Source organism: Vicia villosa, unplaced genomic scaffold, assembly GCF_029867415.1.
Source record: "Vicia villosa cultivar HV-30 ecotype Madison, WI unplaced genomic scaffold, Vvil1.0 ctg.000020F_1_1_2_unsc, whole genome shotgun sequence".
In the NCBI taxonomy this organism is placed as follows: domain Eukaryota; kingdom Viridiplantae; phylum Streptophyta; class Magnoliopsida; order Fabales; family Fabaceae; genus Vicia; species Vicia villosa.
The window spans coordinates 167224-239312 of NW_026704950.1; the positions used below are offsets into that span (position 1 = coordinate 167224).

A 72089-nucleotide genomic window follows, 5' to 3' on the forward strand; every position below is an offset into this window, starting at 1 on the left:
ATATCGGTATGTAAACTAATCGAACTAAAAGGGATCTGAAACAAGTTGGCCTAGTATTATTTTATCAAAGTCACTTTTTCTGGTTAAAGTTTCCAATAATTAAATTAAGCCATTTGTTACGAGAGTAAAAACGGACAAAGGTTAGAAATCAAAAGAGCGAGAGTTTGAGTTTTAAAAACCGAGTAGTGGACACTTGACAATAGTTTTAAGGACAGCGAGAGCGTATTGTAGCAACCTGCCCTAAAAAATTAAAGATTAGAGTCGCCACCTATTCTACCAACGCGAATAGGAAACCTCGTGCAGTTAAGAGATCAGGGTAAGATACTATATTCAGGTCGAGGGAAGGTGTTAGGCACCCTCAACCCTTTCCTATGGCTTTGAATCTAAGGTTAACAGTTTTATGGCTAAGAGTGTTAAGGTAAGGTTTATGCTTTCAAGGGTTAATAATTAAGGAAAAACAAATCGGGAAAAAATAAGATTTATGGGGAAGGGGGCTCGCCTTGTTGCCAAGTGCCTACGTACCTCCTTATGGAGGATCAGAGTCTACGTAGTTCGGGGAAGGGTTGTGCGCCTTTGAATTAGTATGAGGTTTGAATGGTTTGAAGGCTTTTTGAATGGCCTGTCGTAGTTTTTGGAAGTTATGATTTGAAAGGCATTTTGAATTGCCTGATTGAAAAGGATGAAAATCCGTAGTGTCGTGGTTTAGTGTGTTTTAGATTTGGGCGTACAACCCTGATTTAATTTTGTACTATTAACCGCAATGATCAATAGATTCGATCACCATAGTTAAAAGATTTGAAATTGTATCATTACCTATTTTAATTGATCGATTCAATTATTACTAATAACGAATAAGAGTATTTTTTTAATAACTTTATGGATTAATTTATATCGTTACCCCTCGTAATCGATTGATTCGATTAAGAAGAACAACGAATTAGAATAAGAAAAATAGAACTCAATGAGACTTGCGAGTATCTTCGAACTCAATGAGCCCTTCTTCAATCAAATCTTGGATCTTGTGCTTCAACGGCCCACAATCCTCTGTATCATGACCAGGACTATCTGAATGGTAAGCGCACCTAGCATGATGCTTGTACCCAGGAGCGGGGTTAGCTGGAGCTGAGTATGGAGGTAGCAGAGTTGCCAAATTCTAACTGAGCAGACGTTGCAAAGCTTGACACAGTGGCATGTACGACGGGGTAAATGATCGTTTTGGCTTGGACCTCCAGGGGCGTTGGCCACCCTGTTGCTTTTGCTGATCCTTCTATTGTAGTGCTGATGTCTGATTAACTAGGATTGCCCCCACATTGTTGGATTCCTTTTTTCCGTCATATGACTTCTTTATGTGATAGGAACCTGAGGGTTCCCCTTGTATCTTCCCATTTTTTATTCCATCTTCAATTCTCTCACCAATGACTACCAAGTCCGAGAACCCTGAAGATATGCTTCCGACCATCTTGTCGTAGTATGGTCCTTGCAAAGTGCTCATAAATATGTCCATCAGTTCTTTTTCCATCAGGGGAGGTTGGACTCGAGAAGCCATTTCTCTCCACCTTTGGGCATACTCCTTGAATGATTCATCCTTCTTCTGTGACATATTTTGCAATTGCATCCGGTTGGGTGTCATGTCCAAGTTGTACTTGTATTGCTTCAAGAATGTGTTAGCCAGATCATTCCAGCTTCGGATATTGGATTTCTCCAATTGCATGTACCGGTCAATAGATGCTCCGCTTAAACTCTCTTGGAAGAAGTGTATCATCAGCTTTTGATCGTGAGCATGAGCAGCCATTTTTCGCACATACATGCGCAAGTGATTCCTCGGACATGTGAGTCCTTTGTATTTCTCGAAGTCGGGGATCTTGAATTTGTGTGGGATAGTCAGGTCTGAGACCAAGCTCATTTCGAAGGTATCCATGTCGAAGACATCGTATCCTTCTACCACTTTTAGTCTCTCTTCTAGCGCCTTGATTTGTTCACTGTCCTTGGAGTCTTCCCCAGAGTTAGGAATAGATTGTTGTGTCTGAGGTGCTTGGTCTGTGTTGTCCACCTCGTGTACTCCGTATTGTAGATCCAGGTAATCATCATCCTTAGGGACATTGTAAGCAGGAATGCAAACTGCGCGGGTTGTCCCTTTCGTTTGTGGAGGAGGGACAAATCCTTCTTGAGAGGTCTTTCCTTTCTCTTGGAATTGGATAGCTCTCCTGACAGATCGGACCTGAGGTTTGTCCTTAGCTGGGCCAAAGCCTGAAACAAATCCTAGCAGCGGGTTTTCGTCGTTAGGGATCTCATCCTGAACCAGGGTATCCCCAGACTGAACCTCTTTTGCCTTGTCTTGTTTATCTGGGAGGGCCTTCATGAATCCTAGCATCTGAGCCATACCTCCTTTAACCTCTTCCATACTAACCTTTAGTTGATCCACCTCCTCACGAAAGGCGGCTTGATTCTGTTCTAGCTTATCCATGGATTTCTTTTGCTGAAATCTTGTTTGATAATACCGTCGGGATGTTAGGTTATCCTTCCCAATGGTCCCTTGTTCTGGAGATAGAAGAGAAATCTTCTCTCAATGCCATGGAAATGACGTGCATGCCATGAATGATATGCTTTATTCGTATTTACGTCTTATCCATATTTATGGATTAAATATAATAAATCCCTTCTTTTTTATCTCTCTTTTTTTTTAATAAGACATGATGCAAGAATGCACATGAGGAATGATGCATGCAAACACAAAGATATAATAACAAGCAAACAAGGAAACAAACCCAAGCATAAATGACAAAAAAAAATACAAATCAGATTATGATATTTCAAGAATTCTAAGTTCATAGGTTCGACGTAGCGGCTCTAGGGAGCCAACCTTTTTATGGGGGGTTCTAGAAGGTCTCATGGGGTCGTTTGTAGCCTCTGAGACTTTTTGTCTCTTCGGATTTTAGAACAACTCATTTTATCCATGAGGTTCGAATTTTTGGGGTAGGTTCTCGGAGAGATCAGCCAAATACCCAGTCCTGCCCTCAACAAAGTCAAGCCTCGTTTTGGACATTTCCGAATATTCAACCCACTCCGAGTGGAGTTATCAATGAGACTCGTAGGCGATTCAAGTCCCCCTGGTCTCAAGGATAACTCCCACACTTAGGTTTTAACACAATCATAAAAATAACCAGCAGTGCATATAATATATAATTAAACATTTTAAGGCAAACATGACAAATAAAACATTTAATGAAAACCAAAAACAATAAATAAATAAACAAATAATTAAATATTTATTATAAAGATAAACCTTCCCCCAAACCCTAAAAACGGCAAACTTTCCAAACCCTAAAATACGCCATAAACTTAAACCATTAACCACAAACCTAAACCCTCTCAAGCCTTAGAAGCATAATAATTATCCTATAGTGTGTCCCCAGCAGAGTCGCCAGCTGTAGCAACCTGCCCTAAAAAATTAAAGACTAGAGTCGCCACCTATTCTACCAAGGCGAATAGGAAACCTCGCGCAGTTAAGAGATCAGGGTAAGATACTATATTCAGGTCGAGGGAAGGTGTTAGGCACCCTCAACCCTTTCCTATGGCTTTGAATCTAAGGTTAATAGTTTTATGGCTAAGAGTGTTAAGGTAAGGTTTATGCTTTCAAGGGTTAATAATTAAGGGAAAACAAATCGGGAAAAAATGAGATTTATGGGGAAGGGGGCTCGCCTTGTTGCCAAGTGCCTACGTACCTCCTTATGGAGGATCAGAGTCTACGTAGTTCGGGGAAGGGTTGTACGCCTTTGAATTAGTATGAGTTTTGAATGGTTTGAAGGCTTTTTGAATGGCCTATCGTAGTTTTTGGAAGTTGTGATTTGAAAGGTATTTTGAATTGCCTGATTGAAAAGGATGAAAATCCGTAGTGTCGTGGTTTAGTGTGTTTTAGATTTGGGCGTACAACCCTGATTTAATTTTGTACTATTAACCGCAATGATCAATAGATTCGATCACCATAGTTAAAAGATTTGAAATTGTATCATTACCTATTTTAATTGATCGATTCAATTATTACTAATAACGAATAAGAGTATTTTTTAATAACTTTATGGATTAATTTATATCGTTACCCCTCGTAATCGATTGATTCGATTAAGAAGAACAACGGATTAGAATAAGAAAAATAGAAAGATTAATCATCGCGGCTAATAAGATAGTCGAAACCATTTAACCAAATAGAAATTAATTTTATTTTAATTAAATAACATTTTAATTAAAATTTATTATTGACCATAGCGATTAATTGATTTAATCGGAACGAACAACAAATTAGAATTTTTAATATCAATATCATATACTTATTTTATTTATAAAAATAATTATTATATAATTAATTATATTAAAAGGATTTAATTAAATTAAATATATTAATTAATATAAATTTAGTTATTAGGATTTTGATTCAATGTGGTTAGGTTAGAGGTACATGCTATGGTCATTAGCTAAGGGGCGTTAGATTAGGCTGGCTGGTGAAATCAATAGCTGGATCGTGAGGGTGCATGGTGGTGATTAGAAGCTAGGGCGCACAGGATCAGGAAGAAATTCTCAGAAAAAATATGGAGAGGGCTCGGTATTGAACCCAGGCCCTTGGGGTTACACGCTAACCACCAATACCAGCGCAGCTAAGTGCGCGTTGTGTTATCTGAATGGCTTGGATTAATTATATAAAAAAACATAAAAACAAAAGGAAAACGCGCGCGAAATTTGAATGGATAAACCAGATGGGGACACATCATCATCTTCCCCACCAGACCTGGTTATTTTCTGGGATTTAGCTACGATTTTGCCATGGTTTTGGTTCGTAGCAAACTAAACTGAAAAATAACGAATAGCTCATACATGGACATAAATTTTTTGCGACCCTATCATTCTCTTCGTCCCAACCACGCGAACTTGATCATACCATTAATTAAACCTAATTTAACCCCTAAAAGAAACCCCCAATTTGCAAACCCTAGACCTTGGACCGGCCTCTAATGGCAATACGAGATTATGGCGTACAAGCTTAAAACAACCAACTCAGAATCGTTCACAGCATTGAAACAAACAAGAATATGCAATTAGATTTCAATGAGGATGCATATATTGTCCAGATCGAAGGGATTTTCAGAGCGACTTACCTTGGCAAATATGAGATAATTATGGGGGTGTTGATGAAGCGTATTGATCCAGACACGTTCAGAATCACTTGAGGAACGTTTTGCACTCCTTAATTCTTCTTGCAAATGATTAATTCTCCAAATCTGAATCTCAAATTTTGGTGAGTTTTTGAGTTCTTGAGCTGGTGCCTCTGGTCCAGATTTCCAACCCTTATTCGTGTGTACCCTCTCCCCTACTTATAGTGAATGAATTAGGTTTAAAAGAAAGTCCAAAGATCTCTTGCATCCAATCTTGAAGTTTTGAGAAGATTGACTTTATTCTTGAATATAATCTTGCTATTCTTGTCCTCATTTTGTATTGATCTCTCTCCAATCAATGTGCACGAAAATTAGATTATATTTAGCCATTAATGTTGATTGGAATCAATCCATATACACTTCCTTAACCAAATATTTGATTTTTTTCATTAGTTAAATCATTAAAAATGAAATAAAAATCATATTAAATCAAATAATAAGTTAAATTTCGTGGCATATGGTTTTGGGCAAGCTAATGACTTGTGGACCAAGATTTAATCATAATACCATAGGCCCATTTGCAAAAATTTCCAATTTGAACCTTCTTATTTCACATTTTGCCTCCAAAAATTGCTCAACTTTGATCAAGCATATCTCACTCAATTTTTAAGCTATGAAGGAGTTCTAAGACTTTCTGGAAACCTCAAGATGTCCTCTATAAGCCACTTTGGAACATATTTTTCATTTGGAGCTTTTATCTTGATCATATCTTTTTTGACAAAAAACAGCTTTTGAAGGATGCCTGAAAATGACCTGTAATCTTTTGCATCATACCTCTCAAATGAAGCATTTCTGGCCTTGGCTTGTGAGAGACAAAGTTGTATAGAATCCAATTTCCTTCAAAATAGGCTTTGAGTGGGGAATTTTTGATGTTCCATGTGAAAGTTATGCCCAGTCAAAGTTGGGTTGACTTTCTCCTAAAGAAACCCTAATTTGAACCTTTTACACTTGTTCATTTCTGAGTTTCTATTAATGGAATCATGATCAATCTTTGATCAAATGATGGATATGCTTTAATTCACTCTATGTTGAACCAAAATTGAGAGCTTTAGATTGTGGTTGACTTATAGGCTTAATCAGGTGACTGTGAATCTTGGAGTTTGTTTGAGCCTCGACTTTTGCCATAGAGTTATCTTAGGTCATTATGAACCATAGAATCTTTGATTGAGAACCTCACCTTATTGATCTTTTCATGAAAACCTCAAACCCTAGCCTCAGGAGACCTTACCCTTGACTTATGGAATATTGTTTGGATAGAACCCTAATTGTAGATGGGGTGAAGAAGGCAAATTTTGGGGTATGACAGCTGCCCCTGTTCAATCTTCTTAAACCTGAAGAGGTAGATTGGCTTGTTTGCCTATCGCGATCTGATGGTGGAAGAGGATTGAACACTAGAATACCTAGAAATTTGCGATTGCCGGTGTAGGAAACATTTTTTGTTTTGAGATGGGCTTAAAGATGCCATCCAGTTGTTTGACAAAATGCTTGTCCAGAGCATATGCTCTTCATACCAGGATCATATTGATTGTATCTGAAGAGATATAAAGTAATGTCTTACAGAAGACTACCTGAAGAGGTTCCTGAATAGGGTATATCAGAGGTTAATGCGAAGAAGCTTAGGCTTTGAACAAAGCTTAGGAAGAATGTCTTGGAGAATACTAACTAAGGAGTTCTTTAAAAGAACTAGGTATGTCTTAGAAAAGATTGGATAAATATTTTAAGAAGGCTACCTAGAAAGGCATGATGTGTCTTAAATAAGACTGACCTAAATAGGTTGAGATGTGTCTTAAACAAGATTCACCTGGAGAGGTTTTTTTAGAACGGATATGGAATGCCTTAAACAAGACTACCTAGACAAGTTATGGTACGTCTTATACAAGACTGCTTAGAAAGGTTCTATAAAGGGTATGAGACGTCTTAAACAGGACTACCTAGACAGGTTCCTATAAAGGATATGAAATGTCTTAAACAAGACTACCTAGACAGGTTATGGTACGTCTTAAACAAGACTAACCTAGGAAGGTTCTCAGGAATGATACGATACGCCTTAAATAAGACTATAAGGTTAACTTAGATATGTCTCACACAAGACTGACCTAGAAAGGCTCCTGGAGAGGATAAGGAGGGATTGGATATATGTTTGAAGAAGATTACCTAGAAAGGTATGATATGTCCTAAACAAGACTAACCTAGAAAAGTTTTTGGAAAGGATGTGATACGTCTTACACAAGACTCACCTGGAAAGGCTCTTAGACAGGATACGGGATACCTTAAACAAGACTTACCTAGAAAGGTTCCTAGACAGGACACGATACGTTTTAAACAAAACTACCTAGAAAGGTTCCTATAAAGGGTACGATACGTTTTAAACAAAACTACCTAGAAAGGATAGGATACGTCTTAAACAAGATTGCCTAGAAAGGTCAAGGAGGGTCTTAGAGAAGACTGCTTGAGAAGGTTGATAATCGTTTTCGACAAGACTACCTGGAAAGGTAAGAAATTCTTTGATTGCTTCTGGATTGTCTTTGAAGAAAGACTTGGAATGAGGTATTAGAATTGTATCTGTTAAGATTGAATCGTTGATACGATCGTATTTGCACTGTAATTGGATGATAACATCCCTTTGATTATGAAGTGACCTGAAAAGGCAGCGTTAGTTTTATGCAATGTCATGATGCATGTGTCATGTAATGAGATTCTCAAAATAAATGAGAATTATGTATGTATGACGATCCCACAGGTGTGGGAAGACCAATTACGTAACAATGCTCCTTGTGTGATACTAGTGTGATTTCCCCAATATCAGAAACTTTGAGAGACGTGCCCCTTAATCTGAAGGAGGGATCCTTAGAGGGAACTCGAATTTTACCATGTCATACCGCGAACCTAATATGTACTGCCCCAGTTTTTGAATTCTTGAAAGATATGCCCCTAGTCAATAGGATCCTTGATTGTATGCCCCTGTTTTAGGAAAACCCTCTGAACGTGGTTTCACCATTCAAGAGTCTTTATCAGAAATGATCGCCTTTGATTAAACCAATTTCGAGGTCTCCTTGATGCTAAGGGTTGATTTGAATGTGAAGCAGATGCTTTTCAGAATTAGCCATGCGTTTTGGTCGCATCCGACGGACAGTGATTTGCTGAGTACTCAGAATGAGATGATGTTTTCTATAAGATTACCTGAAGAGGTCCTTGGAAAGAATGGGAAATTTTCTTAAACAAGACTGGGTTTTAAACAAAACTCAAGGCGACATGTTTGTGAAGAGAGTCAAAGGATTCCTATAAAGGATAAAGACTGTTTTATGGAATGTGGCGTTTTACACAAAACTTAGGAAAAGACATCTTGAAGAAGATTAACCTAGAAAGGATAGGAGACCGTCTTAGAGAAGACTCTGTACTTTGAACAAAGTTTGACAAGGTTTTTGGAAGCGTAAGAGAAGTTTGAATATGTCTTAAAAAACTAACTGAAAAGATCGACGAGTATCTTAAAGAAGATTACTTAGAAAGGGATATGTCTTAGAGAAGACTATCTGAAAAGATTCCCGAGAATGAAGAGATATACCTGAAAAGGCTCGTAGAAAGGATGAGACGATGTACCTTAGAGAAGACTTTCTGAACATGGCTCCTGAAAGGATAAGAGATTTTTGAACCTGTCTTGAATAAGACTACCTGAAGAGGTTAAGAGACGTATTTAACGAAAAACTACCTAGAAAGGCTGAGAGTGAAATTGACACCATCTGATACTGAGTGACCTTTGCAACGTGCCCCAAGGTAATGGGCTTGCCCCATGGGCTATTCAGCGCCTTTGAGAGATTCTATGGATCTTGATTAGATTTGCCCCATGTAAATGGTATAATGACGAGTTATGCCATGTGTACACATTAGCCATCCCAGTCATGCATAAGAGATGTTTCTTCTTTTGACAAGCTTTTAAAGCTACTTCGTCAGTCAGTAGGATTTTTAGCCACTAGCCATGCCCCATGCAACTTCTCCCTGATGTTTAAACATTTGAAATCCACATAGACAAGTGTACTTTATAATGAAATTCATAAGATGTGAATGCATATGTCTGTCTTGAAAGTTTAAAAACATTTTTTTGAGTAAAACGAAGTTTTTTTTGTAAGAAAATGATATCAACTCAAGAGTTGCAGTAGACCTTAAGGAGTCGGGATACCTTTTGGTAACCGTATGCTTTCGAACTAACCATGTTTCAGTTAGGGCTTTTAAGGGTTGTAATGTGGCCTGGTTCACGGTTTTAAGAAACAAAGGATAGTGGCTCAAAGTTTATTTGTACCCATCCCCATCTTCGTGATGTTCTCCGGTCCTATGCTCAGTTAACTATGTGTTTAAGCTCCAAAAGACTTTGGGAATACTGATATTCATGATGGTTTAAAAACCAAAGGTTTATTTGCAAAGGCAATCATCTTCCTTTCTTGTAATATTTTCCTTTTGTCGAGGGTATATAGTGACCTCTTTTCGACTTTGTTATCCCTAACTTTTTCCTGAACTGTTCGTTTTAAAACTACAGTCAGCGGGATGCCTCAATTTTGCCTAAGTCTCCTTAATAGGTTTTGACTTAGCAGGCCCTTGCATTGCTTTCTTTTTTCCTTGGCGGCTATTGACTGCCGGACTTAATGATGACGGGGAACCATCGGTGATTATGTTCAAAGGAACAGCTTGGAATAATTAAGTTAACTGAGCAGCTACCCTACCCTAGGTCATGTATTACGGGTTTTATTTTATATTAAGGAAAACTTCTACTTCTTTAGGCTCAAAGGGGTTGACGAGAGATTAACATCCTTATATTTCCATTATTTAGGAATTGAAACAATGCCTGTACATCGTCAACACAGTCTATTCGAAAGCGTAATGTATGAAATTATGGTATCGTTTTCGTCATTCTCCCTATAAAGGTGTACGGCTTTAACGAGAGTTGAATATCATAGAGAAGAAAATCAAGTAAAACATAGTTTTAAATATAGTGAGAACACTAGGGATAAATCAAGACAAACGTAAGCAATGCATTAATGATTATTGTAAAGTACACAGCATATGTCGTAAGACTAATGTTTAGACAAACGGAAAGAAATTGCGAATGAAAACAAAACTAATGATCTAAGAAATCCTCCTTCTAGCCACCTATGGCATTAGACTTGCGAGTATCTTCGAACTCAATGAGCCCTTCTTCAATCAAATCTTGGATCTTGTGCTTCAACGGCCCACAATCCTCTGTATCATGACCAGGACTATCTGAATGGTAAGCGCACCTAGCATGATGCTTGTACCCAGGAGCGGGGTTAGCTGGAGCTGAGTATGGAGGTAGCAGAGTTGCCAAATTCTGACTGAGCAGACGTTGCAAAGCTTGACACAGTGGCATGTACGACGGGGTAAATGATCGTTTTGGCTTGGACCTCCAGGGGCGTTGGCCACCCTGTTGCTTTTGCTGATCCTTCTGTTATAGTGCTGATGTCTGATTAACTAGGATTGCCCCCACATTGTTGGATTCCTTTTTTCCGTCATATGACTTCTTTATGTGATAGGAACCTGAGGGTGCCCCTTGTATCTTCCCATTTTTGATTCCATCTTCAATTCTCTCACCAATGACTACCAAGTCCGAGAACCCTGAAGATATGCTTCCGACCATCTTGTCGTAGTATGGTCCTTACAAAGTGCTCATAAATATGTCCACCAGTTCTTTTTCCATCAGGGGAGGTTGGACTCGAGAAGCCATTTCTCTCCACCTTTGGGCATACTCCTTGAATGATTCATCCTTCTTCTATGACATATTTTGTAATTGCATCCGGTTGGGTGCCATGTCCAAGTTGTACTTGTATTGCTTCAAGAATGTGTTAGTCAGATCATTCCAGCTTCGGATATAGGATTTCTCCAATTGCATGTACCGGTCAATAGATGCTCCGCTTAAACTCTCTTGGAAGAAGTGTATCATCAGCTTTTGATCGTGAGCATGAGCAGCCATTTTTCGCACATACATGCGCAAGTGATTCCTCGGACACCTTGGAGTCTTCCCCAGAGTTAGGAATAGATTGTTGTGTCTGAGGTGCTTGGTCTGTGTTGTCCACCTCGTGTACTCCGTATTGTAGATCCAGGTAATCATCATCCTTAGGGACATTGTTAGCAGGAATGCGAACTGTGCGGGTTGTCCCTTTCGTTTGTGGAGGAGGGACAAATCCTTCTTGAGAGGTCTCTCCTTTCTCTTGGAATTGGATAGCTCTCCTGACAGATCAGACCTGAGGTTTGTCCTTAGCCGGGCCAAAGCCTGAAACAAATCCTAGCAGCGGGTTTTCGTCGTTAGGGATCTCATCCTGAACCAGGGTATCCCCAGACTGAACCTCTTTTGCCTTGTCTTGTTTATCTAGGAGGGCCTTCATGAATCCTAGCATCTGAGCCATACCTCCTTTAACCTCTTCCATACTAACCTTTAGTTGATCCACCTCCTCACGAAGGGCGGCTTGATTATGTTCTAGCTGATCCATTGATTTCTTTTGCTGAAATCTTGTTTGATAATACGGTCGGGATGTTAGGTTATCCTTCCCAATGGTCCCTTGTTCTGGAGATAGAAGAGAAATCTTCTCTCAATGCCATGGAAATGACGTGCATGCCATGAATGATATGCTTTATTCGTATTTACGTCTTATCCATATTTATGGATTAAATATAATAAATCCCTTCTTTTTTATCTCTCTTTTTTTTGAATAAGACATGATGCAAGAATGCACATGAGGAATGATGCATGCAAACACAAAGATATAATAACAAGGAAACAAGGAAACAAACCCAAGCATAAATGACAAAAAAAAATACAAATCAGATTATGATATTTCAAGAATTCTAAGTTCATAGGTTCGACGTAGCGGCTCTAGGGAGCCAACCTTTTTATGGGGGGTTATAGAAGGTCTCATGGGTTCGTTCGTAGCCTCTGAGACTTTTTGTCTCTTTGGATTTTAGAACAACTCATTTTATCCATGAGGTTCGAATTTTTGGGGTAGGTTCTCGGAGAGATCAGCCAAATACCCAGTCCTGCCCTCAACAAAGTCAAGCCTCGTTTTGGACATTTCCGAATATTCAACCCACTCCGAGTGGAGTTATCAATGAGACTCGTAGGCGATTCAAGTCCCCCCTGGTCTCAAAGATAACTCCCACTCTTAGGTTTTAACACAATCATAAAAATAACTAGCAGTGCATATAATATATAATTAAACATTTTAAGGCAAACATGACAAATAAAACATTTAATGAAAACCAAAAACAATAAATAAATAAAAATATAATTAAATATTTATTATAAAGATAAACCTTCCCCCAAACCCTAAAAACGGCAAACTTTCCAAACCCTAAAATACGCCATAAACTTAAACCATTAACCACAAACCTAAACCCTCTCTAGCCTTAGGAGCATAATAATTATCCTATAGTGTGTCCCCAGCAGAGTCGCCAGCTGTAGCAACCTGCCCTAAAAAATTAAAGATTAGAGTTGCCACATATTCTACCAAGGCGAATAGGAAACCTCGCACAGTTAAGAGATCAGGGTAAGATACTATATTCAGGTCGAGGGAAGGTGTTAGGCACCCTCAACCCTTTCCTATGGCTTTGAATCTAAGGTTAACAGTTTTATGGCTAAGAGTGTTAAGGTAAGGTTTATGCTTTCAAGGGTTAATAATTAAGGGAAAACAAATCGGAAAAAAATGAGATTTATGGGGAAGGGAGCTCGCCTTGTTGCCAAGTGCCTACGTACCTCCTTATGGAGGATCAGAGTCTACGTAGTTCGGGGAAGGGTTGTACGCCTTTGAATTAGTATGAGGTTTGAATGGTTTGAAGGCTTTTTGAATGGCCTATCGTAGTTTTTGGAAGTTGTGATTTGAAAGGCATTTTGAATTGCCTGATTGAAAAGGATGAAAATCCGTAGTGTCGTGGTTTAGTGTGTTTTAGATTTGGGCGTACAACCCTGATTTAATTTTGTACTATTAACCGCAATGATCAATAGATTCGATCACCATAGTTAAAAGATTTGAAATTGTATCATTACCTATTTTAATTGATCGATTCAATTATTACTAATAACGAATAAGAGTATTTTTTAATAACTTTATGGATTAATTTATATCGTTACCCCTCGTAATCGATTGATTCGATTAAGAAGAACAACGAATTAGAATAAGAAAAATAGAAAGATTAATCATCGCGACTAATAAGATAGTCGAAACCATTTAACCAAATAGAAATTTATTTTATTTTTATTAAATAACAATTTAATTAAAATTTATTATTGACCATAGCGATTAATTGATTTAATCGGAACGAACAACAAATTAGAATTTTTAATATCAATATCATATACTTATTTTATTTATAAAAATAATTATTATATAATTAATTATATTAAAAGGATTTAATTAAATTAAATATATTAGTTAAAATAAATTTAGTTATTAGGATTTTGATTCAATGTGGTTAGGTTAGAGGTACATGCTATGGTCATTAGCTAAGGGGCGTTAGATTAGGCTGGCTGGCTAAATCAATAGCTGGATCGTGAGGGTGCATGGTGGTGATTAGAAGCTAGGGCACACAGGATCAGGAAGAAATTCTCAGAAAAAATATGGAGAGGGCTCGGTATTAAACCCAGGCCCTTGGGGTTACACGCTAACCACCAATACCAGCGCAGCTAAGTGCGCGTTGTGTTATCTGAATGGCTATGATTAATTATATAAAAAAATATAAAAACAAAAGGAAAACGCGCGCGAAATTTGAATGGATAAACCAGATGGGGACACATCATCATCTTCCCCACCAGACCTGGTTATTTTCTGGGATTTAGCTACGATTTTGCCATGGTTTTGGTTCGTAGCAAACTAAACTGAAAAATAACGAATAGCTCATACATGGACATAAATTTTTTGCGACCCTATCATTCTCTTCGTCCCAACCACGCGAATTTGATCATACCATTAATTAAACCTAATTTAACCCCTAAAAGAAACCCCCAATTTGCAAACCCTAGACCTTGGACCGGCCTCTAATGGCAATACGAGATTAGGGCGTACAAGCTTAAAACAACCAACCCAGAATCGTTCACAGCATTGAAACAAACAAGAATATGCAATTAGATTTCAATGAGGATGCATATATTGTCCAGATCGAAGGGATTTTCAGAGCGACTTACCTTGGCAAATATGAGATAATTCTGGGGGTGTTGATGAAGCGTATTGATCCAGACACGTTCAGAATCACTTGAGGAACGTTTTGCACTCCTTAATTCTTCTTGCAAATGATTAATTATCCAAATCCGAATCTCAAATTTTGGTGAGTTTTTGAGTTTTTGAGCTGGTGCCTCTGGTCCAGATTTCCAACCCTTATTCGTGTGTACCCTCTCCCCTACTTATAGTGAATGAATTAGGTTTAAAAGAAAGTCCAAAGATCTCTTGCATCCAATCTTGAAGTTTTGAGAAGATTGACTTTATTCTTGAATATAATCTTGCTATTCTTGTCCTCATTTTGTATTGATCTCTCTCCAATCAATGTGCACGAAAATTAGATTATATTTAGCCATTAATGTTGATTGGAATCAATCCATATACACTTCCTTAACCAAATATTTGATTTTTTTCATTAGTTAAATCATTAAAAATGAAATAAAAATCATATTAAATCAAATAATAAGTTAAATTTCGTGGCATATGGTTTTGGGCAAGCTAATGACTTGTGGACCAAGATTTAATCATAATACCATAGGCCCATTTGCAAAAATTTCCAATTTGAACCTTCTTATTTCACATTTTGCCTCCAAAAATTGCTCAACTTTGATCAAGCATATCTCACTCAATTTTTAAGCTATGAGGGAGTTCTAGGACTTTCTGGAAACCTCAAGATGTCCTCTATAAGCCACTTTGGAACATATTTTTCATTTGGAGCTTTTATCTTGATCATATCTTTTTTGACAAAAAACAGCTTTTGAAGGATGCCTGAAAATGACCTGTAATCTTTTGCATCATACCTCTCAAATGAAGCATTTCTGGCCTTGGCTTGTGAGAGACAAAGTTGTATAGAATCCAATTTCCTTCAAAATAGGCTTTGAGTGGGGAATTTTTGATGTTCCATGTGAAAGTTATGCCCAGTCAAAGTTGGGTTGACTTTCTCCTAAAGAAACCCTAATTTGAACCTTTTACACTTGTTCATTTCTGAGTTTCTATTAATGGAATCATGATCAATCTTTGATCAAATGATGGATATGCTTTAATTCACTCTATGTTGAACCAAAATTGAGAGCTTTAGATTGTGGTTGACTTTTAGGCTTAATCAGGTGACTGTGAATCTTGGAGTTTGTTTGAGCCTCGACTTTTGCCATAGAGTTATCTTAGGTCATTATGAACCATAGAATCTTTGATTGAGAACCTCACCTTATTGATCTTTTCAAGAAAACCTCAAACCCTAGCCTCAGGAGACCTTACCCTTGACTTATGGAATATTGTTTGGGTAGAACCCTAATTGTAGATGGGGTGAAGAAGGCAAATTTTGGGGTATGACACGTATTAAAACTACTTAGATTTTATTCATTTTCAAAAAGTGCTTTTAAACTCGGCGGGACAACTAGAGCGTACGTTAGGGATTACTAGCATAATCTGAATCAACAGAACGAGAGGTTGAGATAAGGGTTTTTAAATGAGTATTATTTACTGAAAAAGGAATTCTATTGATTCTGTTGATTTCAAAGAGTGGTTTTAAATCTAATGGGATAACGAGAGCATACGTTACGAGTTAGAACATAGTCTGATTTAATAGAACGAGAGTTTGAGAAAAGGACTTTTAAATTAACATTATTTAATGAAGGTTTTTGTTTGATTAAAGATAGTCCAATGAAACTTTGGATTCTCTAAGTTTGATGAATTACATACCTATATCCGCATATTTATATTTTATCTAGATCTAAGTTTTATTTCCCCCCTAAAACATAATTAAAATATCGCTAGCCTTAGCTTTACAAAGCAACGATATAGTACAGTAGGTTGACATTGGTCCCTGTGGATTTAATATCTTTTTAAACTACGCGACACGACTTTTCACTTGCAGTCTCCCGATTAATAGACATATAAAGTCGCGATCAAGTTTTTGGTGCCGTTGTCGGGGACCAAAAGTCAATATTGTTATTTCGTTGTTGCACCGTATATACTAGGGATTTCTATTTTTAATTAATATGTATCACCCAAATTTCTTCTACAACCCCCGCTCCCAGTATTTTGAGGAATCACCCGGATCCTATAAATCCGAACTCGAAATACTATTAGAGAATTTCAATGCTACGTCACTAATTCAATCTCACCCAAATTACCTCTGCAACTCCCAATCTTAACATTTCGAGGAACCACAAGAATCCTATAATTCCAACCTCGAAACATTAATTGGGGATTTCAATTCGACACCAGCTTATTCTCAATCGAATTTCCTCTACGATCACCGTAACCAATATTTTGAGGAGTCACCAGAATCCCATAAATCCGACCTCGAAAGATTAATGGAGAATTTTATCGAAACATAAACTTTGTCTAGGTTAGAATCTATGATGACGGAGCCCTTTGTGGAAACACAAAATGCGACGCTAACCCACTTTGAAGAACCACAAGAATCCCATAATTTCAACTTCGAAGCATCAATGGAGGATTCGGACGAGGCGCTAACTCACTCTAGGTTAGAATCTATGATGGAGCACCTTGTAGAGACACAAATTGTCCAAAATGAAGAGTTCAACAAACAAAGTGTCCATGTTATTGAAACCCTTAGGCAGCTGACTACTATGGTCGAGTCTGTAGCAACTCACAACATGGCTTTAGAGACTCAAATCTCCTTGCTTGAATAAAAAACCTCTAGGACCCTTCTCGGAGGAGCAAGCGGATGTTGTAACAACCAATAGTGAACAACAAATCGAAAATCCTAAGGAGAGTGATGATGAGTTTAAGGAGAGTGGTGATGAGTTCGAGGAGAGTTCTGGTGAGAAAAGAGTAGATATTGAGAGAAATCCACCAACACCATCCAAAAGGGAGGTTGTAGAAGAGGTCGAGAAGGAAACACCCATCGTAATTCCTCCTCCCTATACCCCACCGATTCCCATCCCGCAAAGTTTTATGGAAGCTACATTAAACTCACAATCGAAGATGTATGTGGAGGTATTGGAAAATACCTGCACCAATGCACCCTTGTTCGAAGTCTTGCATGATAAGAGAAAGTTAGAAGACCATGAAACTAGGGATATCATTACTGTTAAAAGGGTAAGGTTAACCTTTGAGGTGATGGATAAAAGCACTAATCCTAAACTTGAAAAGTTGATACTCAGGATAGATCCAAAACCACCACCACAAGTTCAAAAGAATGAACCACCCCACAGAAGAAAGAAAAGAAAAGGTGAGGGATATGTGAGATGGCTTGATAAGTGTCCATGGAAAGCGAAGATTATTAAAAGTTCAATCGAGGAGTCATTCTCGAGAGAACCTCCTTGAGTGCTTGCACTCCTGAGCCGTTGATCCATCGATGTTAAACAAAGCGCTACGTGGGAGGCAACCCACGAGTTTTCAATTTAATGTTTTTCTTTTATCGGTTGAACTTGTAGAAAATAAAGATATGGATCGCTTGTCACGTCTCGACAATATCTAGGCGAAAAATCTATAGACGGTCATCTAAAAAATGAGTCGCTGCCCACGCACATTTCTATGAATGTTGCTGTTGGTGGTGAAACTGTTGATGAGCATGATAGGAGAAGGTATTTCCTCCGGACGCATAGTGGATTTGGTTGTGATAGCCCGCCAATAGCATCCATACAGGTTCTGTCTTTCCTTTATCCACCTTCTATCAAAACATTAAGGACAATATTTGGTTTAAGTGTGAGGGAGGAGCATTACTGCTTTCTATTTATCGCTTTCTAGTTTGATTTATTTGTTTTCTAGTTTATTGCATATGTTGTCAAGTTTTTATACGCGATTTTCAATTGCTATTGAATTTCCCCAAAACTTTAAAATTTTAATCTCAAACAAAAAAATTTCCTTATTGATGCATGGCGCACACACTCTGAAAGTATATAAGTTGTCACTTTAGGCTATGTTAGGGAGACTTGGGAAAGCTTCGATAAAATCGATACCATTTTGACACACCAAACCCCCTAAGTATGTGAACCAATTTGAGTACCAACTATGCAAAAACCTTAAGTTTGAGTTTTAAATTAACCCGAGTAGTTTATATTAGCAGTCGGCACTGTCTTAAGCTCAAACTATTTAGGGAGTCGATGAATATAAGTGAATGATCCCAAAAATTTAAAAATTTCATGATTTGATAAAAATTGAAAATAGGGAATGAACCAATTAAATTAGGTGACCCTCACCTGGTCACTTAACCCAACGGTTGTGGAACCTACAAAAATACAATAAAAGAACCCGTTGTCAGTTGCTTTAGAGGAGCCTGGTGCTGAACTTGGTAGGGCGGACTACGGTCTGATCCCCAAAAACTTGCAATTGGGTAAATAAAAGGGGTTACCAAACTTATGTACCAGAATCCCGTGCCTAAGGATCAGAATCACTAACCGACTACTATACTATGTGTGTGCAAGGATAAAGGGCTTAATGTGATTGCGCTTGAACGAAATTGGGTGAAATAAAGCAAAAGAAATAGGTTAAGTTATAATAGAATGATTCGGACTGGTTTACATAGGGTGGGAGTTTTTGATCGCGTATTGTGATTTCAAGTCATCACGGTGTCCTTGGTGTTGACGTTTAGTACCTATCGATCTAACATTAGTCTAGCAGCCATGTATGATCAGGAGTCGTGTCATGCCATTGTTTCAAATCGCACTTAATCATTTCTTTTACCGTGATGGTTTATTGCTTGAGGACAAGCAATGGTTTAAGTGTGGGGGAGTTTGATAACTCGAAAATGTATCGTATATTTGATTTAATTTTCATAAATAATGTTAGTATTTTCCTTTAATTATTTTATTCTATTTCAGTATTATGATGGTATTTTCATTGTTTCAGATATTTAGGTTATGCAAAGATTGATTGATAAAAGAAGAAGAAATTGAGAAGAAATTGGTTCAAAAAAAAGCAAAAAAATGGAAGAGAGGTAAAAAGCAACAAGGGAGGTGAAGAAGAAGAAAAGAAATGAAGTAAAAAGAATAACATTGAAGGCCCAAGAAGCCCACCAAGAGGAGACGCCCATCTCTGGCCCTTGAGGCCCCCGCCTCCAACCTCCATGCTTGAGGCGCACGCCTCCAAGTAAGGATGGCCACTTTCTTCTCTTCAATCCACTTGGCATATCATCCAACAGAGGCGCCCGTCTCCATCATTTTCCAATTCTCCTATTTTCTTGCCACGTTTCTAAGCACTTAAAGTCAAAATTCATTTGCAACATTTTAGGAAGACTAAGACCACGACTTCCTAGAATTTTGGAAATGGAAGTTAGCAAGTAAACACTATATAAGGAACATACTTGACCAACAAAAGGGGTCGGCATTTTTACCGAACAATTGCTTTCAAATTTTAGTATTCGTATTTCATAGCAGTTTGCAAATTTATTTTAATTTTCTATTTTTCGTTTCTTAGTCTTAAGCATATAATATTTTCTCACAACAATTTCTACACCGAAAAATTGTTGTGTACTATTCACTGGTCTAACCTTACGTTAGATTTAAGTGCTTTTTTATTCCTTGTCTTATTTTTCTTTCGATTCAAGAGTTCCCAGAGTAGATCCAGCCAGCCTGTGGTGGAGTGCTCCGTTACTTTTGAAGTTCAAGAATTAATTCAAGTATTATTTTCAGGTTTCTATCATTTATTTAATTTATAGTTTTAGATTTCTTGCTTCTAAATTATTGAATATGTCTAAATATATGAACTATGATTGTTTATGCATGTTTAATTTAATAAGTATGTTTAGCTAAAATGATTAGATAACGGTATGTAAACTAATCGAACTAAAAGGGATCCGAAACAAGTTGGCCTAGTATTATTTTATCAAAGTCACTTTTTCTGGTTAAAGTTTCCAATAATTAAATTAAGCCGTTTGTTACGAGAGTAAAAACGGACAAAGGTTAGAAATCAAAAGAGCGAGAGTTTGAGTTTTAAAAACCGGATAGTGGACACTTGACATTAGTTTTAAGGACAGCGAGAGCGTATTAAAACTACTTAGATTTTATTCATTTTCAAAAAGTGCTTTTAAACTCGGCGGGACAACTAGAGCGTACGTTAGGGATTACTAGCATAATCTGAATCAACAGAGCGAGAGGTTGAGATAAGGGTTTTTAGATGAGTATTATTTACTGAAAAAGGAATTCTATCGATTATGTTGATTTCAAAGAGTAGTTTTAAATCCACTGGGATAGCGAGAGCATACGTTACGAGTTAGAATCATAGTCTGATTCAATAGAACGAGAGTTTGAGAAAAGGAATTTTAAATTAACAGTCTTTAATGAAGGACTTTTGTTTGATTAAAGATAGTCTAATGAAACTTTGGATTCTCTAAGTTTGACGAATTACATACCGATATCCGCATATTTATATTTTATCTAGATCTAAGTCTTATATTCCCCCTAAAACATAATTAAAATATCGCTAGCCTTAGCTTTACAAAGCAATGATATAGTACAGTTGGTTGACATTGGTCCCTGTGGATTCGATATCTTTTAAAACTATGCATGACTGTGCAATTCCAGTCTCCCGATTAGTAGACATATAAATTCACGATCAATTATCTAATAAGATATGATCCATCAAATTATGCTCTGGTAGTATTTAACCAGGAGTACTCCAATACTACTTAATCGTATACTCTTTTTTTTTTTTGCTATTCGCACCGGTGTCGACCCACCACAGGTGGGCCACTAATCCGGCTCGTGTGGAGAGGCATGCGCACTGGCTAAGCAAGATTGTTCCGCCAGGGAATCACACTCAGTATTCCCCGAGTTCGTCCTTGGACGGGGCTCTTTGGGCGATTATAATTGTACTTAATCGTATACTCTGATACTACTTAATCATGATCTTATCTTATTCACTGAAGATATGAGTAAACAATGCGATTTGATATACAAGACTTCATGCGCTCTGATATTTAAAGATATACATGCTTTGATATTTGACGCTCTGATACATAAAGCTTTATGCACTCTAATATATGAAGTTTCAACTCACTCACATATTTGAAGTTATGATTAATGAATGATTATGATGAAATCAAACTCCAATCTAACAAGGCTCTGATATCATATATCTGACTCAGGGGGAGTTCTCTCTATCTAACTCTGATTTATTTATACTTATGATACTACCTTGTAAAATTGTACATCAAAATACATGGTTTTGTCATCATTAAAAAGGGGGGATCGTTAGAACACAATTTGGTTCTGCATTCAATATTTAAGTTTTGATGATAACAATACAAATATTTTTCATGTAACAATTTTGTACTCTATTAATTTCTTAAGTGTGCAGATTCACTATTTTGATTGATTAAGGATTGATGTCTAGAAAATCATCAGAATCAGTGTAACATAGATTAGAAGAACTATTCATCTCTTTTTGAAGCGACATTAACGGTTCTAAAGAATGTTGAATGACTACATATAAGAGGCACTCTCATTTGAAGAAAATACTGATTTACAACGCTGCTAAAGAAATATTTTTCAAACTCAACAAACAGACATCAAAGAGAAAAAGAGAAAGAAATATCTTAGAGATATTGTACTAAACACTCCATTGTGAGAAATCTATTTTCTAAGAATTTCTAGAACACAGGAGTGCTTGTTAGATTGTGTTATCATTTTCTCTTATAGTTTTTGTTTCAAATCTTCTTATTAAGAAGCATTATCTTATAAACAAGTTCATTTGTAAATTTGTTGAGATTTGTATTCCTCAAGTGACTAGGTTATTAGTCTATATACTTGAGAGGGCTAAGGTGTCTTTCTAGACTCTTAGAGGTTGTTTATAATCTTTCAAGATTAGTGGATTATGTCCTTTTCTAAGGTGAAATCATCTTGGCAGAGGACAAGATTAACCTTTTCTAAGGTGAACTTGTATAACCGAACATGTTATTTTTCTTCTCCCTTTTACCTATCTCATTGATTGTTGTAAATAGTCTTTCTAAGAAGAAGAGTTTTTAGAAAACCCAATTTAAACTTTCCTTTTTTGTGTTTTTCTCTACCTTCAAAAACTCTATTACATTATTGTTGCTGAGGAAGTCTAATATTATTTTTCTGATTTAAAACTCTTCTTTTTAATGATAATTTTTTTTGTAAGTTAGTTATTCTACTTTTCTTTCTCATTTTTGTATTGGTTTACATAAACATAACTATTTTTCACGTGAACCAGGAGACAAGATATATGAGACTTTCATTTTTTTGATTGTTGAATCATTGCTCCTCTAGAGGTTTATGAGATTGTTGTTGACATAAATACACCTATTTTTAGTCCTAATATTTTTCTCATTTCTACGACATTACTATTAATACCATTTTATATTCGTTTGTATTAAAGTTATTTAAAGAAGAATAATTTCACTACAAGTATGATACTCAATAAAAAAATTATTTTATATACTCTTATTACATTGGTATTTAAAAAATCGTTGGCAAAAATAATTGGCTAAAATGAAATATGAGTATAACAACTAAAACCAAGAGTATCAAGCCAGATAAATGCCATGAAAATTGAAGCAATGAATATTTCTGTGTGGTAATTTACCATATATCATTTTTTTAATTGTTATTTTTTTTCTTTTATCAACCATTCATAATTGTGCATGAAAGATATCATGAGGAAAAAAAAAGCAGGAGAGAATCCAATTCCCAAACAAATGTAGTCGCGCTTGGTAATTTATAAATATTAGGGTTAATAGTAGTTTACCCCCCTGTAATATGAGCGTGTTTCGGTTTACCCCCCTACCGTTGCCAAAGACAGGTTTTGGCAACGGTTTTTTTGAAAAAACCGTTGCCAAAAGGTAGGGAGGGGGAAAAAGCAAAATTCGCTAACATTACAGGGGGGTGAATTACTATTAACCCTAAATATTATTTTGCATTGATTTATGATAACATTCGCATGGTTAAGACTCATGATATTGAATTTAGTTTAATTGTATTTTTGTCTTTTTATTATCATTAATAGGTCATTTATATTGTGTAACATATATGCCTTTTAATTACTCTAATAAGATATCATTTTTTAATTGTCATTTTTTTCTTGGCAAAATACCCTGTTTGGTCCCTTAAGTATACCCTCTGGTTCACTTTGGTCCCTCAATTAATTTTCGTGCCAATTTGGTCCTTTAAGTTTCTAAATGTAATCACATTTGTCCTTCCGTTACTGAAACGTTAGCCAAAGGTCAGAAAAAGCGTCCAGATGGCAAATTGTGTGATGACGTGGTCAAGAGGATTCCAGATGGCATAAAAATGGTTACGTGTACACATTATGATATTATAATCCTCAATCAACCCTCATTCAGTAGTAGCAAAACGAAGAAGGAGAAGTGGACGGCGACTGCGAACAAGAGAAGCTGAATACGAAGAAGGAGAAGGAGCGATTGCAACGAAGAGGAAGCATATACGATTGAAGACGAAGGCACTATACCAGGTAAGTATTTTCTGCACGTTATTAGGTATTGTTATAATTTAGGGTTTAACTAGATTTAGGGTTTTATTTATTTAGGGCTTTCTGTAGATTTAGGGTTGAAATATTGTTAACGAACTGTGTTAGGTGAGCATGGACGAAATCCTGGAACTGAAAATTCACCATGGTGGTCCTTTTGTTGACTCTGATTTTAGTGTGTGCGAGGGAGGCGTGGTTGATAATTTGAAAGTAGATGCTGATAAGTGGAGTTATTTTGAGTTAGTAGGTGTTTTGAAAGACTTAGGTTATAGGGACTTTGAGAAAATGTATTACAATGATCCACAATTAGGTATGAATTTGCTAGTTGATGACACAGGTGCTTTAGAAATTGCAGACCTTTACAGGGTGCACCAAAGTGTTGACATTTACATTGAACACACACTGTCTCAACCTGATTTTTATGATGGACCAGTGGATGATGTTGTTGTTGAGCCTGTAGATGAGGTTGAAAAGTGTCGTAATCAGTTACATGATGAAATAGCTGATAAATTGGATCAGATGAATGCTGACAATGTTGGTGTGGAAGAAGGGGAAGTTGGGTTGAATGGTGATAATGTTGTAGAAGAAGGGGAAGTTGGGTTGAATGGTGATAATGTTGTAGAAGAATGGGAAGTTGGGTTGAATGGTGATAATGTTGTAGAAGAAGGAGAAGTTGGTTTGAATGGTGGAAATGTTGCTGTTGAAGAAGGAGTTGCTAATATAACTAGAGGAAATATTGATGGTCAGTCAAATAACATGGGTGAGGTTCATGATGAAAGTGATGATGATAGTGAGGATGAGAACTTTCAGTATGATAGTGCCCTTGAGGTATCATTTGAGGATGAATCTGATGATTATGATGACATAGATGAAGATGAACTTGCTGATCTCATTTCATATGACAGTGATGGAAAGTCTAGTGGGAAAAAGAAGCACATGAAAGATACAAGAGAGTGTAAAGGGATTGATAATGACAGTGATGATCTTCAAAGTGGCTGTGATAGTGATGACAGTAGTGGAATTAATAGGAAGAAGTACCCACTTTACAAAGAAAAGAAAGATATGTCAAACTACAAATGGGAGCTTGGTATGTATTTCACTTCCAAGAGTGACATTAAGGATGCAGTGATATCATATGCTGTGCAGAATGGTAGAGATCTGAAGTTCATAAAGAATGACAAGAAAAGAGTAAGGGTAAGATGTAAGGCTGGCTGTCAATGGGAGCTCTACTGTAGCAAGTTACCAGATGAGGATTCTTGGCAAGTAAGAAAGATAATTGATGAACATAATTGTAGTAGGGAGTACAATGTGAAGTTGCTATCTACAAAGTGGTTGAGCAAGAGAATTCAGAACTCATTGAAAAACAATCCTAGGTTGAAGGTTAAGGATATAAAGAAAAGGCTTTGAGAAAGTGGAATGTGGGGATAAACAAGACCAAGGCAATAAGAGCAAGAGTGGCTGCCAGGGATAAGGTTGATGGGTCATTTTTGGGGGATTACAATAGGATATATGACTATTGTCATGATTTGTTGAAAGCAAATCCAGGATCTACAATTAAGATGAATGTGGACCCTGTTACTGAAGGTGTTGATGACCAAAGATTATATTTTAAAAGGCTATACATTTGTTATGCAGCTTGTAAAGAAAGCTTCAAACTAAGTAGACATGTCATAGGATTGGATGGCTGCTTTCTGAAGGAACTCTGTGGGGGCCAAATTATGGCAGCTATAGGAGGGGATCCTAATGATCAAATGCTTCCTATAGCATATGCTGTGGTGGAAAGTGAAAATAAGGATAGCTGGACTTGGTTTTTGGAGTTGTTGATTGCTGACTTAGGAGGTGCTAATGAGTGTCTAACCTACACTTTCATTTCAGACCAACAAAAGGTAGTGTACAACTTCCTCATTGTATATTTATGTGTTGCAAACTTACTATTTCTGTAATGCAAACTTATTATTTCTGTGATGTAAACTTTCATTTTCAGGGGCTATTACCTGCAATGGATGAGTTGTTGCCCAATGTGGAACAAAGATTTTGTGTCATACACTTGTATAATAATTTTAGGAAAAGATTTCCTGGAAAGATGTTGAAGGAAGTTATCTGGAAGGAAGCAAAGTCAACATATGCTCAAGCTTGGGAAAGAGAGATGAAAAGAATGAGACTGGCCAATGCAGAAGCATATCTCCATATGATGAAGACTCCACCAAAGTTTTGGAGTAGATCCTATTTTAGGACAACCAACAAATGTGATGATGTGCTCAACAACATGTCTGAGTCATTTAACAGTGTAATTCTTGACTCTAAAGGAAAACCACTTGTGACAATGCTTGAAGAGATCAGAACTTACCTCGTGGAGAGATGGGCAAAAAACAGAATGAGGTTCCAAGATGTATCTGGTAATGAGATTTTACCCAACATTAGAAAGAAACTGGAAATAACTAGCAATTTTACCAACATGTGGCTTGTAAGGTATGGTTGAGTATTGTTTATTAGTGTTGTGATGTATTGTTAAGTATTGTCTATTAAATTCAGCTATTGTTATTGTAGAATGGAAAATGAGCATATATTTGAAGTGAGGCATTTGGAAAACCCAGCTGAGACATTCAGTGTGAATCTGAAGGATTTGCGTTGCTCATGTAGAAGATGGGAGCTAACAGGTCTCCCTTGTGTCCATGCAATGGCATCCATGAAGAGTAGGAATTTTAAGGTTGATGATTACATTCCTGACTACTATAGGGTTTCTACTTACAAGACAGTATACAAGCATGTTCTCTACCCGGTGAATGGGTCTAATTTGTGGGTCAGGACTCCATATCCAGATGTTCAGCCACCTAAGTATAGGAAGATGCCTGGTAGACCAAAGAAACTAAGAAATCTTGAGCAAGGAGAGATCGATGGGAGTGACAAAAAGATGAGAATGACAGGTTTTATTATTAAGTGTTCTAGGTGCAAGAAGGTTGTTCATAACAAGTTAACTTGCAAGGTGACACCACCAGCTCAGCCAAGTCAAGCAACAGTTATTGATGCATCTCAGCCAAGTCAAGCAACAGTTACTAATACAAGTCAGCCAAGTCAAGCAACAGTTACTAATACAAGTCAGCCAACTAGTACCCAGGTGCCTGCAACTCCGTCCTCAGCATCTACACAGGCTTACATGAGTGCAACACAATCTTCTAGAGGAAAGCAAGTGACAGGATAATGTTCAAGGGGAAATGCAGGTAACAACCAATCTTCAAAAGTGGATGGGAAGTTACAAAAGCTTGGTGTACGAAGGCCGTTTGTAGCCCCAGGACCAACAACAAGATTATTTGCAGCAAAGAATGTGATTGGACCTACAACTAGAAGGACTAACCCAACAAAGAGGCTCCCATCAAAGAAAATTACTTAGTCTTACAATTAGTATTAATGTAATTTGAATTCTGTTTGAACACTTAGGGTTATGGTTAATGTATTTTGAAGTCATTTTGAACAATTAGGTTTGTTGTTTTGGTTCTGTTTGTAGGCATTTTGAAGTCTATGTAACATGTTAATGGTAAACATCATGCTGGAGTTTGTATTATCAACATGTTTATTTCAAATCCTTTTAGGAATAGTGTGGAAATATCATCAAATGTGTTAATGTCATGTTTGTTTTGGTCTGTCAAATGCATTATACACCAAATATGCCAATACTAAAACTCATTTCATTTCACAACTGTGTTACAATTACACATTCAAAATACACATTCAAAGTACACATTCAAAAACCAGAAACATCCTAATTGCCAATACTAAAACATCCTATAAAACCAGAAACATAACATTACAAAACATATAAACTTCCACTTTTGAAACTTCTTCAATTTGCCTTGAATTTCAGTCACAGCATTCCCTAAATCCTCATTTCTGCTCTTCAGTTTTTCAAATTCCTTTGATAAGATTTCAAACTTATGCATCAAATCTTCACATTTGTCTTCCACCACTTCCTCATTGAACCACTTGAAAAAACCACAACCTCTTTGCTCAGACCCCTGTAAATAACAAATTTGTATCAACAACACAACCTCTTCACATTGCTTTAACATACCAAACCAAAAATTAGAGCTTACCTTGTAATTGATACATCCCCAAAATTTCTTTCTGAAATTCTTGTCAGTGTTTGCCCTACGAATCACAGCAGCATCACCACAGTAACAAATTGGCATAGCACGAGCCCTACTAAGAACACAAGACTCGTTGCTTTCTGATTTGGTCTCTTTGAAGAACGCAGAACAATGTTTTTCCTTCATCGTTGGTGATTAACACAATGGAGAAGTTGCAAAAGTGATGAACACGAAGGAGAAGGAGAAGAGAACAAGAAGTGCAGAGATGGGGAGAAGGAGAACGTGAAATCGAATTGGGGAGAAGGAAAACCTAATATACTATGACACATCACCTGCCAGCTAGACTAAACAAACGGACGTTAGAGCCAACTTGACGGACAGGACTGACGTGATTACATTTAGAAACTTAAAGGACCAAATTGGCACGAAAATTAATTGAGGGACCAAAGTGATCCAGAGGATATACTTAAGGGACCAAACAGGGTATTTTGCCTTTTTATATTGTGTAACATATATGCCTTTTTATTTTCTCTAATAAGATATCATTTTTTAATTGTCATTTTTTTCTTTTATCAACAATTCATAATTGCACATGAAAAAAAAGAAGAGAATCCAATTACCAAACAAATGTAGTCGCATGGTAATTTATAAATATTTTTTTTTTGCATTGATTTATGATAATCATTAGTGTGGTCAAGACTCATGATATTGAATTTAGTTTAATTGTATTTATGTATTTTTATTATCATCAATAGGTCATTTATATTGTGTAAAAATTTCAAAAATATAATAATTAAAAATTAAATTAGAGTTAAGACCCATTTTTCTCCTCACAAAAATTACACAACATAAATTAGTACCTCACAAAAAAAGGACCCAATTTAATCCTTACAAAATTTAACCGGACCATAAATACCGGTTTTTTACATACTTTTAAACTATGACTGGACTGCCACGTTGACTTTTATTTTTTAAATATTAAATAAATTTTTAAATATAATTTCATAAGGAATCGAACCTAAGACTTTTAAACAATATCTTAAGTCTTTACCACTAGGCCAATATGCATTCATGACAAAAAATTTCTAAGATGTTTAATAATATTATATAATTCTAAATTTAAAGCAAAAATTATAAAATTTGAACGAGTGGGGTCTCGAACCTAAGTCCGATAAATGATAATCACTTTACAACTAGACAAATCAATTTCTATTATTAATATTCTCAATGATAAATACTTAACTTAATAATTTAGAACAAACATTTACTTATTTCAAATAACACACAAATAAATATTTACTAATTTAAATTAATACACCAATTTAAAAATAAAATTTATAAAATGTAAATCCTCAATATATTTAATCAATTAGAAATAAATTAAATTATATGTAATTGAAACTAAATAACACACAAATAAATATTAACTTATTTCAAACTAATTCAAATTAAATAATAATTAATTAATTTAATAGTAATTCAACTAATTGTTAAAATATTTAATCAATTTAAATTAAATAATCAATTAAATTTTAAAATTATTTAGTTAATTCAAACTAAATAATGATCAATTAGTTTAATAGTAATTTAATTAAATATTTATTTATTTTTATTTGATTAATTATATTTAGGATTTATATTTTAATAATTTTATTTTTTAAATTTTTGTATCATTTAAAATTAGTAAATAATTATTTTTTTGTTAATTGAAATAAGTAAATGTTTGTTCTGAATTATTAACTTAAGTATTCATTATTAAGAATATTAACAATAGAAATTGATTTATCTAGATGTAAAGTGATTATCATTTAACTTGAACGGACTTGGGTTTGAGACCCCATTGGTACAAATTTTGACTTTTTTGTTTTAAATTCATAATTATTTAATAGTACTAAAATCATAGAAATTATTTGACATGATTGTAAATTGGACTAGTGGTAAAGACTTAAGATATTGGTTAAAGGTCTTGGGTTCAATTCCATATAAAAAATAATTTTGACTTTTTTGATATTATTAATTTAGAATTATTCAAAAATGAAATTATAATTAAAAATCAATTTCGTATTTAAAAATTGAAAAATAAAAAATAAAAGCCAACGTGGCAGTCAAGTCACGGTTTAAAAGTATGAAAAAATTCGATTTGAAAAAAAATATTAACAGGAGAACTGTCCGGTTAAATTTTGTAAGAGATTAAATCGGGTCCTTTTTTTTGTGAGGGACTAATTTGAGTTGTGTAATTTTTGTGAGGGACCAAAATGAGTATTCACTCATTAAATTATATAGAAATTGAATGTAACATAGAAAATGGACAATTAAGTCGTCGTAATAGATAACACAATGTATATAGGGGTGGCAAAACGGGCCGACCATCCCGCCCGCCTTAAGCCTGCCAAAAAACAGCGGGACGGGCAAGCCCACCAAGTGAAAATGGACATAAAAATCAAGCCTCCTTTTGACAAAGTTTACTTTAAAAAATGTTGCATATATTCACAAATAAATGTATAAAATAAAACCATACAAAATTGGAATTACTAAAATTAACTAAAAAAGGGTGAGCTTAAGGCGGGACAAGTTGAACAAATAGGAAGATCAGGTTTTGGCGGACGACAGGTTTTGGAAGGCGAGTATTGGCAGATTGCGTGTTTTGGTGGGGCGGACATTGGTGGAGGGCGGGTCCAAAATCTCAACTCAGCCCTCTATTTTTTGGCGGGTGCGCAGGACGCTCCGACGGACCACAGCCCATTTTGCCATATGTATATTCATAGAGAATTCAAAGTTCACCCTTTAATTTCTTTTTCATATTTATAACAAAACTTTTTTATAATAAATAATTTATTACATTTACTTGAATTATTATTTTATATTTCATTTGATTCATAATATATTAAATGTTTTAATTATTAAAAAATTTAGTATTTATTGCATAAAAACTTCAATTTAAAACAAAACAACAAATAAATAAACACTATATGGTTGACAAGCGCGCATCGCGCGAGTCACATTCTAGTATATACAAATCCAAAATCGTCATGATAAGCAACTCTAGGCACAAACTCTAATTTTTTTTTATTAATTTGACCATACGTTAATAATAAATAATAATAATAATAATAATAATAATAATAATAATAATAATAATAACAATAATATAATATTTACCACCACCATTAATAATAATAATAATAATATAAATAATATATAATAAAATAATATTTAGCTAATAATAATATAATATTCAGCTACCATTATTATAAATAATAACAATAATATTCAATTACCACTATTATAAATCTCCAAATAAAAATTATTATTAAAAATATCTTCCCAACCTAAAATATCTAAAAATCTAGCCTATATATATATATATATATATATATATATATATATATATTAAAAAAATCTTCTCAACCTAAAATATCTAAAAATCTAGCATATATATATATATATATATATATATATATATATATATATATATATATATATATATATATATATATATATATATATATATATATATATATATATAAAAGACCAAAAAATATCAAAATAAATTTTGAATATAATTTAGGTAATCCATTTTTACGATTAAATAGATAATTTTAAATTAATTATTGCTCAACCCTAATTTTATTTTTTCTATCTATAATATGAATGTCTAAACGGATATTGTAAAAGCTTATTTCAAAGAGAAGTAAATTCTACTACCAATTCAAGTAAATAAATTATTAACCAAATTATCTTCATTGCCTCCTCCCAACAATGACGTATCTCAGCACCGCGATGGCCTCACTGCAACCCCTCCTTGGAAGATGTTTGAAATTCTCCCACTTTCCACCAAGGGAATTCCAGCGGCAAGAATCACCAAGATCGTCTCCCCAAGGACACTTCTCTGATCACAACACAATCCAACGCTGATCCCGCCATGGCTGCCATATTTGCAGCCTTAAACCAGACTAATGCCTTGATCCGCCTGCATAACGATCAGATTGGGGCATTGGAGCAGAATCACCATGCTAGGACTCCTCCTCACGGACATTCTCGTCCCAAGCAGGACACCCTGGCAACCAAGAAACGTCACCACTCTCCGCCCTAGCGTGAGCACCATTCCACTGTTACCAAGAAAAGTAAATAGGAGTGCCATTCACGTCGGTGCACTCTGTCACCTTGTACAAAGGAACAAACGACTTCCCCTTATCCCACAGATCATCATCGACATCAAAGGCGGAGCTATAGTCCTTCCCTGTCTCCCATCTAGAGCGACGTGGAAGAGGAACGTCGAAGAGCCTCTATCCCGAGCAATGCTGGAGACACCCATGCCCGCCGGATTAGAAAAGCCCCTTCCCCTGGGTACATATGATGGCACATCGGACCCGCACAAGCACATTGAGAATATACATGCTCTCCTCGACTATCGTGGGGTCCCAGGCGCCCTAAAATACCGACTGTTCCCGACCACCCTACGCGCAAAGGCGCAAAGGCGCAATGGCATGGTATAAGAGCCTTCCAAAAGAATTTATTATGTCCTGGAAGGGCCTCGGTAGACTATTATTTCGACGGCATCACGCAGGCATCCCAAGTCCAATGCCTCCTTGGAAGCTATCATCCAAGGAAAAGACGAGCCACTCAGAGCCTATATTGAAAGGTTCAATAAAGAAGTCATGCAGGTCTCAACCACGGCCGATATGAAGAAGTACTTGCTAGAACAGAGCCTCCGACCTCGTTCCGACTTTGCCAAAGCCGTGGGAATAGAGACGCCCTCCATACTAAATTCCTTCTTCCTCAAAGCACAAGCTTATTATTATATTCAGTATGAGGAAAAAGAGGGCGCCCATGCAGCTCAGGATTCCCAACACGAGGAGAATACCAAGAGCACCAAACAAGAAGAGGGTTCTCGCCGTGGAACCGACAAAAAAGAAGGAAGACAAAATCCGGGACGCCAGGGATTACAAGGGGCCTCCCAGAAAATTTCGAGACTACACTTCTTTAAACACATCTCGCGAACGCATCTTGATTGAATACGCCATGTGGCCTTCTGATGGCCCATGATCGTATACGCCCTTACCATGCTCCCTCGGTCAACCAAACCTGCATATCCTTGGATCTTCCAATTCTAGATCTACGTCATAGATCACAACTCTGTGGACCATTAGATCTGGATCGAACAGTCAAGACCCTGCAACCCACCGTAACACCGTGAACCCACCTGTACCATGTTCAACGGACCTAAGAGTTTATTGGGTTGGGTCCGTAATATTAACACCCCCAAAAATTAATAATAAACACAAAAACGTACCCCCCCCCCTTTTTATTTTTTAATCACACTTTATAATCTTTTTTTTTTGGAAATAAAAGATTATATATAACCAAAAAACCGTTAATACAAGCGACCCTGAGGGTCCAGCAAATGGGAACAAACCCAATCAGCTCACATCAATAAGAAAGATAGCTTTTCTCTAAGTTTAGGAATAGCCCAAACTCTATTCACTATATTCTCTATAATTTGACTCACTATATGACTATCCACATTGTTGTTTCTATACACTTTGCAGTTTATATTATGCCAAACACTATACACCGTTTCAGCCAAAGCCACCTGCAGAAATTTCCTCCTCCAGATTTTGCTCTTACACAGTCTGATAGCCCAGGTCTTTATCTGAGTCCAGCCATCCTTGTGTTGCTCTATGTGCAACCATTCCAGCACTCCCCTCCATATACCATTCGTACCTTTGCACTCAAAGAACAGATGCTGCAAATTTTCATTCTCTTCACAGAATTCACACTTGACATCCTTAATCATACCAAATTTAACTAACCTGTCTTTTGTAGCAAGTCTGTCGTGGCATGCCAGCCAAAGCATCATCTTCGCACGAGGTCTAGCATAGTTTCCCATGAGCAACCCCTTCCAATCAACATCATTTGGTTGAGCCAGGAAATGCAAGTAAAACACCTTTATTTTGCATTCCTTCCTCTGCCCCAACGATTTCCAGCAGTCCAGCCTTTTCACATGATCCCTAACATGTAAGATCTCTTTCATAATCCAGGAGAAAGAATTTTTGACTTGGGCATCCATGACACTTTCTTCTTTGAAATAGTAAGTGTGAATCCATCACACCCACACACTATCCTCTTTCTTGCATAATCTAAGTAATAATATAATTATTAAATTTACTTAATATTCTCTTACTTCTCTTTTTTATAAATATTAAAATAAGTAATATAACCAATAATATCTTATATATCTGTAATAATTTTTGATCTAACAATCAATTAACTTTTCTAATTTATTTTGTTTGGTATAGTAAATAGATTCAATTTACATGAATAATTTAATAATAAGTTAATAAAAAATTTTAAATCTAACATTAATTTATTTTATTAATATATTAAAATTTTTATTTGATTACAACTAGTCTTAGAAGCCTTTATTTTGTTTTTTTTGTGTAAGCAAGATACTATAAATGGGAGAACTAAGGGTTCTCAAAGCCTGTTTACACATAAAATGGGGTAAACCCGCCAACAAAAAGAAAAATTTTAAACCAATTAGCCTTACGAAATTAATAACAAAGGAGCTTGGTTAAATTCGTAAAAATTACATATGGGTTGTGTAATTTCACCTATAAATGATCATTTCCAAACCAACGCTTTAATACTCCACACCGCATTATTCACATTTCAAACCTCATTACGGAAACAAATCCCATTCCGATATGGCCAAAGCGTCCATAAAATAGCTAGCCAAACTATTCCTATTTTTTTCTCTTTCACCTTCTTCTTTTTACAAAAAGAAAACCAATCCATGAAGCATGCCAAACAATCTTCTTCCAAATCCCCAACCGGCTTTCCAATCCAAATGGCTATCTCCCTCCAAACCACCTCCACCATTTTACACTTGAAGAATGAATGGTCCCTACTTTCCGGATCAATCCCACAAAAAACGCACTTAGTATTTTCCAACGACAATGCTATCCTCCTATTAACAAGTAAATCCTTAGTCGAAAGTCTATTTGTAAGTATAAGAGTGCGCCTAAGAGGGGGGGGGTGAATTAGGTTTTTTAAAAATAATCGGTTTTATGAGAATGTTTTACTAACTTTTTTTTTTTTTGTTAAGTGTTTGAAGGCTTTTGATGGTTTGTATCTTTATCTTGGTAATGGTGATGAAAGCGGTAAATGCGGAAAGATAAAGAACACAACGATATATACTGGTTCCCCTCACAAGTCGAGAGTACTCCAGTCCCCTTTCAAACACGAAAGAGATTTCACTATAGTTAGAATTATTGTACAAGCTTATGCCTACTATCTAACCTATAGGGTGATCAAAGGTTCTTAACACCTTTAAGATCAAAACAACACTAATGTGAATGAAGAACAATCCTCTTCAAACACAACACTTACTTCCAACAATCCTGGATAGTAAGGAAGAAATAATTTTTTGAATGATACAAGAATTTATGAAGATGAATAATATATCAATCTTGGATTGATCTTCCCTTTCAAGCATATAATTCCTTTTAATGATAAACAAGTGTTCAAAGGATGTATGATATGAAACTTTGGTATTTGAGTGAAAGTTGTATGAACAAAGTTTCAAATAAAAATGAAGTATGGACACTTGATGATTTTTGTGAAAGATATGGACACTTGAATTTTTTGAATTATTTGAATGAAAGAGGTGAAGAATAAAATATAAAAATCTGAAATATATAGCCTCTAAGACACCTTTACAAATGGTTATTTTGTATGGAAGGATGCAAGGATAAAAGATGAAGAGGTACCTTTTGAAGAAAGAAAAGAATTCTGAATTTTCAAAAAAATTCACGTGGGAACCGGTTCCCTTAAAACAGAACCCGGGTTCCCTATATCCAACGTTATAAAAATTTGAAAAAAATGAACTGGGGAACCGGTTCCCAGAATGTGGAACTCGGTTCCTGGACATGGTGATGCGCAAATATGCTGGGCAGTGGGATCTGGGAACCGGTTCCTCCAATCTGGAACTCGGTTCCCACATGTAAAAAATGCCAAAAACTTATTTTTAATGATTTGAATGCTTTTCTAATGACTTGCAAATATTATGGAACATGTATGAATGTTTGAGAACACTTGTTTATGCATTAAGAGAGTTGTATATTATATACCTTAATATCTTTGATCAATGAAGTTTAAACTCTTTTGAAATACTTGAATCTTTATGCTTTCATATGAATTGATCCATTCCTTTTGCAATTGAAATCTTGTCTTCATCAAAACCAAATTGTAGAAAGATTGTCTTCACATTCTCCCCCTTTTTGATGATGACAAAATACTTGAAATTGGTAGAATGGTGATGTTTCTTTAACATTTGGATCTTCTCCCCCTAAAACAAAGCTCCCCCTTAATATGATAATTGATGCTTTGCTTGAGTCCATTCTTTTATTGAAGATTTGCATATGATAATTGATGCTTTGTTTGAGTCCATTGTTTATTGAAGATTTGCTTGCTACAAATTGTTAGAGAAACATACAAACATACATGTATACATATATAGTATATATATAATTCTTCTCCCCCTTTGTCATTAGCAAAAAGGAATGGGAAAGAAGATGAAAGATAGAAAAAATATCATGTATGAGAATAGAAATAAAAGTTAACACATAGAAATAATGATTAAAAGAACACACCATAAGTCTTACAATATAGAAATTTAAACTTAATAAAACATAACATCGAAATTAAACCATAGTACAAACTAGAAATGCATAAACGAAATATGACATTAAACGGAAAATACATATAAATTGAAAGGAAACAAATTAGACACACAATGCTCATTCATCATCCATTCCATCAACTCCTTCATCATCTTGACCTTGGCCACCATTATCCTCTTGATTGGGTTGGTTATGGTATTGGAGGATTTGAGCAAATTGTTGGCGAAAAAAGGCATTCTCCGCTTGTTGTTCTTGATAGTGATTTGCAATGGTAGTTTCAATAGAACACAATTTGTTGAAGACTATATCCAAAGTAGCTCCTCCTTCCGGAATGGGTGGTGGAACATCATCATCCTTGTAAACAAAAGTTCCGTCCAAGGCTAAGACAATACCGGTATTCTTGAGAGCGGTTTTGTCATTAATCTCACATTCCCTTGGAGACATAGGTAAAGAAGGTTGATTTTTAAGGTTCACACCGGCAGCTTTCATGATATGTGTAATGGGTCTACTATAAGGTAAACCACCACTCAAATGTTGAAGCCTATGCATGTGGAGCAACATTGTGACAGCCCAATTGATTTGAATGTTATTCTTGACACCATAAAGCACTTGAAGTTCTACCTCATTAACACGGGAGTGATTAGAATGTTTTGGGAGCAAAACATAGGCAATAATGAAGTGAAGCATTCTCTCATTTACCGGAAAATTTGATCCAAACATATTAAACTTTGAGGATAGAGGGTTTTGTTGTGTTACGGAAGCGGTTTGGGATGGTCGGATCATATCTAAAAAGCTTTGAGTTTTGCTAAAGCCTTCCCATTCGGGTGTATAACCGGCAACCAAAACTTGGCCGGTAGTAGGGAGACCTAAGCAATTACCAAAAGAAGCAACATCCATCCTAATAGTTTTGTTACGAACCGAAGAAGTGAGCATAATTTCTTCTAGGTTAGATAGATCATTACCAAACACAATAGTCAAATTATCATAGAACTCCTTAACCAAATCCGGATATATTTTTCCATAATCACTTACAAAATCATAAACCCCTTGATATCTTAGTTTTTCCGGAAATATAAAACTATGAGAAGGAAAGGTTTCAAGGTTACCATATTTTGAAATCAAGAGAGGCCTATTCCGAATGTTGAGCTTTGGATTCTTTGGAAGAGGTTGTTCATCGAAATCATTCCTTGCCTTTTTCTTTCCCTTGGATGCTCTTGATGAAGAAGCCATGGATGAAGCTTTTTGAGAGTTTAGGGTTTGAGAAGGGGATTTTCGGATTTGATTGTATGGAGAGTTTTGTGATATGAGTTTTGGATATGTGAGAGTATATATAGGAGATTGGATGAGTGGGTTTTAATTTTGGTGGAGTGAAAGGCTTGATTTAGTGGAGTTTTAATGGTAGTGGAGGAAGATTGAAGAAGATGAGTGGTGTAGTCAAGAGTGAGATGAATGAGTTTGAATGAGTTTGAATGTGAAATAATAGTAGGTTAAAGTTAGGTTGAATGGAGTGAATGAGAATGAGTTATGAGATATAATGACATAAATTCAAAATGGGACAAGTTATGACACATAGAGAAAAGAGAAGGGAACATAAAAGTAGAGTTATGACATATAGAAAGGAGAGAAAGAATCACATGTTTGAATAATATATCATATAAGAAGAAACAAAAAATAATCACATGTTTGAATAAAACAAAATTGAAATAAAAAAAGATGTTGCTGCGCAGGAACCGGTTCCCCCTTTTGGGAACCCGGGTTCCAGACCCTAAAAAGGACTAAAAATTGGCAGACGAACCTAGGAACCGGTTCCCACTTTTGGGAACCCGGGTTCCTTAACCAAAAAAGGCTAAAAATGCATAGAAAGAGGCATTTAACACATAGAAAACCATAGACATTATTGCTAGTATATATATATATATAAATAAAAGTATTAATCATATGTGTACCTTTATTTTTACCAAATGAAGAATCATATATCTTTTTCATCTAAAATTCCAAGTTCTCGCCGAATTTTGTAAAAAGGTTCTTTTGCGAGTGGTTTGGTGAAGATATCCGCAAGTTGGTTATGAGTATCCACAAATGTTACTTCGACATCTCCTTGAAGGACATGGTCTCGGAGAAAATGATGTCGAATGTCTATGTGTTTGGTTCTAGAATGCATGACCGGATTTTTTGTAATATTAATTGCACTTGTGTTGTCGCATCGAAGAGGAATGCATCCGAGATCAAGTCCGTAGTCACGAAGTTGTTGCTTAAGCCAAAGAATTTGTGCACAACAACTACCCGCTGCTATGTATTCTGCTTCGGCTGTGCTAAGAGCAACACATGCTTGCTTTTTACAAGCCCATGATACTAATGCATTTCCAAGAATGTGACAGGTACCACTTGTGCTTTTACGATCAGTTTTACAGCCTGCATAATCCGCGTCAGAATAACCAATTAAATTGCAAATACTACCTTTAGGATACCATAGGCCAACGTTGGTCGTTCCTTTGAGATACTTCATGATCCTTTTAACCACCATAAGATGTGATTCCTTTGGATTTGCTTGAAAGCGAGCACAAAGGCAAACACTAAACATTATGTCAGGACGGCTTGCCGTCAAATATAATAAAGAACCAATCATACCTCGATATTTGGTAATATCAATTGGAGTACCGGATTCATCTTGATCAACATATGTACCGGAGCCCATTGGAGTATTCATTGCTTTGCAATTATCCATATCAAACTTCTTCAATAGTTCTTTACAATATTTGGATTGATTGATAAAGATTCCATCTTTGAGTTGCTTAATTTGTAGTCCAAGAAAGTAATTCATCTTTCCCATCATAGACATCTCGAATTCTCCTTGCATCATCAATGAGAATTCCTCACACATTTCTTTGTTAGTCGATCCAAAAATGATATCATCAACATAGACTTGAACCAATAAAGTGTTACTCTTGATTTTCTTAATGAACAAAGTTTTATCAACCTTACCCTTTTCGAAACCCTTTTCACACAAAAAATTGCTAAGTCTATCATACCATGCTCTAGGTGCTTGCTTTAATCCATAAAGAGCCTTTCTCAACTTAAAGACATGTGAAGGATTCTTGAAGTCTTCAAATCCCGGGGGTTGTTTGACATAGACTTCTTCATTGATGTAGCCATTCAAGAATGCGCTCTTGACGTCCATTTGATAAAGCTGAAAATTTAATGAACATGCATAAGCAAGTAAAAGACGAATAGCTTCTAACCTTGCAACCGGAGCAAATGTTTCTTCAAAGTCGATTCCTTCTTCTTGATTGTAACCTTGGGCCACCAATCTTGCTTTGTTTCGAACAATTATACCATTCTCATCAAGTTTGTTCTTAAACACCCATCGAGTACCTATGATGTGTTTGTTACTTGGTCTAGGAACAAGTTCCCAAACTTGATTTCTCTCGAATTGATTTAATTCTTCTTGCATTGCATTTATCCATTGATCATCTCCTAAGGCTTCATCAACTTTGGAAGGTTCAATTTGAGAAACAAAAGCCATGTGTAAGCAAGCATCTTTGAGATTTAATCTTGTTGCAACTCCTTGACTAATATCACCAATAACTTTATCAATAGGATGATCTCTATGAGTTCTCCATTCTTTTGGTAGATCATTGGTGTTTGATTCTTGTTGTACACTTTCTTGTTGAACACTTTCTTGTTGTACTTCCGGTGCCTTCTCAATTATATCATTTGAAAGTTCTTCCGGTGCCTTCACAATTGTATCATTTGAAGGTTCTTCCGGGGGTAAATCTAAAGGATCATCATCATCACAAACAACTTCTTCCTCTTTGGAAGTGTTAGTCTCATCAAAAGATACATGCATGGATTCTTCAATAGTTAAGGTTCTTTTATTATAAATTCTATATGCTTTACTAGAAAGAGAATAACCAAGAAATATACCTTCGTCGGATTTCTCATCAAACTTACCAAGATTGTCTTTGTCATTGTTTAGAACAAAGCACTTGCATCCAAAAATGTGAAAATGAGCAATGTTTGGCTTTCTTCCTTTGAAGAGTTCATATGGAGTCTTCTTTAAGATAGGTCTAATGATTATTCGATTTCCAACATAACATGCCGTACTAACCGCATCCGCCCAAAAATATTTAGGAAGATTTGCATCACTAAGCATTGTTCTTGCAAGTTCCACTAGAAACCTATTTTTCCTTTCAACTACTCCATTTTGTTGTGGAGTTCTTGGTGCTGAAAAATTATGAGAGATACCATGTTCTTCACAAAATTCTTCAAACGATGCATTTTGAAACTCTCCACCATGATCACTTCTTATGGATACAATCTTTAATGATTTTTCATTTTGGATTTGTTTTGCATACTTCTTAAAGGCTCTAAAAGCATCACTTTTCTGCACAAGAAACAAAGTCCAAGAATATCTAGAATAATCATCAACAATAACTAAAGCGTATACATTACCTCCGAAGCTTCTTGTCCTTGATGGACCAAATAGATCCATATGCAACAATTGAAGTGGTCTTGTTGTAGTTACCACATTCTTTGGTTTGAAAGATGATTTGGTTTGCTTTCCTTTTTGACATGCATCACATAGTTTATCTTTGACAAACTTTATCTTAGGTAAGCCAATAACAAGATCATGTTTGGTTAACTTATTTAAATGATCCATATGAATATGGGCTGCTCTTTTATGCCATAACCATGATTCATTATTGTTTACCAAAAGACATTTTACTTTCAAAGATAAATCATTTAAAGAAATCATAAAAATGTTATTAATTCTTGTACCTTTGAGTTTTACCTCATTGGTGACTTCATCGATGATCAAGCATTCTTTCTTAGTGAATTTGATCTTGAAGCCTTTGTCACAAAGTTGGCTAATGCTTAGAAGATTATGCTTTAGTCCTTCAACATAAAGAACATCTTCAATTGATGTGAAAGGTGGTGCACCAACTTTGCCTTTGCCAAGAATTCTTCCCTTATTGTTGTCTCCATAAGTGACAAAACCCTTGGCCTTTAACTTTAGATCTGAAAATTGGTTTAGGTCACCCGTCATATGCTTTGAACAACCACTATCTAGATACCATAGGTTTGAAGTGGTTTTCAAGCAAACCTACAAAACAAATTAAGTTTTGTTAGGTACCCAAATGGCTTTGGGTCCATCATAGTTAGTTCCTTTCTTCACCCATACATAATGTCCACTAGGAACACTAAAGTTCCTTACATAACAAGCATTGGGTGTGTGACCAATAATACCACAATAAAAACAAGTAGGTTCAAAGTTACTTCTATATCTAGGAGGATAAGATTTCTTTTGAACAAAGTTCTTCCTTTTAGGATAATGTTGCATTACTTTAGGCTTGATCACTTTCTCTTGAATTGGTTGGTTACTAGCCTTGACAAAGATAGTCTTGTTGGATGTTGGTTTATCAAATTTAGAGAAACCAAGTCCGCTCTTATCATTGGAGTATCTTTGTGTGCTAAGAACATTTTCCAATCCAATTTGCCCTTTTTCATATCTTTCTAAAACACGTTTTAATTGGACAATTTGGAAGGAAAGTGATTCACAATTTTTGCATGCAACATTATCTTCTTGAATACTAATCATTTTTTCTTTGTCATTTTTATGTTCTTCTTCAATTATCTTAACCTTCTCTTCTAAAGATGATATTATCTTCTTTTGAGATGAGATAGTTTTATAGAGAATTTTACATTCATTTAACAATTCATTTATTGCACCTTGTGCACCATTATTAAAAAGAGAATCATCATAACTAACCTCGCCTTCTTCATCATCAGAGTGGTGTGATGCCATTAGTGCTAGGTTTGCACTTTCGTCACTATCGGAGTCCGATGAGGAACTTACTTCATTATCTTCCCATGCTATGTAGGCCCTTTTCTTTTTGAATTCTTTCTTGCCTTTGAATCCATTATTCTTAGAAAGTTTTGGACACTCCGGCTTTATGTGTCCTTGTTTCCCACATTCATAGCATGTTACTTCTTGTGATGAAGTGGATGCTTCTTTGTCCTTATGCTTTGAGAATTTCTTCCTTTTGACAAAGTTAGCATTATCAATATTATTTTTATTACCAAAAAATTTGCCTAACCTTTTTACAAGAAGCATGAAGTTTTCATCTTCATCCGATGTATCTTTCATTTTTCTTTCCTTTGAATCTACTTTTAATGCAATGCCTTTGGATTTCTTCTCTAAGTTCTCATGCTTTTCCAATCTTCCAAGTTCTGTCTCATATTCTTGAAGTTTTCCAAATAGTGTTGCGGAAGTAAGTTTTGATAAATTCTTCTTTTCGGATATCGCCGTTACTTTTGGTTGCCACTCCCTTGTCAAAGATCTGAGCACTTTAAGATTAAGTTCTTCGGTAGTAAGAGTCTTACCAAGTGCCTTCAAGTGATTTGTCAAATGTACGAATCGTTTTTGCAAATCGAGAATAGTTTCTCCGGGCTTCATTCTAAACAGTTCGTACTCTTGGCTTAAAGTATTCAACCTTGATCTTTTAACTTCAGCGGTACCTTCATGAGTTTCTACAAGAGTATCCCAAATTTCCTTTGATGTTGTACATGTTGATACTCGGAAGAATTCATCCATACTAAGAGCACCATGAAGAAGACTGATCGCCTTTTTGTCAGCAAGAACCCTTTTTCTATCATTATCATCCCATGACGCTTTAGGTTTCTCCGATCCAACACCATTGACGACCGTTATAGGAACATGAGGACCTTGTTGGACAGCCTCCCAAACTTCTTCTCCTTGTGCTTCTAGATGAGCCTTCATTTGGATTTTCCAAAAGTCAAAATATTCACCACAAAACAATGGAGGCTTGTTGTTAGAACCACCATCTTTGAAAACCGGTCTTTGATTTGCGGAAGCCATTCTGGATCTTTAGGAACAAGTTACCTATAACTTGCTCTGATGCCAAATGTAAGTATAAGAGTGCGCCTAAGAGGGGGGGTGAATTAGGTTTTTTAAAAATAATCGGTTTTATGAGAATGTTTTACTAACTTTTTTTTTTTTTTGTTAAGTGTTTGAAGGCTTTTGATGGTTTGTATCTTTATCTTGGTAATGGTGATGAAAGCGGTAAATGCGGAAAGATAAAGAACACAACGATATATACTGGTTCCCCTCACAAGTCGAGAGTACTCCAGTCCCCTTTCAAACACGAAAGAGATTTCACTATAGTTAGAATTATTGTACAAGCTTATGCCTACTATCTAACCTATAGGGTGATCAAAGGTTCTTAACACCTTTAAGATCAAAACAACACTAATGTGAATGAAGAACAATCCTCTTCAAACACAACACTTACTTCCAACAATCCTGGATAGTAAGGAAGAAATAATTTTTTGAATGATACAAGAATTTATGAAGATGAATAATATATCAATCTTGGATTGATCTTCCCTTTCAAGCATATAATTCCTTTTAATGATAAACAAGTGTTCAAAGGATGTATGATATGAAACTTTGGTATTTGAGTGAAAGTTGTATGAACAAAGTTTCAAATAAAAATGAAGTATGGACACTTGATGATTTTTGTGAAAGATATGGACACTTGAATTTTTTGAATTATTTGAATGAAAGAGGTGAAGAATAAAATATAAAAATCTGAAATATATAGCCTCTAAGACACCTTTACAAATGGTTATTTTGTATGGAAGGATGCAAGGATAAAAGATGAAGAGGTACCTTTTGAAGAAAGAAAAGAATTCTGAATTTTCAAAAAAATTCACGTGGGAACCGGTTCCCTTAAAACAGAACCCGGGTTCCCTATATCCAACGTTATAAAAATTTGAAAAAAATGAACTGGGGAACCGGTTCCCAGAATGTGGAACTCGGTTCCTGGACATGGTGATGCGCAAATATGCTGGGCAGTGGGATCTGGGAACCGGTTCCTCCAATCTGGAACTCGGTTTCCACATGTAAAAAATGCCAAAAACTTATTTTTAATGATTTGAATGCTTTTCTAATGACTTGCAAATATTATGGAACATGTATGAATGTTTGAGAACACTTGTTTATGCATTAAGAGAGTTGTATATTATATACCTTAATATCTTTGATCAATGAAGTTTAAACTCTTTTGAAATACTTGAATCTTTATGCTTTCATATGAATTGATCCATTCCTTTTGCAATTGAAATCTTGTCTTCATCAAAACCAAATTGTAGAAAGATTGTCTTCACACTATTTACAAAAAGTCTCCATCCAAAAGCTTTAATTTTGGAGGGAACTTCCAATTTCCAAATCAAAACTGAAGCTCCATCATTTTTGTTCAAAGGACCAAACGGGGTACGCCTACCGGCATAATGCCCATAACACGAAGAAATGGAAAATGACTCATCCTTCGATATATTCCACAAAATGTCATCACTCGTGTCGCTACCAACCTCACAACCATTAAGACAATTACGAAAAGAAACATAATCCTCCCCATTACCCGGATTATAAATATAATTCAGAATAATACCACAACAACCCCATTTCCACACACCATTCTCCCACCCTCCCATAACCCCTATCGACACTTTTTTCAAAAAGGAAACCGCATATAAATCCGGAAACTTATATTTGAAAGAAATATCATCCTTCCACCTCGCTTCCCAAAAAGGAGTTTTGAATCCATTACCAACCTTGAAATGGAAATGGGACACAATAGAATCTTCGTCCTCCCTAATAACCACCGAAATCAAGTCTTTCCACCAAATAGAAGAAGAAGAGATAGAGTTAAAAGGAAACATACCTCCACAAAAGCTTTTCATGCATAAGTCACCATTTCGGGATTTCAACAAGTTGAACCAGATCGAGTCGGATCCTTTTGTTAGAACAAGAATTGTTCTGATCAATATTCTTAGTTTTGATGATAACAATGTATATGAATTTTGTATAAGACAATGTGGTACTCTAATCCTATGTGTAACTCGGTGAACTGACTTTTATTTTTATTTCGCAAACAATGTTGCGGTGAGCATGAGTCGCCACCGACTTTTATTTTGTCCAATGTTAGGAAAGGTAAAAAGTACAGAAAAAGACCTTTTGAAAAGAAAACGGGCTCGGGGGGTAAGTTATGAAAAGGGAAGGTGTAAGCACCCTTTTCATCCGTAGTTATCTACGGGCTCTTAACTTGCTTAGCTCATGTTTTTTTGTTTGTTTTGAAAGGAGCATAAGGACTTTGGCGTAAATGCGTAGCCTTAGTTTTTTTTGAATGAGTATTGAAAAGATGTTTTTTAATTGAGCTAGGCAGATTAAGAGCACTACCCTAAATAGTTGGTCTTTTTCTATGCTTTTTAAAGTTCCTAGGACTATCCATACTATATAGAAGTAGGTAGTCCTTTTTTATATTGGACGTATTAAGGGACATCGAAGGGTCATCGATGGTCGTCGAAGGCAACATGATAGAGGTACCTTTAGCAAACCCGAAGGGACAATCATCTTTTTGTAGGCGACAATTCGAGGGACAAGACCACGTATTTGTAGGCAACATCGAGGGTCATCGGGGACCGTGATCTTTGATGATTTTTAATCGAGGGACGTTTGCTATTGGGGTACCTCTATATTCGAGGGACACGACTTTTATTCGTAAGGCAACCAAGAGGAGCGTACCCTAGAGGTGAGTGTGTGCAGCAATCACGTGTGTTAGATTTGAGTATATTATCTTGAATTTGGTTAGCTACGATTAATTTCATTATCTTGCCATGCACACCTAATTAAACATACATCTAACAGGTTAATATAGGTGCAGAAAGTAAAAGCAGAAAAGTAAAAGAGTCCTAAGCTATTACATGGCTTTGGGAAAGATACATAATAAGGAGATGCGGAAATTAAAAGTCCTAATTAAACTATTACATCCCATAAGCAGATACAAAAGAATTGGTAAAAATGCGGGAATAAAATGATAAATGAACGAGGTAAGAAGGAATTTGCGAATGTCCACAACGGTTCTTAGGCTCAAGATAGTACCTCACAAAGACAAAAAAATGTTAGTACGGATACATAAAATGATATATAAACAATTATTGACTAAAACAAAAATCTAAAAAAAAAAAAGCCATGTTAATTCTAAGAGAGAAATTAAAAATTAAACAAATTATTTTTGTTATTTTAATTATGAAAAAAAACAAGTTTAATGAAATAAAAATATTTTTTTGTATTTTTATAAAAAAAACAAAATCTAATTCTAAAAAACTTAATTCTAATATTTTTTGGTATTTTTATATATCTTTTATATTTTAGACGTTTTAATAATAAAGTAAATAAAAAACTAATAATCTAAATGAGGCTTGAGGCCGAATAGACTTTTAACCAAATCACAATTAATTCTAATTAGAGTACATGATAATAATAATTAATATAATAAAACAAAACTGAAAAAAAAAAAAGTTAGTATAAAAAAAAGGACGTTCTTGATTCATTTATATTAGGTATTTTATAAATTTTTATTAAAAAAAGAAAAAAAAACTAACCACCCAAAGTTTGACACATGGCCACTATGTATTAGCAAATAAAAAAAAGAACAACATTTCAATCTCTCTCCTTTTCATCGTGAATACCCTTCCCTCAGTACTCAAACTTATTCCCAAAAATTTCTTTTTCCTCTTTCTTTCAATATTTATATTCATTATGAAACAAACATATAAGCAAAATCCACAATAGAAATCAACAATCAACATCAAGATCGGGTCATAGATCAAAGAAATTACCGGTGAGTGGGTATTGTGCGGTCGAAGTATTGCAGCTGTCCGGTGGTCTCAGCTGCTGCGGTTTCCGGTGCAGATCCGGCGCAGAGTGGTGGTCGGATGCGTCGTGGGTTGTGGATCGATCCGGCGAGGGGCTGCGCTGATGTTGCTAATGCTGTTGCCGTTTGCTTGTGCGATGCTTCCAATGAAGCAACGAGTTCACGGATCTCATCTCTTGCTTTTTTGGATTTGTTGCTTAATTGCTCTTTAATGAATTTCTTCTTGTCACCCTGTAAACAAACTGAAGAAAATAACAACAATGATGAATAGAACAAACTACATAATATTCTTATCATTAGTTTATGAAATAGTTTGCAGGCAGTGTCGTTTAAAGTTTTGAGATTATGGATTCAATGAAGATGTTTCATGGTTGAATGACGGTTGTTGGATTTATGTTTGGCTTGTATCGATGGTTTTGGCTTGGGAACAAAAGTTTCTCATGTGAGAAGAGTGTGGTTGTTTGGTTTGTGAATTGAGCAAAATTAGTGTTAATGGCAAACAAATATTACAGGGTAATGTAGAAAAATATTTACAAAATGGTGTGTACCAATAGTATGGTTTGGTGGATTAGGAAGAATGTGAATATGAAAATAAGAGTTTTGGTACTGTACGTGAATTGTTTGTGGAATAAGGGTTGGAAATTGGGAGATTCTTATGATGAATTTGTTAGTGATGGAGAGGCTGGAAATTAGTTTGTGGTGGTGTTACTAGTGTCAACGTGAAAGAGGGTGGATTGTTAGAAAAATGTCTCCTCCTTTGTCTGTACGTGTATGTATGTATGTATAGAATCATTTTGAAAAAACTGATTAAATGACATTGAATCAGTAATCAAGTCAATAATTAAGGTTTCTATTTTAATGAATGGTTGTTTTGGAAAGAAGATGATTTTGTCTAGGTGTTGTTTTGGAAAGAAAATAACTTTGTCGTGTAAGTGTTTTTTTTGGAAATAATTGGAAGTCTTTTTTTTTTTGTTATTTTTGTGAATAAAAATAGAAAAAATTAGAATTAAAAATAAAATTATGTGAAATAAAAAAACGAAATTTGATATTTAAATGAAACAAAAGAAGTTATTTTTGGTGATTTTTTGAATATATGTAGAAATAAAATTAAAGCTAAGTTAGAAATAAATAAAAAAATGTTAGAAGTGGGATTTGAACCCAAGACCTTGTACTTGCAAACCTTACCTCCTTACCAATTGTGCTATATTATTTGTTTGAAATAAAAGCCAATTGAAAGTGTATGAAGCATTGTCCAACATTTTGCTATTTATTAAAATATAAATAATTTAAGGGTAAACTATTATATTTTAAAATAGACTTTAAATCGGATATTTATAAAATTCAGGATGTCAATCTAAATGAATCCAAGATTTTATAAAAATCCAATTTTAAAAATAATTTCGAATTTTTTCTTTTTTTTGAAAAATGTGGGCAAATTTTGGGGTATGACACTATGCATTTTACATTTCAGGAAATATATAAAGAGTATGCACAATTAAGCGCAAGAAGCACTGACTCAGAAGGTTCAAGTATGCAACATCAGAACATGCTCTCGCAAGACATCAGAAGATGGTCAAGCAGAATTAGAACATGGTCTATTGAAGCATCAGAAGAACTTGAGTTCAGAAGCAGAAGCACTGAAGTTCTTATGGTATCTCGCTAGAAGCACTTCAAAGTCAGAAGACAAGAAGATGCTCTGCACCAAGCTGTTTGACTCTGATTAATTCAAACGTTGTATCTACAAAGATCAGATCAGAAGCAAGTACAAGATGGCAGGCTACGCTGACTGAAAAAAGGAACGTTAGAAGCTATTAAAGGCAAAGTCAGTTAAAGCAGGAAAAGCAAGGCTCGAGGTAGTTGACAAAAGAGTGAAACATTAAATGCAATGTTGTACGGATCACGCAACGCATTAAATGCTCCCAACGGTCATCTTCTCAAAACGACTATAAATAGAAGTTCTGATGAGAAGCTGAATACGAACTCTTGCGCAAAAATACAGAAACGCTGTCAAATTCAAAAGCTCTCAAACTTCATCTTCAACCTCACATTACTGTTGAAATATCTTAGTGAGATTTAAGCTTAGAACTTAAGAGAAATATCACAGTTGTGATTATAGCTTATTAAGAAGCATTGTAATACTCTTGTAAGAAATTGATTACATTAATTTGTAAAAGGTTCCTAGAGTGATCAAGGTGTGATCAGAATACTCTAGAAGACTTAGAAAGTATCTAAGTGGAAAACCATTGTAATCAAGGTTTATTAGTGGATTAAATCCTCAGGTGAGGTAAATCACTCTAAGGGGGTGGACTGGAGTAGTTTCGTTAACAACGAACCAGGATAAAAATCATTGTGCAATTGTTTTTATCTTAAGAGTTTTTAAAGTCACACTTATTCACACCCCCTTTTCTAAGTGTTTTTCTATCCTTCAATTGGCATCAGAGCGCCGGTTCTAATGTGCAAGCACTTAGCCGTGTTAGAAAAGATTCAGGAAGAGAAAAACACATAGTTTAGATGGCTGGTGAGATTCTAACACCTACATCTACATCTGGCTCTGCTGAGCAACACAATGGAAATGGTAACAATGGCTACACTAGACCACCAGTATTCGATGGTGAAAACTTTGAATATTGGAAAGATAAACTCGAAAGTTACTTTCTTGGATTAGCTGGTGACTTATGGGATCTTCTGGTGGATGGTTACAAACATCCAATGAAAGCTAGAGGAGTAAAGTTGACAAGACAAGAAATGAGTGATGATCAAAAGAAAGAATTCAAAAATCATCACAAGTGTAGGACTATTCTGCTGAATGTTATTTCTCATGCTGAATATGAGAAGATATCAAACAGAGAAACTGCCTATGACATATATGAATCATTGAAAATGACTCATGAAGGAAATGCCCAAGTTAAGGAGACCAAGGCTCTTGCTTTAATCCAGAAATATGAAGCCTTCAAGATGGAGGATGATGAAAACATTGAAAAAATGTTGTCAAGATTTCAAACTCTAACTGCTGGGGTCCAATGGTGAATGCATTCAAAATTGCCAAGAACCTGAATGAAGTCTCTCTTGAAGAGTTGATCAGTGCTCTAACGAGTCATGAAATTGAGCTAGATGCTAATGAACCTCAGAAGAAAGGTAAGTCTATTGCATTAAAATCTAATTATAAAAAATGCACTAACGCTTTTCAGGCTGAAGAAGAAGTTTCTGAAGAATCAGAATCAGAAGAAGAAGAAGATGAACTGTCCATGATCTCCAGAAGGGTAAACCAACTCTGGAAGAGCAAGCATAGGAAGTTCAATAACTTCAAAAGTTCTAAGAAGCTTGAAAAAGGAGAATCTTCTGGAAGCAGAAGATATGACAAGAAGAAGGTCACCTTCTTTGAATGCAATGAGCTAGGACATTACAAGAGTGAGTGTCCAAAGCTTCAGAAGGAGAAGCCCAAGAAGAAGTTTCATAAGAAGAAAGGTCTTATGGCAACTTGGGATGATTCAGATTCATCAGAATCAGAATCAGACTCTGAAGGCGAGCAGGCAAACATTGCGCTGATGGCCACAGTTGATGATGGATCAGAATCTACATCAGAATCAGATTCTGAAGAGGTATTTTCTGAACTATCTAGAGAAGAATTAGTTTCCAGTTTAACAGAACTTCTGGAACTCAAGGCTCATCTTAGTATCAAATACAAAAAGCTGAAAAAGCTATTTGATTTTGAAACTAAGAAGCTGGAAGTAGAAAATTCTGAACTGAAGGAAAAAGTTTTAAAATTATCCAAAAATGTTGGATCTCCTTCTGACTCAGAAAATTCTATTCCTAGTCTAAACCATATTCTTAAAGAATATGACTTGAGCTTTTGGAAGTTCTTATCTAGAGGTATCGAAAGAAGTCATCTTGCCTCTATGATATATGTTGTTAGTGGAAACAAGAGAGTTGGCATAGGATATGAGGGTAATACCCCATACAAACTTGAACCTGTAGATGATATGAAAATCACATACAAGCCATTGTATGATCAGTTCAAGTATGGCCACTCCCATGATATTAGGCTCACATCACATGCTAAAAGCTTTCACATTACACACACTAAGAAGCATGTGACACAACCTAGGAAATATCATGTAACTCAACCTAAGGAATATCATGTTGTACCTCCTGTTGTTTATAATGCTAAACCCAAGTTCAATCACAACTTGAGGAGAACTAACAAGAAAGGACCCAAGAAAATATGGGTACCTAAGGAAAAGATTATTCTCGTTGCAGATATCCTTGGATGCAAAGAAGACAAAGGAAAGCATGTCATGGTACCTGGACTCTGGGTGCTCTCGACACATGACGGGAAGAAGGTCTATGTTCCAAGACCTGGTGCTTAAACCTGCTGGAGAAGTTAAGTTTGGAGGAGATCAGAAGGGCAAGATAATTGGCTCAGGAACCATTAGTACTGGTAACTCTCCTTCTATAACTAATGTTCTTCTGGTAGATGGATTAGCTCATAACCTGTTGTCCATAAGTCAATTAAGTGACAATGGGTATGACATAATCTTTGATCAAAAGTCTTGTAAGGTTGTAGATCAGAAGGATGGCTCAATCCTATTTACAGGCAAGAGAAAGAACAACATTTACAAGATTGATCTTCAAGATCTTAAGAATCAGAAAGTAACTTGTCTTATGTCTGTTAGCGAAGAGCAATGGGTCTGGCACAGAAGATTAGGTCATGATAGTTTGAGAAAGATTTCTCAGATTAACAAACTAAATCTGGTCAGAGGACTCCCAAATCTAAAATATAAATCAGATGCTCTTTACGAAGCATGTCAGAAGGGAAAGTTCTCCAAACCTGCATTCAAGTCTAAGAATGTTGTTTCTTCCTCTAGGCCGCTAGAACTTCTGCACATTGATCTGTTTGGCCCAGTCAAAATAGCTTCTGTCAGAGGGAAGAAATATGGATTAGTCATTGTAGATGATTATAGTCGCTGGACATGGGTAAAGTTCTTAAAACACAAGGATGAGTCTCATTCAGTGTTCTTTGACTTCTGCACTCAGATTCAATCTGAGAAAGAGTGTAAAATCATAAAGGTCAGAAGTGATCATGGTGGCGAATTTGAGAATAGATTCTTTGAGGAGTACTTCAAAGAAAATGGTATTGCCCATGATTTCTCTTGCCCTAGAATTCCACAGCAAAATGGAGTTGTAGAGCGAAAGAATAGGACTCTACAAGAAATGGCCAGAACCATGATCAACGAAACCAATATGGCTAAGCATTTCTGGGCAGAAGCAATAGACACTGCATGCTATATTCAGAATAGAATCTCTATAAGACCTATTCTTAATAAGACTCCTTATGAATTATGGAAGAACAGAAAGCCCAACATTTCATATTTTCATCCTTTTGGATGTGTTTGTTTTATTCTGAATACTAAAGATCATCTGAGTAAGTTTGATTCTAAGGCACAGAAGTGTTTCCTTCTTGATATTTTGAACGCTCTAAAGGCTACAGAGTATACAATACTGAAACATTGATTGTTGAAGAATCAATCAATATCAGATTTGATGATAAGCTTGGTCTTGAAAAGCCAAAGCAGTTTGGGAATTTTGCAGATATAAATATCTCAATTTCAGAAGCTGGAGAACCAAGAAGCAAAGTATCAGAAGTTGAAGAATCCATAAGCAAAGGATCAGAAGATTAAGTTGCTGCTTCTTTAGAGAATCTCAGAATTTCTGAAGAGCCAACTATCAGAAGATCTTCTAGACTCACCTCTGCTCACTCATAAGATGTAATTCTTGGAAAGAAGGATGATCCTATCAGAACAAGAGCATTCCTTAAGAACAATGCAGAGTGTCAATTAGGTCTTGTTTCTCTGATCGAGCCAACTTCTGTTGATCAAGCTCTAGAAGATGCAGACTGGATAATTGCCATGGAAGAAGAACTAAATCAGTTTACAAGGAGTGATGTGTGGGATCTTGTTCCTAGACCAAAAGGATTTAACATCATTGGTATGAAGTGGGTCTTCAGAAACAAGCTAAGCGAAAAAGGAGAAGTTGTAAGAAACAAAGCCAGACTGGTGGCTCAGGGCTATAGTCAGCAAGAAGGTATTGACTATACAGAAACCTTTGCACCAGTGGCCAGGTTAGAATCTATTCGCTTATTGATTTCTTTTGCCATTCAACATAACATCACTCTATATCAGATGGATGTTAAGAGTGCCTTCTTAAATGGTTATATAGATGAGGAAGTCTATGTCCACCAACCTCCTGGTTTTGAAGACTCTAAGTCTCCAAATCATGTTTTCAAACTAAAGAAATCATTATACGGATTGAAGTAAGCTCCTAGAGCTTGGTATGAAAGATTAAGTTCTTTCCTTCTGGATAATGGTTTCACTAGAGGAAAAGTGGATATACTACTCTCTTTTGTAAAACCTTTAAAAAGGATCTTTTAATTTGCCAAATTTATGTTGATGATATTATATTTGGAACATCTAATGCTACACTTGGAAAGGAGTTTGCTAAGTCTATGCAGGCTGAGTTTGAGATGAGCATGATGGGAGAACTCAAGTATTTCCTTGGGATCCAGATCAATCAAACATCAGAAGGAACGTATGTTCACCAAACCAAGTATGTGAAAGAACTTCTGAAGAAGTTTAATATTTCTGAAAGCAAATAAGCAAAGACTCCTATGCATCCAACGTGTATCTTAGGTAAGGATGAGGTAAGTAAGAAGGTAGATCAGAAGTTGTACAGAGGTATGATTGGATCTCTTCTATATCTCACTGCTTCTAAACCTGATATTTTATTCAGTGTTTGTCTGTGTGCAAGATTCCAATCAGATCCTAGAGAATCTCACTTAACAGTTGTTAAGAGAATTCTGAGGTATCTGAAAGGTACTACTAATGTTGGTTTAGTCTATAGAAGATCTAAAGAGTACAACTTAGTAGGATACTGTGATGCTGATTACGCTGGAGATAAAATTGAAAGAAAGAGTACTTCTGGAAGTTGTCAATTTCTTGGAAGTCATCTGATCTCCTGGTACAGTAAGAAGCAAGCTACCATTGCCCTCTCTACTACCGAAGCAGAATATGTTGCTGCTGCTGGATGTAGTACACAAATGCTCTAGATGAAGAGTCAGCTAGAAGATTATCAGATATATGAGAGTAACATTCCTATCTTCTGTGATAATACTTCTGCTATTTGTTTATCTAAGAATCCAATCTTACATTCCAAAGTTAAACATATTAAGATCAAACATCATTTCATTAGGGACTATGTTCAGAAGGGTGTTCTATCTTTGAATTTTGTTGATACAGACCATCAATGGGCTGATATCTTTACAAAACCCCTTGCTGAAGATAGGTTTAAGTTCATTATGAAGAATATCAGTATGGATTTATGCCCAGAATGAGAAGATGAGAAGTTCTGACGTATGGATTAGTTCTGAAATGAGTTTGTTTTTATCATCTTATAAGAAGTTCTGATGTTGATCAATTAGAAGTTCTGATTCTATTATTACTAACGTTTCATTATCTAAGTTGATTCAGAATCTCTTTTAAAGCAAAACAGTTGTCACCAGCTTTCCAGATGTTGAACACGTGTTCACTATATTTGGACAAGCACGCGTACAGTTGAGGAGACGCCGCCCTAGGTAACTGTGCAAATCATTTCAAATATTGCGTTATCTCTCCTAACGTCATTTCTCATTAAATGCATTTGATTCTATGTTTTTCTGTAATCATGTTCATTCAAACGCATATTGCATTTCATTTCAAATCCGTCTATATATAAACTCATCTCCTTAACAATTCATCTCTTTACATTCTCTTTCTTCATTCATTGTCTCTTTCGTTCATCTCTCCTTCTCATTGTTGCATAAACCCTAGTTTCTAAACTGAATCTCAGAGTGAATTCATGCTTTCATCCTCAAGTACTCAACAAAAAATGTCTTCAGCACATCTTGTTCAACACAAATATGGTTATCATCCCCTGAAGACTTGTTCTATTCCTAATGAGGAACTGGAATTTCTTTGCGAAACTATGGTGGATTTTGACAATCTGTTGGAACATGACTTCAAAACCAAGGCTGCAATGCTGGTACAAGGGTGGTCAAGCTACTTTGAAAGATTGGTTGGACCAGTTTATCCCCTCTTGGTGATGGATTTCTGGATGTCATACCCCAAAATTTTCCCGATCAAATTCTCATCTAATAATTTATCAAGAGTATTAAGAGTTGTGGGGTTTAACATTTCTATTGTTAAACTCATTCTCTTATAAACTATTTTTATTAAAGTATGGGGTGAAATTAGCAGGTGTTTTTGGATCTAAACATTGGGCCCAATTATTACAAGGGTTCTATCGTTTTTGGATATAATTGCTTTTTACTAACATTTTTATTATTTTGGTAATTTTATTAACTGTTATTATCTATTGCAATTTTACTAACTAACTAATATTATTATTTAATATTATTAGGATTATTAGTATAATTAGAATTGTTACTATTAAATTTAATATTAATATTATTAGGATTTTTATTATTATTATCCTTTTATTATTTTTATTAAATGAATTAATCAGGAAATAGGCCCATTAAGTGTAGAAAACCCTAAGTGGAGCATTATAAATAAAAAAATTTTCTAACAATTAAGGGAGGCCAACTCCATCCACTAACCCTCTCCAATTGTTGACATCAACGATTCTCCACTATTTGTCCCTTGTACATATTTCACCATAGTTTTTTAACACATTCACTAACACAAAAGAATTCCCCACACACATTAAAAGTGCCTCTCTCTAACGTGGCTTGTACAGTAAAAAAAGTTCACAATATTTTTACACATTGCACAAGTTACTCTTTCACGCAAACAGTACCCTTTTTTTTAAAAATACATTCTTCTATTTAACCTTTTATATTATTTGCCTCATCTAACAACTCACGTGGCTAACCTTTACCAATGTTCTTGTTACTAATTTTTTTTAACTAAGTTTTACTAATTTTTTCTAACAATTTCAAAACCTCTTTTCTACCATTCTTGTTTCATGCAGAAATATACTAACATCACCAAATTCAATATAACAACAATATAAATTGCACAAATCTTCTTGTTTGTTTTCTAATACAGATCGGACCAAAAGGAACAAGAAGAAGCCTCCGATCAAAATGCCGGAGACCCACAACACAGTCCCACGATGATTTTGATTTCCTCCCACAACTCCGCCGCGGCCACGCTAAATCACCGCGCCTCAACCGTCGACTCCGACTGCACACTCAAATCGCCGGTCAAACCGCCCAACAACTGCGACGTTCTCACATCCCGCTACCAATCACCGACGAGCGCAGCAACCTTTCTGATACCGACCGAACATCCTCCGTGGTTTAACCGCTAAAGCCCCGTAACCACACAGCCCTTCGCCGTCGACGTACGAGGACCACCGCCGGTGAGTTCTTTTATTTTCTTTCATGTGCCATTATTGTGTGCTGCGTACTGTGCTTTGATTACTTTAAGAGGATGGATGAGATTTAGGAAAGGAGAAGATGAAAGGAAAAATGCAGATCGTGAAAGAGGAGGAGAAAGGCTTTTCTCTATGTATGTGTTTTGTTTTTTTATTTTTTATTTTTTATTTTTTAATTAAATATGCTACTTGTCATGCTCCCATTGGAGCTTCATAGGTTGGAAAAGTCAAAGCATATGCTGAAACAACAGTAGTGGGGCGGATGTTTCCCACATATTTTTTTGTTTTTTTTTCTCTTTTCATTTTTGTTATGTAACTAGCTATTAGGACTTATTTTTGTTGTTGTTAGTTTTAGTCTATTAAGATTAATTAATTAAATCTAGTTTAACCTAATAATAAAAACAAAAAAAAAGATATACTTCATACTTGTTTACTTAATTAAAAATAAAATTGGAAAAGTATGTTTTATTTTATTTTATAAAAAATTATAACAAAAGTACAAAAAAAATCATTTTTTAATCAAACGACAAAAATATAGTAGGACTAATATTCTTATTAAAAATTTTAAATCAAGATTTAATTCGTTATCGTGTAATAATCAAACCTATTGATTATGAGGGATAATGATAAAATAATTTAAATTATTTAATTACACAAAATTAAAACACACTTTATTTGCCCAAACATTCAAAACACACTAAACCACGACACTACGGATTTTCATCCTTCTCAATCAGGCAGCTCAAAATGCCTTTCAAATCACAACTTCAAAAACTACGACAGGCCATTCAAAAAGCCTTAAAACCATATCACATCAAATTCAAAGGCGTACAACCCTGTGCCCGAACTACGTTGACTCTGATTCTCCCTAAGGAGATACGTAGGCACTTGGATAACCAAGGCGAGTCCTCTTCCCTAAAATCTCAATTTTGCCCTTTTCATTTCTTTAGCTATTAAATCCTAATATCTAAACCATAAACTGTTACCTTAGATTCAAAGCCATAGGAAAGGGTTGAGGGTGCCTAACACCTTCCCTCGACTTGATTATAATAATCTTACCCCGAATCTCATATCTGCGTAGGGTTTCCTATTCGCCCTTCAGAATAGGTGGCGACTCTAAATATTTTATTTTTAGGGCAGGTTGCTACACTGGACTCATGCAACAGTTACTCCAACTGCTATCATCTCCTTCGTATTAGGGCATGAAGTTGTTGTGACTGAGAAGATGATAAGGAAGCTTTATAGTCTTGATGACTCTGAAGGAATCACAGGTGCTCTTCCTGGTAGAGTTGATTGGGAAAAAGTTGATAAAGAATTGTCTACTTCTTCTAGATCTGCATCTCACCAAACTACTTCGTTGAAGCCTTCCTATAGAGTTTGGGCTGAGATTATTCTGGAATCTCTTTATCATAGAAAGCGATCTCTTACCTCTACGTATGTAAATCATGATCAGAAGTATGTACTTTTCTGCATTGGAAAAGGTACTAAGGTTAATCTCTCAAACATTCTATTTCAACATTTGAAGACAAATATTGAAGAATCAAGAGATGAAGAACGCAAGAAGTATCCAGATTTCAAGAAGAACACCATTCCTCTTTCCAGAATGATTTCAGACATTCTGATAGAAAGTGGCTTGTTGGATCTTTTGAGAGCAGTTGGTACGCCCAAGTTCTTAACTGTCATTCAAGGACACATTCTGAATGCTTTTGATTTACAAAGGATGCTTCTGATTGAGAAGGTAACTTCTACTCCAAGAATATTTCCAGATATTCTGACTAGAAGAACCCCTGTTGAGAGCTTCGCTAAATTGTTCAAAGAAGAGCTTGACAAATCTGTTAAGCGTTATTTGAAGTCTTATGTCAAAGCTCAATCTTCTGTTGATCCTGCATGGATTCGAGGAAGAATTCTTCCATCTCTGGCTGAGTTGAAGAAGAAAGAACAGAAGAAGAAAGAAAAGAGATTAAAGAGAAAGGCCTCAAAAACAGGACCTAAGCCAGCTAAGAAGAAGCCTCCCTATGATCCTCTCAAGGTACAATCTGATGAATACCGTGATAAGCGCATCAAGAAAGCTTTTCGTGAAGATGATGCTGCTTGTTCTTCTCAGAAAAATCCTCCTCCTTATGAACCCAAAAATTCTTTCACCATTCCAAACAGTTTTCAACCACCTCCTTCTACCCATATTCTGAACCCTGAACCACTAAATGCCATTCCCCCAACACCTTCTGAAATTTCATCTTCATCCTCTTTCACCACAGATTCTACACCTTCTCTAACCCATTCTTTACCTTCAAGAAAATCCAAACCCTATTGCCTTCTGTACCCTGATTATCGATTCACCTTTAACCCTCCTGAACCCTCTCTTGATGTTTGCTTTAACCTATTCATGCTTAAGTTCAGAACAAGGATGGAAACTTTGAGAGCTGCTCATGACTTCAAGTTGGATCATGCTGCTATTCGAAACTTTTGGAGAATCTTTAAGAAGGATTTTCATGTTGATGCTATGAACACCCAGAAGAGATGTGTTTACTGAGGCATCTGGTTCTTCTGGTTACTGCTTAGAGCTTGATGATGGTAAGTACTATCATCCAATCAGAAATTGGAGATCTTTTGAGGAGAAGAAATTTGTAGATGAGCTGGAAGATGAACCATGCCTAACAATGGTTGTATGGAAGCCTTAATTTCTTATTCTGACTGGAGACTTCCAGTCATTGTTCAACTGGCTAAGGGAGAATCCCTCAAAGAAAGCACCAGATATGATATATCCTGTTGTTGAATATCCATCAGAAGTTTCTGCTCCTACACCTCCAAAGAATCTGGCTGAGATTCTTCAAGCTCTTGAGAATGAAGATTCTGATAAACCTGTTCCAGATTATGCTGAAGATGCTTCTATGTCAGAAGCTGATGCTGAGAAGCAAAGTGTTGAGAATCATCCTGCTGAGAAACTTCCTGTTCAGGAAAATCAAGATGATGTTCTCATGTTAGATGCTGCTGTTGAGCATGCTATTCCTCTGAATGATAGTTGTGAAGCTTCTTCTGTTGAACCTTCTCTTCTGGTGAACACCATGAAGGCTCTTCAAAAGAATCAAGGTGCTCTAGCTTCTCGTTTGGATAAGCATGAAGATACTCACAATGAGTTTCGTTCATTCATGAAGACGCAGTCTGCAAGCACTTCTGAGATTCAAAACCTTCTGGCCAAGATAGTCTCTAGGCTAGGCTAGTCGTAGTCTTTTGGTCTTAGTTGTTTCTTATTTCTTGCATCTGTTTCTTGCATCTGCTTCTCTCCTTCTGTATCTTCTGATATGTTTTGATGAATCAATGAAACATTATCTTCTCTCATATTTTTTGTTTTTCATCTGAATCTTTTATGTGCTTTTTGATGTTATGACAAAAAGGGGGAGAAAACGTGATAATTGATTTGATTTATTATATCAGTTGCTGGGATTAAGTCTGAACATTCCTAACAATATTTGCAAGTTCTATGTCTTTGATATTTTTGCAGGATTGAAGATATTCTGAAAAAGCTCAACATGAGAAGCAAATACATGGAGAAAAGCAATTCTATAAAGAAACATGTTCTTAGAATTGAAGCAAGCTTAGTGCTGTAAAGCTTCAAGATCAGAAGCAAGAAGGAAGAATGTTCTGATATTCTCGTGGCAGAATATGCTCTAACACATTCTTATCCCTTATATGTTCTGATACATATTCTTTTTAAGAACTTATCAAAGTTTGCTCTGACAGTTGTTTAGCATTGCTCTGATACATGTTCTTTCTTAAAAGAATGTTCTGATTCATTCATGCTCTGACTTTTTTCGTCTAGTTTGTTCTGAAACATTTCAGGATGTAAAGATGCTCCGATGATGCTCTGGTACATTCAAGAATGTTCTGATACAATCAAGCATGCAATGATTCATGAAGAAATTCAAAGCTCTGAAGCTGTCCTATGGAAGCAAGAAGCAGAAGCTCTGAATGTTCTGAAGTTTTAGGCAAATGTGAACGTCTCGACTGAAATAGAAAATACTCAGGGAAGTCTTTTATTTATAAATTCTTCCAGTATTTATTTCAGGGGGAGATTGTTAATCTCAGGGGGAGACACATTCACACACTATGTTTATATGCTGATGCTATAACTGTGTAATTGTCTTTGGTCATCTGATATTCTGATTGCAAATTCATATCAATTATATATGTTTTTGTCATCATCAAAAAGGGGGAGATTGTTAGAACAAGAATTGTTCTGATCAATATTCTTAGTTTTGATGATAACAATGTATATGAATTTTGTATAAGACAATGTGGTACTCTAATCCTATGCATTTTCCATTTCAGGAAATATATAAAGAGTATGCACAATTCAGCGCAAGAAGCACTGACTCAGGAGGTTCAAGTATGCAACATCAAAACATGCTCTCGCAAGACATCAGAAGATGGTCAAGCAGAATCAGAACATGGTCTATTGAAGCATCAGAAGAACTTGAGTTCAGAAGCAGAAGCACTGAAGTTCTTATGGTATTACGCTAGAAGCACTTCAAAGTCAGAAGACAAGAAGATGCTCTACACCAAGCTGTTTGACTCTGATTAATTCAAACGTTGTATCTACAAAGATCATATCAGAAGCAAGTACAAGATGGCAGACTACGCTGACTGACAAAAGGAACGTTAGAAGCTATTAAAGGCAAAGTCAGTTAAAGCAGGAAAAGCAAGGCTCGAGGTAGTTGACAAAAGAGTGAAACATTAAATGCAATGCTGTACGGATCACGCAACGCATTAAATGCTCCCAACGGCCATCTTCTCAAAACGCCTATAAATAGAAGTTCTGATGAGAAGCTGAATACGAACTCTTACGCAAAAATACAGAAACGCTGTCAAATTCAAAAGCTCTCAAACTTCATCTTCAACCCCACATTACTGTTGTAATATCTTAGTGAGATTTAAGCTTAGAACTTAAGAGAAATATCACAGTTGTGATTATAGCTTATTAAAAAGCATTGTAATACTCTTGTAAGAAATTGTTTACATTAATTTGTAAAAGGTTCCTAGAGTGATCAAGGTGTGATCAGAATACTCTAGAATACTTAGAAGGTATCTAAGTGGAAAACCATTGTAATCAAGGTTGATTAGTGGATTAAATCCTCAGGTGAGGTAAATCACTCTAAGGGGGTGGACTGGAGTAGTTTCGTTAACAACGAACCAGGATAAAAATCATTGTGCAATTGTTTTTATCTTAAGAGTTTTTAAAGTCACACTTATTCAAACCCCCCTTTCTAAATGTTTTTCTATCCTTCACCTTTGAGAATTCTCCATATCCATTTGTTAAGAAGAGACAAGTTAAATTCGACAATGTTTTTGATTTTGAGCCCTCTCTTATCAAACGGAAGGCACACCGTATTCCAACTAACCCAATGGATCCTTCTTTTATTATCCTCCACCCTCCCGCCCCAAAGAAATTTACTTTGCATCCTAGTAAATTATTTGGCCACCTTAGCCGGCATCTTTTAAAAAGACATTGTGAAAATAGTAATAGAACTAAGGATGGATTTCAAAAGAGTGATCCTACCACCCAAGCTAAGAAATCGGCTCTTCCAACTCTCTAAACGCTGCTTCATCTTCGACAAAAGAGGTAACCAAGAAGAATATCTCCTTGGATTACAACCAATCATAATCCAAAGTGTAGATGTTTTTGATTGGCTGCATTTTATGGTAAAACATAATTCTGAGTTTAGATGTCTTGACTGATGTCATGACATGCATGTGTGGTTTTCTGTAGGAGATGTGATTCTAGCTAATACAGATTTTAGTGATGTCAAGATGAATGTTGTGACATCGTTACCTGAACATCAAGTGATGTTATGTTTCTGTTTTGTTTCCTACTTTATCTCAGGCTATATTTTAGGAAACTAACGATTGTGCTGATTGTATATCAGTAAGAGAACGAGCCATAGGCTGATTTTTAGCACCCTGATTTGTGAAAATTAGGTTAACTTGATTAACCCTAATTTATGTTTGTTAGGGCCAAGGCCCGGGAGCTACCTATAAGAAGTCTGCTAGTCCTACTTTCAGAGGCAGAGATTTTACGTGAAGAATACTGTGTGTTGCGATTTGTGCATTAGGTTTTACTGTTCTTAGTGTTTTCTTGTGGGCCAAGCAATTGTCACTTTGATAATTGTATTGGAGTAGGGTGTTTAGAGTTGTTACTTGATGTGTCACTCAAACCTTTTAAGCAAGAGTGCTATGTTCCTTGATTGAAGCTTCTAAGCATAATCAAGATTTGTTTAAAGTGTGTCTTCAATTTTTACTTGTTAAATTTGTCTTGATATCACTGTTGTGATTGAGGGGGAGTGAGTAGGAACTCAGGTCTTAGAATTATATTGAAATTGCATTGGGCAGGTTTTAAGTGAGGGGTGTAAACTGTTGGTTTAATCCTGAATTGATACCTCTTATAGTGGATTTCCTCCCTGACTTGGTAGCCCCCAGAGTAGGTGTAGTTACACATCGAACAAGGTAAATAATTTCTTGTGTTCTTTATTACTGTTATTGTTTACTTACTGCTACGTTTAATATTTGTACTGAAGCGAATGTCATAACATCCGATACGACATCAGTTGTCTGTTACTAGAATTTCACCAAGAAAAGTAAATTTACACTCTTCCACTCTACAAGAAAGGACATAAGAGGCGGCCTCCAAGAAATTATTATTCACATTAATCCCAATCAATTTACTTTTGTGGTAATTGATTCCGAAACCCAAAACTAGTTCGAAAGCTTTCAACACCACTTTAAACGCCCACATTTGCCTCCACGAACCTTCACCCACTAATAATGTATCATCCGCAAATTGAAGAATGTCAACGGTACTACTACCATTAATTCCAACACCTCTAAACTCACCATTATCCCTAGACTTTCGCACTAAACCTGCCAACCCCTCGGATGCCACAAAAAAAAGGGATAAGGGATCACCTTGCCTCAATCCTTTCTCAACACCAAACTCCTTCGTAGGACTACCGTTAACCAATACGGTCATGTTACTTTGAAAAACCAAAATTTCCATCCACCTCTTCCACTTCGCTCCGAATCCCATCCTACACAACATATATCTAAGAAAATTCCAAGATACATTATCATAAGCTTTCTCAAAATCTACTTTGAAAAGTAGACAACCCCTCCCCTCTTTCTTAGTGAAATCCACCACCTCATTCGCCACCAAAACTCCATCAAGAAGTTGCCTACCCGGAACAAAAGTCGTTTGACTCGGAGAAATAATCTTATGAAGAACCTTTTCAACCTTCCCGCCAAAATTTTGGAAATAACCATATACATACAACCCACCAAACAAATTGACCTATAATCATTCAAAGAAATCGGATTCGGAGACTTAGGAACCAACGTTAAGAAAGAGGAAGTTATAGCCTTTGAAATTAGACCACCAAAAAAGAAATAATTGAGATATCTCAAAAAATCATGCTCTATGAAATTCCAACACTTTTTATAAACAAAAAAGTAAAACCATTCGGACCCGGGCTCTTTGAACTACCGCAACACCAAATAGCTTCCTTAATCTCTTCACTTTGGAAAGGGCTTTCAAGAACAACGTTGTCCACGGATGAAAGAATCTTAAGAGCAATGCCATCTAAGAGAATCCTATCCGGGTCACTCTCTACAAATTTGTTAGCAAAGTGTTTTCTCACTTCCTCCCTAACCTCCTCCACCTTTTCCACCAACCCCCCGAGAGTATTAATCGGGCCCAAGTGATTATGCCTTCTTCTTTCCTTCACCACCTTGTGAAAAAAACTACTACTAGAATCTCCTTCGTTAAGCCATTTAAGTATAGATTTTTGCACAAGCATATTTTCCTTAATCCTAAAATTCAACCAAAACCTCTTATTTGCTTCATTCCTACTATTAAGAGAGTCACCAAAAGAAACCTCCGCCACATCTTCCAACTTTGAATCACCACTATTAATGTCCCTCACACTTTCCTCCACCTCCAACTCAATCTTTCCAAAAACCGATTTGTTCCACCACTTAAGTCTCTCTTTAAGCCTACTAAGCTTTTTTTTTTTTAGAACAAAATCCCCTCTTCCTTGAATCACCATCGCCTTCCACTCCTTTTCAACAAACAGAATGAACGAGCTAAGAGAAAACCATTCATTATTGAATTTGAACGGTTTAGGGCCCCAATTTATATTATCCACCACTAACCAAATAGGGCAATGATCCGAAATATCTCTTTCCCCGACAAGTTGGCCAACCACCCTCCATCTATCAATAACTACATTCGACACTAGGAACCAGTCTATTCTACTCATGGATCTTCCATCCCCACTATACCAAGATATATTTTTTTCCTTTACACGACACATCAACCAAACCACTATCTTCTATGAATTTACAAAACAAATCCACTCCACGATCCACCTCCCTCGCCGAACTCCCCTTTCTCTCCGCAAGATTTTTAATCGTATTGAAATCACCGGCAAAAATCCATTCTCCACCCGAGCCTTTCTCCTTTAATTTCAACAAAGTATCCCACAATTCTTTTTTTTGGCTAGAAAGCAAGATGAGTAAATATTTACAACATAATAACACTTCTCCTTCCAAATCACTTTAATACCTAAGAAACCCTCCCCTTTGAAACTATGAATAACCCCACCTTTATAATTACAACTTGTAAATACACTTGATAATAATTTTCACTTTACTAAATAATTTTTTAATTCATAAAATTATATACCTTTTTTATTTTCAAACTTCTATTTACTAAAATCACCTAACTTTCTAATTCAATTCAACATAATTATTTAAATACAAAAATACAAAAAAGCATGGATTATATATGTTGTTTTCATTTTAACTACGAACTGCGAATCACGAACTACGATATATTTTCTAAAAAACACCACAATAATTCGAATATAAATAAATACATATAATCCCATAAAAAACACAACAAATTTTCGAACTACGTTGACTCTGATCCTCCAATAAGGAGGTACGTAGGTATTTGGGCAACCGAAACGAGTTCCTTTTTTCTAAAACTTAGTCTGTTTGTAGGTTTAAGATTTTATTTTTTACCCTACTATTTACTGTGAACTTTAACTACAAACTATTAACCCTAAATATTACACAAGAGACATTGTAAACCTTAAGGAAGGATTAAGGGTGCCTAACACCTTCCCTTAATCCTAAATTCTCAACTTACCTAGAATTATCTCATCATTTGGTTTTCTCCCATATTTTCCCTTGTCCTTAGGATAGAATAAATATAGGTGGTGACTCTCTAATTTAGGTTAATAACTTAAAATTCTAATTGAGGTTAATAACTTAAAATTTTAAAACCGATCGTAACACCAACTAATACATCATCTTAATTATATTTTTTTATGATATCATTGTGTTTTCTTCCATCTATGTATAACTCCTTCTAATCACTAAACCTAGGGGTGACAATTGGATCCATTAAGCTAAAATTCATCCAATCCATCCACCAAAAAATCCATCCAATCCATCCACCAAATAAAATATAAGTTAATGGATGGATTAAATCCATCCATTTATATACATGGATATATCCAATCCATCCAACACATTTTGATAACCCAATGGATTATTTTTATTTTATACTTTAAATGGTTTAAATTATTTTTTTAAAAAATAAAATAAAATTTGAAAATACAAAAAATCGAGTTTCTTCATAAAATTGAAATATCGAGTTTTTTCCGAAAAAAATGAAAAAATCGAGTTTTTTCTGATGAACGAAAAAGTAGAGTTTTTTTTTGGAAAAACGAAAAAATCGAAAAATAGTGTTTTTTCGAAAAACGAAAAAATCCAGTTTTTTCGGGAAAATGAAAAAAAGCGCGTTCTTTTTCTTCAGAAAATCGAAAAAATTGAGTTTTTTCGAAAAAATGAAAAAATCGAGTTTTTTCTGAAAAAATGAAAAATCGTGTTTTTTCTGAAAAAAAATGAAATATCGAGTTTTTTCGGAAAAAATGAAAAATCGAGTTTTTTTTCGGGAAAACGAAAAAAAGTCGCGTTTTTTTTCAGAAAATCGAGTTTTTTCGGAAAAACTAGAAAAATCGAATCAACGAAAAATCGAGTTTTTTTTTTGGAAAAACGAAAAAAGTAGTGTTTTTTTTCGGAAAAATCGAGTTTTTTTCGGAATGACGAAAAGTCGAGTTTTTTTGAAAAAATGAAAAGTCGAGTTTTTTTTGAGAAAAACGAAAAAATCAAGTTTTTTTGGAAAAATGAAAAAGTCGAGCTTTTTCAGAAAAACGAAAAAATCGAGTTTTTTTCGAAAAAACGAAAAAGTCGAGTATTTTTTGAGAAAAATGAAAAAATCGAGTTTTTTTTCGGAAAAACGAAAAATTCAAGTTTTTTCGGATGGACGAAAAATCAATTTTTTTTCGAAAAAACGAAAATAATATTTTAGAATATTTAAATTATAATTTTTATTAAATTTTAAAAAAAAATTAAATATCTTTTGAATGGATGGATATCCATCCCTTAGAAATTTGTTAATGGATGGATTTGATGGATTTTATTCTTTAATGGATGGATTGAATTGAATTTTTATTGAGTTTAATGGATTGGTTTGGTTCATCCATTAACGATCCAATCCATATCCATCCAATCCATCCATTTTGCCACCCCTAAGTCTAAACCACGTATGAATGCATGAATTTGCTTTAATATGATTTGTCGATTTATGTATTATTTTATGAATAAAAAATAAATTATAAATTACAATATTAAAATTTAAAATATCTATCATATAAGAAATTTCATAGTTGTTGAAAATCCAATTTTCCCCTATGCCTCAACAAAGCTCCACGTGAATGCCTTGCTTGAGCTCCTACCACTTCTATCATATACTAGCATTAATTCTTTCTTTTGTTTATTATTTCCTTTCTCTCATCACTTCTCAGACCATTTAATATCTCTGCTGCATTTCATATCATCACTTTTTGGGTGGTATCACAGGCTTCTTCTTTATATACTTTTGCCTACTGCTAATTAATGCTTTTGTTCATATTTAAATTTTTTCTATTATTTAATTCTGATACTTTCAAATCTATAGTGTATTGCTGCATACCATTATTTTTTATTGGGTTAAATATGTTTCTAGTCCCTATAAAATTACTAAAAATTACTTTTAGTCCCTATAAAAAAAAGTCGACTTTTAGTCCCTATAAAATTACTTTTGTACTCTACAGGGACTAAAAGTGAGTGAAAAAGTAATTTTATAGGGACTAAAAGTCGACTTTTTTTTATAGGGACTAAAAACCAAAATAGAGATATTTATAGGGACCAACAACTTATTTAACCCTTTTTTATTCTACTATTTTTGAGTTGATGATCATATTTATTTTAATAGTTAATAATTGATGATAATAATCAGCAATGATCATATTTGTTTTATTCTATTACTATAAAATATTTTTATATATATGAAACCAATAAATTATTTGATTTTTTTTGCATTATTTACAACTTATGGATTATTTTTCTTATATATTTTTTTAAACGATGTTTATTTTTATATATGAGAAAAAAATTACTATTGATTCAAATATTTTTGCAAATGATACCTAAACAAACAAAATATTCGTATACAGGAAAAAATTATTATTAATTCAAATATTTTTATATATGAAAAATGATATTCATGATCCATATATTTTTTATTCAAAAATAGTATACGGGAAAAATTCTTTTATTGATCTAAATTCACTACTACAATTTTAAACTATAATATATAATACTTTTTGGAAGATTGTATCGTTTATAATTCCATTCCAACAAAAAAATGTTACATAACATCTTTAAATCAAAACTATTTCCATTAAACCAAAATATTAAATATTAACACTACTAAAAAAATGTAATTTAGAGACGGAAATTAGTGAAGGATGTAAATCCTTCACTAATTGTGATGAATTTTGTGAGGGAAAATCTTGAATATGAACAGGTGAGCTTTAGTGAAGTTATTTGTGACAGAATTTTTCCGTCACTAAAAATCCCTCATAAATTCCCTCTCAAATTCGACAAGAGTAATTTTAGTGAAGTTATTTATGACAAAACTATTCCGTCACTAAAAATTCCCCATAAATTCCCTCACAAATTTGACAAGAGTAATTTTAGGGAGATATTTTAAAATAAATTAAGTCACAAATTTCCTCACAAACATTTTAGATGTTATTAGTGATAGAATTCTATGAGAGATTATTTCATTTCTAACATATTTTTCATAATAAAAGATTAAAAATTAAATTTGTTTTTTTTGAAGACATGCTTAAATTTTTATAAAAAATTATTGTAAAATATTTAAAAAATATATATGAGTAGTTATTTTATTAAAACTAATTTTGGTATCTAAAATAAAAAATATAAATTTTATTAATTAAAACTTAATATTAATATGTAAATAATTTTATTGACCTATTAATTAATTGAGTTAAAAAAAATATAACTTTCCCTCTCACTTATACCTCTCTTTACTCCAAATAATTTCATTTTCCCTCTCACAGTTCCCTCTCAATCACAAATCAATTTCATTTTCCCTCTCACTCACAAATTAATTTTAATTTTAATTTTAGTTTAACTATATTTGAGAAAATCAATTATAGCTCACTCACAAGTAACAATACCAATACTGCAAACTCATAACACAAAAACACCAAACTCAGAAACCCAACCCTAGAAAGAGAACCTCAAACGGAGAACGAATTTCAAAGAACAAAGCCCATAACGAGAAAAGTCACGAACGAGAAATCTTAACTCCGAACATAGAAATCCCAGATTTAACGATTACTGCTTGTGAGAAATCCCATATCGAATAACCCAAAATCCCAAATCGAAAGATTGCAGTTCCGACAATAACGAAACCCGAAATTCCAAATCCAATTTCGAGAAATGCCAGAACGAAATATGAAGTCACAGATCTAACGATTGCAGCTTGCGAGAAATCACAAAAGGAAATCCGAAATCCCAGATTGAACGATTGCACCTTGCGAGTCTTGAATGAACGAGAGCAACTATCATGGGTACTACCCCTCTTTCTCCTTGCTTCTTTCCAGGTAATAATTTCCTAATCCTAATTTCTTCATTTCCTCCCTCTATTTGGATTGTTACTTTTTTTTTTTTATTTATGACTTGAATGGAGTCAAATTTTAGTTTATTATGAAGCTGTATAATTATTTGATCATTCAGTATGATGCAGCCAATGAAGTTTGTGTGGCATTAAAGCTTATAATTATTTTACTCAAATATACCAGCTTTCGTTCTTTGTAATAATTATTTATGAATGATGACCCTTGCTTTTATTATTTGGAAGTTATGTCAAGCTTATATGGTTCGATTCGCTCAAGACATGAGAATATGGAGAGGAAAATGACAATCATTGTTAGGTTTAGTGGTGCCATCTTCTTTGGTGATAAGTGAAGTTTGATCTGATCTGATACAATTGTTTCAAAAGTGCAAGTGTTTTTCTTTCTTCTTTTGACAAACAAATGTGACAGTTTTCAAAGGTGAACAGGTTATATTTGCTTGAATTTAAATTGACACGGGGAATGGTTCTTAATAGATAACTCTAATGTCTTCAAATGATTGCCTAGTGGTTCATTTTTGGAGTGATTATTTTCTATGCAGCTGTGTATTCATCTTTGTTTTGCCTAATGGTTCATAAAGTGTGATTGAGTGAAACCTTGCTTCCCACAATTGTCTTTCTTCTTTGATGCTTGTGTCAAAGTGGATTAGTATCGTGGTTTTCAAGTTGTAGCTGTTGTGGTCCAATTTAAATTGAACTCCTCTAGTTGATAAATATCAATTGAAATTGATATTCAAGATAAACTGTAATATATTTTCATGTTCTATCTGATAGAATTGTGTGTCTTTGCTCCCACCTATATTTCACTCAATTATTTACTCCCACTGATTACAATTGATTAAATGAAAAAATCGTAGTTCATAAATATAATTGTCCTCTTTGTGTTGAGGTGTGAGCCAATGTGCCATTGACTATGTTGAAAACAACTCATTTGTGCAAGATTGTAAATAATTGATAAAATTATCTTGTTGGAAAACTTTTCTAATATATGGTCTTATGAAAGTCTTTACAAGATTGTAAATAATTGTTTTATACTTATATTTTTTTACTCCTATAATCGTTTCCACTTGTGTTATAGTTATGAAATTTTAATACACTCCTGCTGCTTTGGAAACATATGGCTTTGAAAACTATTTAACTGTCCCACCATTTTGAAAATCATTTAATAAATTAGTCCCTCATTGAACTTCATTTTCTTGCAGGTTTAAATTTTCAAGCTAGACTCTTGGATAAGAGTAGTCTTAATCATCCTTCAAATTCAAATTCAGCCATCTAAATACTACTCTACAGTACCCTGAAAGAAGGTATGATGGATAGTGTTATGAATGATTGATAAATTTCAGTTGCTAAATTTAATATTTTCAATTTATTAAGGATTGAGAGGATATTTTTACTTGTTTTCAAAAGGTTGAATAAACTCTATTATTGGCTATAAAAACAAATGTAGTATCACTATATCAAAGTTGACACCATACTGAGACAAAAAAGAAAGTCTTGGATCCTGTATATGTAATCATGAATTAATATAAAGTTTTAACGGGAACATGAAGTTACAGATCAAAATATTGAACACTAACGAAATCATGAAGTTACTGATCACAATATTGAATATTAACGGGAACCTGAAGTTACTAATTAAAATATTGAATATTAACGGGAACATGAAGTTATTTATCACAATATTGAATATTAACACAAACATGAAGTTATTGATTAAAATATTGAATATTAATGGGAACATGAAGTTACTGATCACAATATTGAATATTAACGGGAACCTGAAGTTATTGATTAAAATATTGAATATTAACGGGAACATGAAGTTAATGATCACAGTATTGAATATTAACGGGGAACCTGAAGTTACTGATTAAAATATTGAATATTAACAGGAACATGAAGTTACTGATCACAATATTAAATATTAACGGGAACTTGAAGTTACTGATTAAAATATTGAATATTAATCCGTAAGATGAATTTACTAATCACAATATTAAATATTAACCGGAACATGAACTTACTGATTAAAATATTGAATATTAACGGGAACATGAAGTTACTGATCAAAATAATGAATATTAACGGGAACATGAAGTTACTGATCACAATATTAAATATTAACGGGAACATGAAGTTAATGATCACAATATTAAATACTAACGGGAACATGAAGTTACTGATCACAATATTGAATATGAACGGGAACCTGAAGTTACCGAT

The 72089-nt window shown here is 35.0% G+C and overlaps 3 protein-coding genes across 3 annotated transcripts; 1 reads left to right on the plus strand and 2 right to left on the minus strand.

Moving 5' to 3' along the window:
- The first annotated feature begins 25386 nt into the window (after positions 1–25386).
- Positions 25387–27026, plus strand: LOC131621966 (uncharacterized). The gene is made up of 3 exons (XM_058893027.1): positions 25387–25713; positions 25812–26296; positions 26375–27026. Exons 1-3 carry the CDS (start codon positions 25387–25389, stop codon positions 27024–27026), a joined length of 1464 nt encoding a protein of 487 aa, XP_058749010.1.
- A 527-nt stretch (positions 27027–27553) lies between these two features.
- Positions 27554–28095, minus strand: LOC131621967 (uncharacterized). The gene is made up of 3 exons (XM_058893028.1): positions 27916–28095; positions 27691–27837; positions 27554–27607 (listed from the first exon to the last, which is right to left on the minus strand). The coding sequence occupies exons 1-3, from the start codon at positions 28093–28095 to the stop codon at positions 27554–27556; spliced, it is 381 nt and encodes a 126-aa protein (XP_058749011.1).
- A 5239-nt stretch (positions 28096–33334) lies between these two features.
- LOC131621968 (uncharacterized) lies at positions 33335–33943 on the minus strand. The gene has a single exon (XM_058893029.1). It carries the CDS (start codon positions 33941–33943, stop codon positions 33335–33337), a length of 609 nt encoding a protein of 202 aa, XP_058749012.1.
- Positions 33944–72089: the final 38146 nt, after the last annotated feature.

Bases quoted from the DNA above. Each gene is read 5' to 3' on its own strand.
- LOC131621966 (XM_058893027.1), top strand. From the start codon at position 25,387: ATGAATGTGGACCCTGTTACTGAAGGTGTTGATGACCAAAGATTATAT. The intron at 25,714-25,811 runs GTAGTGTACAAC...TTTCATTTTCAG, and splicing joins TCATTTCAGACCAACAAAAG to GGGCTATTACCTGCAATGGA. The intron at 26,297-26,374 runs GTATGGTTGAGT...TTGTTATTGTAG, and splicing joins ACCAACATGTGGCTTGTAAG to AATGGAAAATGAGCATATAT.
- LOC131621967 (XM_058893028.1), bottom strand. From the start codon at position 28,095: ATGAAGGAAAAACATTGTTCTGCGTTCTTCAAAGAGACCAAATCAGAA. The intron at 27,838-27,915 runs GTAAGCTCTAAT...TGTTATTTACAG, and splicing joins GGGGATGTATCAATTACAAG to GGGTCTGAGCAAAGAGGTTG. The intron at 27,608-27,690 runs GTGACTGAAATT...CTGGTTTTATAG, and splicing joins ATGAGGATTTAGGGAATGCT to GATGTTTTAGTATTGGCAAT.
- LOC131621968 (XM_058893029.1), bottom strand. From the start codon at position 33,943: ATGAAAGAGATCTTACATGTTAGGGATCATGTGAAAAGGCTGGACTGC.